At 52.7% G+C, this 69,914-nt stretch overlaps 3 protein-coding genes and 3 gene segments (V, D, J or C); 3 read left to right on the top strand and 3 right to left on the bottom strand.

Moving 5' to 3' along the window:
• The first annotated feature begins 589 nt into the window (after nt 1-589).
• Nucleotides 590-7,409, top strand: LOC141933957 (immunoglobulin heavy variable 5-51-like). The segment is given in 5 exon segments: nt 590-641; nt 1,079-1,363; nt 6,532-6,594; nt 6,933-7,105; nt 7,377-7,409. Coding segments are annotated over 5 exon segments (606 nt in total).
• Nucleotides 7,410-12,074: 4,665 nt separating this feature from the next.
• LOC141934209 (feather keratin Cos1-2) lies at nt 12,075-12,380 on the bottom strand. Its single transcript, XM_074849545.1, has one exon. The coding sequence runs from the start codon at nt 12,378-12,380 to the stop codon at nt 12,075-12,077; it is 306 nt and encodes a 101-aa protein (XP_074705646.1).
• A 3,363-nt stretch (nt 12,381-15,743) lies between these two features.
• On the top strand, nt 15,744-17,166 carry LOC141933956 (T cell receptor alpha variable 26-2-like). The segment is given in 3 exon segments: nt 15,744-15,795; nt 16,237-16,610; nt 17,161-17,166. Coding segments are annotated over 3 exon segments (432 nt in total).
• Nucleotides 17,167-37,079: 19,913 nt separating this feature from the next.
• Nucleotides 37,080-37,385, bottom strand: LOC141934210 (feather keratin Cos1-2). Its single transcript, XM_074849546.1, has one exon. The coding sequence runs from the start codon at nt 37,383-37,385 to the stop codon at nt 37,080-37,082; it is 306 nt and encodes a 101-aa protein (XP_074705647.1).
• A 3,388-nt stretch (nt 37,386-40,773) lies between these two features.
• Nucleotides 40,774-43,516, top strand: LOC141934285 (T cell receptor alpha variable 26-2-like). The segment is given in 4 exon segments: nt 40,774-40,825; nt 41,493-41,778; nt 43,232-43,268; nt 43,400-43,516. Coding segments are annotated over 4 exon segments (492 nt in total).
• Nucleotides 43,517-62,197: 18,681 nt separating this feature from the next.
• On the bottom strand, nt 62,198-62,503 carry LOC141934211 (feather keratin Cos1-2). The gene has a single exon (XM_074849547.1). It carries the CDS (start codon nt 62,501-62,503, stop codon nt 62,198-62,200), a length of 306 nt encoding a protein of 101 aa, XP_074705648.1.
• Between the last annotated feature and the right edge of the window lie 7,411 nt (nt 62,504-69,914).

The raw sequence follows: 69,914 nt of genomic DNA, 5'->3' as shown, positions 1-69,914 counted from the left end.
ATTCCAAGCAGCAGTTGGTCCAAACAACCTCTGCAGGTCCCTGCTCAGCTACAGTGTGACTGTGTGATTCCCCCTGTCCCCTGCCCTCCCTGAAGCCTGCACGCCCAGGTCACCCTTGGCCTCCCATCCCCTCTGCTAGAGAGCAGCTCGGAGGCATTGTGCTCGGCCTGCAGAGGGGCAGCTGAAGGGAGGCTCTCAGCCTCCTCCGTGCCATGGGCAGGAGGTGAGTGGCTGCTGTTTGCAGGCGCTGAGCTCGGGGACAGCTCTGGGAAGCTGCTGCATGTGCTGGGCCAAGGCCCTGCTGCTGCCCCAGGCTGCAGCTGGCGCTGGGCAGGCTTCTTCTTGCTGGGGAGCCCTTGCTGGAGGAGGGAGAGAGTGGGATTGCCGGGAGCGCAAGTGGTGGCGGTGCAGAGCCGCTGAGCACTCTGAGCCCGGGCGAGCCCCCGAGCGGCGCCGGCGCAGGGCTCAGCCCCGGGGCGGAGCTGGCGGCGGCCGAGAGGAGCGGAGGCGGCGGAGAGGAGGCGCCGCGGCCGGAGCAGAGAGCCGGGGCTGGCGGGGGGCAGCGAGGCGCGGGCGGCGGAGCGGCGGGATGCGGCGGGGCCGGGGCGCAGGGCTGGCGGGGCTGGCCGCGGTGCTCCTGGGTGCGCGGGGCTGCCGGCGGCGGCTGGGACAGGGGCTGCGGGGGCCGGGGCTGGGCCGGGGCTCGCCTGTGACCCTAGTGCTCCTCTTGAACCTTATTCTCTGTCCTCCCTTCTGTCCCCAACGAGGTCGTTCCCTCCCAGCTTGCTTCTCTATTCTGTTACTCCACTTCTGCATCCATCCATCCATCCATCCATCCATCCATCCATCCGTCCCAGCCAATCTCTTTTCCTCAGTCCACTCTCCTCTTCCTCACTCGGACTGTCCTTCCAAACATCCCTCATACATTCCTGTCCCCAAACAACCACTCTCAGAGGAATTGTTTCTCCATCCTGTGTTCTCAGCTCACACCCCCATCATCTGTGAAGTGTCCCCTTCTCCCCTCTCCCGCTGCACATGTTCAGCTGAAGCAAAGGGATTCTTCTTTTCTCCTCGGCAGTGGCTGCGGGCAGAGCCCAGGTGCAGCAGGAGCCGTCGGCAGAGACCAACGAGGGCACCGGCGTCACCATCAACTGCTCCCACCCCAACATCCAGACCGGGGAGTTCATCCACTGGTACCGTCAGCTCCCGGGCCGAGCCCCCACATTCCTCGTGAGCTCTTTTCAGGGCTCCAAAGATCTGCAGGCCCCGCCGGGGCGGCTGTCGGTGGCGGCAGACCGCCGGTCCAGCGCCCTGTGGCTCGCCCGGCCCCGGCGCGGGGACGCGGCGGTGTATTACTGCGCGCTGGGAGACACGGGGAGAGGAGCCGGGGCTGCGGCCGGGCACGAACCGCCGCGGGCGGGGCCGGGCGGGGCCGGCGGGGGCGGGGGGACAGTCCGGGGAGGGCCCGCCAGGGGGCGCTGCCGCTCCGCCCGCCGCGGCAGCCTCACCCCGCCCGGCCCCGCCCGGCCCCACCGGACCCCGGGCCGCTTCCCCCGCCCGCCCGGCCCCGCCACCAACACCGGCACCACCAGGCCCCCCCAGCAGTCAAGGCCTGGCCTCAGCACCTCTTCTCATTGACGGCCGCTGCGGGTCTGTGCTCCCGAGGCCACCAAAGAGCCGCGCTTGGGCAGCGCTGCCCAGGGACAGGCAGACGGGCTGGGCAAGGCAGGCAGGGCAGGGCGGGCTTTCCCCCAGGCTCTCTTGCTGCCTCCCGACGGGCTCAGACTCTGCTGCCTAACGGGGCATCCTCGGGCCTGTCTGTAACGGCCGGCCAGCTCTGCCTCAGAAATGCCTCGCTCAGGGGACAGAGTCCCAGAGCTTTTGCCCTTCCCGGGCACATGCACCAAGGGCTCCCCCAAGGCTGTTAGTACCGCCAACAGCCTCCCTGCACGTTCGACGGAGCCAATTAGCAACGGGGCAATTAAGAAACCAGCGCAGCCAGGAAGTACCCGGTGCAGCAGAGCTCCTCCTGCCCACGGGCAGCCGGGCAGCCCTCGGCTCACACGGAACATACAGGGCCCCTCCTCGGGCTCCGGCCTTTCCCCCCGAGGACAGCCAAGGGAACCCCGAGCAGGTGCTTTCCTCTGCCCCGGCCCCACGGACACTCCAGGGCTGAGTTGCTAATGAAAAGCTTTCCTTGAGAAAGAACAGCCAGAAGGGGTTGCACATTTCGTTACTTTGTAAAAGCTCCAATATACAATGAAAAACTGCATCCTCCAGCTACAGGCTGTCACGGAGCTTTCAAAATGTTTCTGCTCATGTTACAGATTCATCCCACGGAGTCAGGAGTTCAAGCTCCACAGCCAGAGGAGAAGCAGATGTCGAGGTCACAGGCACCTTCAGGCGCTCCCCTCAGTGGCTCAGTGTTGAGACCATGAGCCTGTTTGACAGGATTCAGAACTTTCTGATTTGAGGCCCAGGAGACACAGTAAAAGCCTGGTCTGGGCACCTGAGGTGGGTTAAACTTGGCTGGGTGCCAGGTGCCCCACCAAGCTGCCCTATCACTGCTCCTCCTCAACTGGACAAGGGAGAGAAAATATTACCAAAGCCTCGTGAGTTGAGATAAGGAAGGAAAGATCACTCAGCAATTACAGGCTTAAGGAGCCAACACAGCTCTTCAAAGTCCATGGTCAGAGGGTTCCAAGGCACAGAGTGAAGGATCAGCCATGGTGCCTGTCCCAGCTGCACTTTGTAACTGTGTTTGCAGGGAACTACTGGCAGGGGGACAAACAAGGCAGAGCCACAGGCATGGCCAGGCCAGCACATGGATCAGCCCCATGGTCACATGGCATCAGCCCCTCTTGTCCCTGTTTCCAGCTCTCCTCCCATGCCTGCTCCAGGACAAACTGCCTTGATCTGTGTCTCTGCTGCTTCCCCTAAACAACCCATGCACAACCCCTTGCACAGTCCTCCAATTCTTTTCCACTGCATCCCATAAGGAGTCCAATCCCCCTGTAGGCAGAAACACCCCTGAATTTATAAGATGATCCTCTCTTCTCACTCTTCTCAGAAGTGTCACCTCCAGACAAAGAGGCTGATCAGTTGTAACGAGAGGGATGTGGATAAGATTTTTGTGAAGCAGAGGGTTGTGCTGGATGTCCTCCTGCCACAGAGAGGTCATGTCTCTGACTCTGGCTGGGATGTTTACAGCATCTGCTGTTCCCAGAGACATTTCCCTTGAAGGGCCTCATCCATGGTGTGGGGAGAAGGGAGAGAAAATCCCTGTGGGCACAGAGAGTCACACTCCTGCTTCCAGGTGCCTGTAGCTGTTCCTGGTTCCACCTCCCTTCAGACACTACTGAGGAGGGACAAGGAGCACCTGAGGGGCTGCAAAGGGGCCTGTCTCCAACCCTGAGAGAGGTGGGTGCAAGCCCCTGTCTCTGGTTGGACACTGGATGGCAGGAGATGTTCATTATGGAGCCCAGAACTGGATCCAGCACTCCAGAAGTGGCCTCACCAGCATTGAGTAGAGAGGAAGGATCAGGTCCCTTGTCCTGCTGGTGATGCTCTTCCTACTGCAGGCCAGGATGCTGTTGGCTTTCCTTGCCACGAGGGTGCATTGCCACAGCAGACTCGGGAACAATCCTGAGCTGCTGAAAGTGAGCTGGACACAGCACTGAGTATTCAGGAGAAGTATTGCAGCTGCTTGTCCAAATCTTGCTCTTCCCTCAGTGTCCACCAGTGACCCCTCTTGGAGAAGGGGGCTCTTGGTAGGAGACATGACTGCTCCTGTGGGGTTACCTCCTTGCCAAAAGAAACCCAAGGAAGGCAAATGTCCTCCTAGCCCTGCTTCTGGGGATCAGTGAAAGCCTCAACTTGTGACAAAGACCCATGAGCCAGGCACTGGACAAGATGCTCTGTTCAACCCCTTGAGGTCTCCCCCTGCTTTTCATGTCTCTCCTGCAGCTGTGGGAACTCAACAGCACTTGGCTGGGGGAGTCCCTGTGTCTCTGAGTCCCTGTGAGTTGTTTGCCCAACAGTAAACTGCTGGTGGCTGCAGTTCTGGGATGTGCATTTCTGGGTTCTAGTGTGTCCCTCTGTGCACACATCTCTTATTATGCTCAGTCTGTCTGTTCCTGGAGTGGGGAAGCTGTGGGATGAGCTGGAAATATCTGCCATGGTGGCAGACCAACATGTCCTAATTACGAGAGTGGGGTCAGCTCAGTAGGCCATGACAGTGGATGTTGACAGTGAGGCTGCTTGAGGTGTCAAAGAAATTTCCGTTTTTGTGGAAGACAGTGGGTGTCTTATGTTTCCAAAGGAGAGATGGGCCAGAGGGAAAGAGAAGGAGGCAAAGAGAGTGAGGCACCTGGAGAAAAATGTCTCTGTGAGGTACTGCAAGAGATATGAGAAGTCCCCTTATCACCTGAGTGGGGTAAGAATGATAAGATTTGGATCCCACCTGGTGGTGGAATTCAGGTCTGTCCTCATGCTGGGATGTTCCCAAAGAGCTGTGAGAAAATGTTCAGGGTCTTGCAGGAAAGGCAGGACATCTGGGAGAGCAAACAATAAATACGTTGGAATATGGGAGCACAAAGTAACTCATTGCAGAATGATATTTCACAGGACCTGAGTGCTTTTCTACACCTGTCTTATCTCTGTCTTATCTCTGAGCTTGCTGGAAGGGGCCCTCAGCTCTCCCCTGGCATCTCTGCTTCCCCTGGGCACACAGTGATCTGCAGGTCAAAATTTTCTTCCAGGAGGGGACAGTGTCAGTGGTTTGAGATGAAGGAGAAGGTGGTGACAGAGTCTCAGGTCCTCTTGTTTTCGCCATGGATTACATGGTACATCTATCCAAATGCTCTGGTGAGGGGGCAGGCAATGCAGGAGGTTGTGGCTGTTTGTTCAAAATTTCCTTGCTGCTGCTCTTTCCTTCCTGTTATTCCCTGTTGCACATTGCTTCTTCAGGTTTTCCTGCAGGCCTGTCTCTTAGAGTATCTGCTCCAGGGTGTATCCCTCAGAGGTCAGAGGTCAAAGTAAGATGGAAAACATATCATGTCACGGGGCAATGCTCCTTCCTGAAATTGCATGATGATTCCAATTTTGGATAATAGTCTGAACCACCTTCTGGAATCTCCTGTTGTTGCATGGTCATGTGCTGAGATCCAGAGGACCTGCTCTCCCCACTGCACTCTACCAGTCCTTGGAGCCCTTCTCATGCCCTACTTCATGGGCCTGCCAGGAGAGCACCTGGCCTTGGGGTCAGCTGCCTCATGCCTGGGGGAAGGCCAGGCAGCACAGATGTACCATGGGGGTTTGGGCACTCGTTACTGTCCTTGGGGTGCCCTGCCTGGTGGGAGCTAGGGGTGTGTGAGTGACAGGAGGGCTCTGGTGTGAGGGCCAGACAGGCTGACTTCATCAACCTTAGGGTCATCTTAGCCCTTTGAACTGTGTAACTGCTGGGCTGTGCAGTGAACTCTTTGGGGGATAGAGGTTGTAGCGGTGACCTGTCATTGCTATCCTTGTCCTTGAGTGCAGGTCATAACCCCTCATTCTGGGGACATGTGGGAATATGAGGAGGATTAGTTCTGGGGCTGTTTTAAAGGATTTTTCTCACATCAATCCCACTCCTGCATCTTTTGCAGACATCTTTTGACCGAGCTTCTTTTCCTCCCATTAAAGCTAGAAAAACTCCCTTTTGCACAAACATGTGAGCTACTGACCTCTCAGAGCCTCCAGCAGAATTGGGCTCCTCTCTAGGGGATAGCAGTGGTCAGGTTCCCTTTCTGCAGGTCATGCTCTGAGGCCAAGGGCCTGTGTCTGAGCAGAGATGCCAGAAGGCAGAGCCCTATGGCCACTGGCTGTGGAGGAGCCAGGTATGACTTCCTCACCTCCAAGAGACAGTTCCTGAACAGTCCCCACTGCCATGTGTCCCATCCTCCCCTTCCTCTCCGAATGATGAATGAAACATCTGCTTTGGTCCCCAACCCGATCACCCACCAATCAAGACAATGCCTTTCTTCCTCAGCAACTCGATACAATGTCGACCAATAAAAGGATTATGTGGAGGCAGATTCTGGGATGCAGAAAGCTTTAATGACTCTGAAGAGGGAAATTGGTTCACTTTGAAAGGAGATGGCCAGAGCAGGGAGAGCACCAGCAGCTGCCAAATGTCTGTGCCCTTTGGCCATGGTGGAGATCCCAGAAGGGATGCATCATTATGGAGGGAGAGGGGCCGACAGATCCCCCAGCTTGTCTCTGGGGTTCTTACAGCCCAGAAGAAAGACAAGACAAGAAAGAGATTGGAGGGAGGAGAAGGCAGAGAAGTTAGACTTTGGCCATGTTTTTAGAGAGACCCTGCTGCCCTCCCTTGGAAGGATGCTCAGCTTCTCTGAAATCACTGGCCAGGAGCTCTGTCCTCAGTCCAGCATGAGCTTCTGAGTTCCTGGTGGTCCATGTCCGGGCTGTCATCAGTGGGTTTAGCAGGGGGGGCACCTTCTGCCGCAGTAGCGGCTGGTAATGCAGGAGAGGTCAAAGCCCCCAGAGTTGATGGGCACTCCGTCACAGCTGAGGATGCTGCCAACGGCAGCGGAGGTGGAGGAGCCCACAACGGTGTTCTGTGGGAAGGAGCTGAGGATGGGGCCAGGCAGGGTCACCACCACGGGGGAGGGCTGGATGACGATGGTGGAGTTCTGGCACTGCCTGACACAGGGCTCATTGCAGCTGTTGGCCAATGGGGTGGGGCCGCAGGGCCGGCAGCAGGGCTCGCAGGGCTGGCACTGGTCACAGCAGGACATGTCTTGGGATCTGAGTTGTACCTGTGAGAGAGGTCAGGAAGGAAATAAAACACAGAGATGCATCATGAGCACCTTGCCACTGCAGTATGAGGCTGTCCTGAGGTGTATGAGGGCTTCTTGACCTCTTCCTGCCAGAGTCCAAAAAGAGCCGGCAGCTCCTATGTTGCTACTATCTACCCCTGAGAACAGAATCCAAGACAGTACTGTCCCAGACTCCCTCCAAGCTTAATCTCTCCCCCTCTCCCATGACAAGCAGCCCCAAGATCTGGTATAAAACAAAGCCAGTCACAGCTGACAGGTTCACTGAAGTGAGACCTCCTTTGCGAGAAAGCAGAGAAGGAGAAGGGGCCTCAGACTCACCTGGTTCTCAGGGAGAAGGAGGCAGGAGAAGTGGATGAGAGAACGAGGAGCTGTGCTGGCTTTTATCCTTAACCTTTACTGCCCCAGGCTGACAGAGGCATCCCTTGTAGAGGTGGTTATTATCTGACAAGCTCATCCTGAATGCAAAACATCCCACCTAATGCTATGGGCTGTATTTTGGCTTCCGGAATCATCTTTTCATTTCCTGCTTGATGACAGGTACATTCCCCAGTGAAGACATCTTTTGCGTGACAGGATGAGAGGCCCAAGCATTTCCGGAGCAAGACATGTCAGCATGAGGAGAGGACTCACCTCACATGCTGGAGGAATCCAGTATGGGAGACTCAAGCTAGACCAAACAGCTGGCTTAGACAACACACACAGACACACAAGCATGTGCACGTGCACACACACGCACAATCACACACAGAAATCTAAACCTCTAGTCTTTCAGACTTAATTAAGAAGACTCAATGCACCCCAAGAGAGACATATACACTGTCCACACATGTCTTGGACTGGACAGAGTCATCTTCTCCCAGCCCTGTTTGCAAGGGTTCCCTGTGGCTGAGGGAAGACTGATCTGTGCTTGGTGAGAGCGGGAGATGCAACTGATGAGAGTAACATGCCCAGCTTGAGCCCATTCACCCCACAAAACCCTTTTCCCTGCTCTCTGTCTGTCCCTGAGTACAATGGACATGGATATGGGCTTTAGCCATTGGATGGAAGTGCTTCTAGGTGCTGGTGGGACAGCCTGTGGGTTCACTCCTTGTCGCATGATGAAGCAAGCCATGGAGGTGTGACCAGGTAGGCCGTCCCTGCTGTGAGCTTATGTTAGTTGGGGAGTTCAGAGGCCACCATGGGTCAAGGGCAGGATCATTGTCTCCTCAACCTTCTCGCAGACTCTCTGGGAATGAGACACCACCCACAGTAGAAGAAGAAAGAACTAAGGAGCTCTTACTCTCATCTGGACATCAGAAGTTCATAGGATCACTTGGGTAGTAACCAAAGGTGTTCAGGGAGCTGACAGGACACTCTCTACTCAGTCCCTGGAATGGAGATGGAGGAAACACTCTCAGAAGCTTTTCCTAAACTCATGAAAGGCTCAAGAAGGGGCTTGGGATCAGCTGACATGAGTTGAGTGAGGCCAAATCATGCCTGAGCAACATCAATGCTTTCTGTGAGGTGGTGGCTGGCACTGTGGGGAAGGGGAGGGGCACTGCCTGGGCTGTGCCTGGATTTTAGCAAGAGCTTTGACATACCCTCATGGGTGCACACACATGCACACCTATACCCACACCGAGGTACGCACACACACGGGCATGCACACAAACATGACATGTGTCATATCTGTGCACTTGTAAAGAGGTGTGTGCACACAGGTTTCCAAAGGAGCCCATGAGCAGACACAAGCACAGCCACCCCACAAACCAACATGTACACACAGATATTCAACACACATGCTGACATATATGCATCCTCCTGCACCCATGGGTGTGCAGATATACTTGCACGCTCATGTACAGCGATGTGCACACATAAAAGCACATACCCACACACACCTGTGCCCACACACTTACATATCTGCAGACCAATGTCACACCTGTCCATGCTCACATGCATGAAGGCACATGCATGTGATAAAACACATACGCCCTCATCAACAGATGTGCACAAACACACCCGCAGCCAATATTTGCGCACACTCCTGCTTGCCTGTGCATTGCCCCAGGCACACACAGGCACACGTATGTGCAAATGGACACATGAGCACAGCGAGAAGAACATGTATGTGAGCATGAACATTCACAGACGCCACTGAGAACCACGAAGCCTATGCCAGTTCTCAGCCTCTCGGGATGACTCTAGGCAAGTCCTTCAGGCCCTACAGTTAAGGCAGTGGGTCGGTTCCTGGCCATTCCCATCAGCTTTAGTGAGATCAAGGGATTGACTGGGCTTCATTACTGTGTTTTTTTACTAGAAAATTGAGAGACGAAGCTGCCATGGCCTTTCCAGGCATTGAGCTTCTCCGTGTCCAGGGTCTGTGTGTCAGGGATAACGTAAAAAATAGAGAACATCCATATTGCTGCAGCCACAAAGAATCACCACATCACAGGTGAGAAAATTCTTACATCTGTGCTGTTCTTACTGATTTCCTAAAGGGAGACATGAGGGTAGGGACAGGCCCCTGCTCTGTAAAGGAAATGGTGCCTCAGTGGTGTATTCACACAGCAGCAGAGCGTGGTGTCCCTGGGACAAGCCAGACTCTCTACAGACTGCAGACACTGAGGCTGGGGCAACAGAAATGAGAGTGTCTGGTTCCAGTAAGAGAGGAACTCAGCCTCTTCCAAGCATTCCTTAAAATGTCATTAATTCGGGCTAAAGATAGAAAGAAAGTGAGAATAGTACAGATAACCTTACATGCCTTCAGATGCTGGGAACCCTGAGCTGCTCTACATCAGCTGAACTCCCAGAATGAGAGGATCACAGAACAGCTGAGGTTGGAAGGGACCTCTGGATGTCATCTGGTCAAAACCCCCTGCTCAAGCAGGGCCACCTCAAGCCAGTTGCACAGGACTGTATCCAGGCGGTTTCTGTGTATGTCTAAGGAGGGAAGATCAGTGACCTCCCTGGGCAACCCATGGCAGTTGTCAGTCAGTCCCACAGCACAGCACAATGTGTTGCCCCGTTGCCAGGGCACAGGACACTGTGCATGTCCCATCCACACATGGATTACCCCATTTTGGTCAGCCAGTCTTTTAGAGCATTTTCTTCAAATGGAAACAGATCTCGTCATCATTTCAGCTGTCAAACACCACAGCCTGGTAAGTGTTGGCAGTGAACAAATACCAGCAGCTTTCACGTCCTTGTTTCATGGGGTGTAAATCAAGGTGTACAGCACAGGTTTAAGAATGTTGTAAAGAACAACCACTGTTTTTGTTGATGGTATAAAACACTGTAAAACACCCCAACCTCTGGCACAAATGCCCTTAATTTGAAGTGTAAAGCCTGCATGGATCCTGTGCCCTTTTCCTATCTTTCCAAGAGCTCTTTAGTCGGGCCGGCAAACCAGAGGTCATGCCAGGAGTCAGTGGCAGCACTTGGGCAGTGCTTTGGCAAAAATTCTTACTCATCTGTCAGAAAAAATGCCATTCTTCCCTCTCCTACAAGGACAATTGCAGATGGTATCATCATTGCAAAGGACCTGAGGTACCTTCTGATTATAACAAGGTTTAGTGTGGTAGCATAGGAGGTCTATACGAGAAGATGATGATGGTGATTAGCAGCATGACTAGGGAAAAATTATTTCAGACATGCAAGTGAAATCCTGTTATAGAGCTTTTGTCTTTCAGTTGTTCTGAGCTGTGCTTCATGAGCTGTAATTCCCTCTTGATGAAGGACATGTGTGGGGGATGTCCTGGTTTAGCCAGAATAGGGTTAAGTTTCCCCAGCAGTGGGGGGGAAGCTCTAGCCGTGTTATTCATATATCCTGCTGACCTCACATCCTGGCACGAGCACGGGAGGAATCGGTGATCACGTGCATTGGCGCAGCCAGTTCTCTCTTTGCTGTATCGGTATATACTTTGCTCTGTTCATTGTTATCACAGTTATTGTTGCTGTTTGTTGTGTTGCTGTTGCTCTGTTGTATTAAACCTTTCCTTGTCTCAGTCTCGGGGCTTTGTATTTCACTCCCTTTGTAGGGGAGGGGCAGCGGTCGCGTGGTCTCAGACCCCGGCAGGAACTAAACCATCACAGGGGATTTCCATTCTTCCACTTGTACACTTTTGTCAAGGCATCTGGATGTTCATATAGGAAATAACATATGAGAGTGTAGTGTCTGCTGAGACACATTTCCACCAATCAGAAGGGATGAGATTTACATGTAATGAAATCCTCTCTCCCCACAATGGCAGCCAGTTCCTGAGCACAAACTCTCTGGAGGGACCAATGAAGCAGTCAAGAGCTCTGCACTTACCCACAGCTCTCTTGGGAAGTGCACCCAGCACCCTTGTCCTCACTGATCTTCATGTTCTCCTGCACACTCTGTCTCAGAGCAATTAGATCCCCCTCAGAAATACACTGTTTCACTGTCCCCATTTCTGTGCTGACTACCCTCAGCTCCCACAGGTGTAGCTCCAATTTCCAGCCTCAAGACATTCAGCAGCATGGGCGACTTTTCCCTGCTAGTCCCGTCCATGTGTGCTGGCCATGGCCCCTAGACTGAGTGGTGGAGGACAGAAGAATATGGAGTAGCAGCTCTGGGCCATCCCAAGGGCTCTTCCCTTCTTTACCACTCTTGCCATTCTGCAAAGCAAATCACCTTTCAGAGCCCAAAGCCAACCCCCTGCCAAGGCAGTGCAGCTCCAGCCATAGCAAGAGGAACGCTCTTGCTCAGGAGCTGATGGGGCTGCTGAGGCCTCAGAGCCTCCTGCCTTTCTGGGCATTTGTGCACAGAGACACAACAAGGCAAGGTCTCCTTGTGCCCTCACCCCCTTGCACCCAGAGCAACACCCTTCTCCTTTGGCAGCTTGGGGAGTGTCCACAGAAGGAAGGACCACATGGAGGCCAGGCTTGAATGCAGCAGAACTTTAATGAGTCAAAAGAGGGAAACAAAGTCACTCCAAGTGGAGGTCAGCAGCAGAGCGAGCCCTGAGGGCAGCTGAGAATCTGCAGTCCTTGGCCATAGAGAAGTTCCTGCATGATGTCTGTCTGCCTGTCCCATGGAGAAAGACGAGATAGATGGGCCTTCCCCAGTTGGCACTGGTGTGCATGAGGGGAGAGACAGTAAACAAAGAAAATGTAAAGAAAGGGAAAACAATTTAGCTATCCTGAAAACAACCTCCAAAATGTTCATCCTCTGCGCAGCAACATTTTCTGAGTTCCTCCAGGTGTGTCCCTGGGGATTTCCTAACACCTTTAGCAGGGGGGGCACCTTCTGCCACAGTAGCGGCTGGTAATGCAGGAGAGGTCAAAGCCCCCAGAGTTGATGGGCACTCCGTCACAGCTGAGGATGCTGCCAACGGCAGCGGAGGTGGAGGAGCCCACAACGGTGTTCTGTGGGAAGGAGCTGAGGATGGGTCCAGGCAGGGTCACCACCACGGGGGAGGGCTGGATGGCAACGGTGGAGCTCTGGCACTGCCTGACACAGGGCTCATTGCAGCTGTTGGCCAGTGGGGTGGGGCCACAGGGCCGGCATGGCAGGCACTGGTCATAGCAGGACATGTCTCTGAGTGTGGAGGTGCACCTGGGTAGAAGCAGGGAGGAAGCAGAGCACAAGGGTGGGTGAGGAGCTACCTGGTTACCCTGTCACCAGGAAGCCAAAGCCAATATTGAGTGGGGAGCTGGAAGCTCTGACAAGAGCCACATGGTATTCATTCCCCCACAAACAGAAGCCTGGCTCAGGCAGGGTCTCTCTGAATTTCTAAACCAAAAGCCCCCTCAGCCACATCTCAGCTTCTTTCGCTAAGCACAGTTGCTCTCCGCTTCCCTATGTCATGATAAGAAGATCCAAACCCCAGGACAGGACAGAGCAATATCAGCTGGGATGTCTCTCAAGTGCAGATCTCCCTTTGGAAGAGGAGGAGAAGGGGCTTCAGACTCACCTGGTTCCCAAGCAGAAGGAGCCAAAAGAAGTGCATGAGAGAGCAGGGACTTGGGCTGCCTTTTATACCTGCCCTTCACTGCCGCAGGACCAGAGGCACCTTTGCAGAGGTAACAATTTTCTGACGAGCTCATCTTGAATGCAAACCATCGCAGCTAATGCTATGGGCTGTGCTTTCATTTCCTGCACTGCTCCTTTTCATTTCCAGGTTTGTGCCATGCCCATTCCCCAGAGAAGGCTTGTTCTGAGCACTGGGATGAAAGGCCCCAGGATTTCTAGGGCAGGAATTCAGCAGTGCTGGCAGAAGACTCAGCTCAAGTGTTGGATGTTTCCAGAGCAGGCAAGTGATGTCAGTCTGGGTCACTCTGGTGGGGCTGTTTTAAGTGGTATTAGAACGAAATCCAGACATCTTCAGATGGATGCCGTGGGATCCCGCACATGAGGTTATACCATGTCCATATATTTTCCTGCCTCCCTCCTCAGCTTACCTCAGTGGTCACTTGTTGTTGCCTCCCCAGGTGTAGGTGTTGTGCTGCTGGGGTTTGACCCCATCCTGCCTAACACTGCCCAGTCCCCCGGGATCCTCAGCAGAGTCCATGGACCGTTGTGTTCCCATGTGTGTTCTTTTCTTGTGTTTCCTTGTAAGCAGCTGTATTTTTGTGAATGCATGTGGGATCACAGATTTCTGTAAAATTCCATGTCAGTGTGCATGAGCTTGTGTGTATGTGTGACGTCGTGTGTTCTTCATCACAAGGGAACATGATGCTCATGGCCCGGCCAGTCTCCTCTGCTCTGTCCATGAGCACCACAGAGCAGCAGGTTGCCAGGGTCAGAAGGAGCCTGAGTGCAGCTGAACGGTGATGGCACCAGCCTGCTAGAGATGTGTCCAGGGAAGAGGCTCTGAAGTGCAGCCCCTGGCTCCTGAGTACTCCTTTTCCTGCCCCTCTAAAGCTCACGCTCCGCTGCTGCCAATGTCAGGCCACTACAAGGATGGTTTCACTCCAGCTTGGCTCCTTAGTTTAATTCAGTGTAACAACAGTGGGAGTGCCTCAGCACGGCTGGCAGTGCCCCCTCCCTGCCTCTCCAGGCCAGGACACGGCTGCTCTCCCCAGCTCTAGAGAGTTCAGAAGGACGGGGATTGCTTTCTGGGCAAGGAGAAAGGCTGAGGAATCCTGCTGACCATGTGCTAGCCATCCCTGAGTGCATCTGCTTCCCGTGCAGTGTCGGTGGTGTCTGGGCTGGGACATGGCCCTCTCTCAGGTCCCTGCACATGACAAATGTATTTGTGCATCCCATCAACCTGATGCTGTATCAGGCAGGGACCAAATTCGTGGATGAAACAGGTACTGAATGAAAGGGGTATGAAGCCTGATATCGCTGTGCTGTGAGGGGAAGGACAGACCCTGTGGGTTTCACAAGGAAAGGTAAGGAGCTGATGACTGCTTTGGATTTCAGACCACAGAAACCTTACTGCCCCACACTGGAATCTCACTCTGAGTGCCCAGCAACTGCCCCGGGCAGGGAATTCAAGACAACATCCCCCAAAGCCTGCTGCTGCCCCACAGAGGTGTCACAAAGAGACTCTCTTTCCAACAACGGCTGTGTACAGTGGGTAAATGTTCTAAGCCCATCTGCCCTCCTGAACATTTGTCTGCCTGGGCTCAGGCCCAGCTTGGACACAGTGCAGCCAAGGCTTCCCCCCTTCCCTTGAGTGACCTCGGGGAGATCAGTGCCAGGGAGCTCTGCTGGGAGAGCTCAGTCAGGGCTGATTCCCCTCAGTGTAGCTGAGGACCACCCTCACTGCTTTCTCAGGAGCTAAAAGCCACAGTGGAACAAGGAAAGGGCAGGGGATGTGTGTACCTAGAGTTTAGCAAGAGCGTGACAGCCTCTCTCGCACTGCCTTTATGATGAAACTTGTGAGAAATGTGTTCAGCAAGAGGATGATAATGTGGGTGGGATATTGGCTGGACTACCAGGCTCAAACAGTTGTGATGAGTGGTGCAAAGCCCAGCTAGCAGACACGTACTGACGGGCTTTCTCAGGGATCAGCAGGAGGATCAATACTCCAATGCTTTCATAAACAGCACAAGTAGTGGGAAGGTGAGAATTTTCTGAAAGTTTGGGGATGACACCCAACCACAGGCAACAGGCAGACACTGATCTCTGTCAGACAAATTGTTGCCAGCAGGTCCAGGAAATAAGCGTTCAAAGGAAAGAGAGAAGATGGACTGGACTGTGGAGGTCCTCTGTGACATGAGTCGAGGCAAAGAACAGCTTCTGGGATAGGGAAATTTCTAGTTAAGCAAGAGGCTAAAAGAAAGAATGAGAACTGGAATGGATTTCCCTGGGAGATTCTGCAATCTCCATCCTGGAGCGGCCTGATCTAATGGGAAATATTCCAAGTGGGGATTGACCCAGACAACCTCTGCAGGTCCCTGCTCAGCTACAGTGTGACTGTGTGATTCCCCCTGTCCCCTGCCCTCCCTGAAGCCTGCACGCCCAGGTCACCCTTGGCCTCCCATCCCCTCTGCTAGAGAGCAGCTCGGAGGCATTGTGCTCGGCCTGCAGAGGGGCAGCTGAAGGGAGGCTCTCAGCCTCCTCCGTGCCATGGGCAGGAGGTGAGTGGCTGCTGTTTGCAGGCGCTGAGCTCGGGGACAGCTCTGGGAAGCTGCTGCATGTGCTGGGCCAAGGCCCTGCTGCTGCCCCAGGCTGCAGCTGGCGCTGGGCAGGCTTCTTGTTGCTGGGGAGCCCTTGCTGGAGGAGGGAGAGAGTGGGATTGCCGGGAGCGCAAGTGGTGGCGGTGCAGAGCCGCTGAGCACTCTGAGCCCGGGCGAGCCCCCGAGCGGCGCCGGCGCAGGGCTCAGCCCCGGGGCGGAGCTGGCGGCGGCCGAGAGGAGCGGAGGCGGCGGAGAGGAGGCGCCGCGGCCGGAGCAGAGAGCCGGGGCTGGCGGGGGGCAGCGAGGCACGGGCGGCGGAGCGGCGGGATGCGGCGGGGCCGGGGCGCAGGGCTGGCGGGGCTGGCCGCGGTGCTCCTGGGTGCGCGGGGCTGCCGGCGGGGGCTGGGACAGGGGCTACGGGGGCCGGGGCTGGGCCGGGGCTCGCCTGTGACCCTCCTGCTCCTCTTGAACCTTATTCTCTTCTCTGTCCTCCCTTCTGTCCCCAACGAGGTCGTTCCCTCCCAGCTTGCTTCTCTATGCCTTACTCCACTTCTGCATCCATCCATCCATCCATCCATCCATCCATCCATCCATCCATCCATCCCAGCCAATCTCTTTTCCTCAGTCCCTTCTCCTCTTCCTCACTCGGACTGTCCTTCCAAACATTCCTGTCCCCAAAGAACCACTCTCAGAGGAACTGTCTCTCCATCCTGTGTTCTCAGATCACACCCCCATCATCTGTGAAGTGTCCCCTTCTCCCCTCTCCCGCTGCACGACATGTTCAGCTGAAGCAAAGGGATTCTTCTTTTCTCCTCGGCAGTGGCTGCGGGCAGAGCCCAGGTGCAGCAGGAGCCGTCGGCAGAGACCAACGAGGGCACCGGCGTCACCATCAACTGCTCCCACCCCAACATCCAGACCGGGGACGTCATCCACTGGTACCGTCAGCTCCCGGGCCGAGCCCCCGCATTCCTCGCGCTCACTCTGAAAGGCTCCAAAGAGCTGCAGGCCCCGCCGGGGCGGCTGTCGGTGGCGGCAGACCGCCGGTCCAGCGCCCTGTGGCTCGCCCGGCCCCGGCGCGGGGACGCGGCGGTGTATTACTGCGCGCTGAGAGACACGGGGAGAGGAGCCGGGGCTGCGGCCGGGCACGAACCGCCGCGGGCGGGGCCGGGCGGGGCCGGCGGGGGCGGGGGGACAGTCCGGGGAGGGCCCGCCAGGGGGCGCTGCCGCTCCGCCCGCCGGGGCCGCCTCGCCCCGCCCGGCCCCGCCCGGCCCCACCGGGCCCCGGACCGCTTCCCCCGCCCGCCCGGCCCCGCCACCAACACCGGCACCACCAGGCCCCCCCAGCAGTCAAGGCCTGGCCTCAGCACCTCTTCTCATTGACGGCCGCTGCGGGTCTGTGCTCCCGAGGCCACCAAAGAGCCGCGCTTGGGCAGCGCTGCCCAGGGACAGGCAGACGGGCTGGGCAAGGCAGGCAGGGCAGGGCGGGCTTTCCCCCAGGCTCTCTTGCTGCCTCCCGACGGGCTCAGACTCTGCTGCCTAACGGGGCATCCTCGGGCCTGTCTGTAACGGCCGGCCAGCTCTGCCTCAGAAATGCCTCGCTCAGGGGACAGAGTCCCAGAGCTTTTGCCCTTCCCGGGCACATGCACCAAGGGCTCCCCCAAGGCTGTTAGTACCGCCAACAGCCTCCCTGCACGTTCGACGGAGCCAATTAGCAACGGGGCAATTAAGAAACCAATGCACCCAGATGTAGAGTTAGTGGCTAGTGGAGTCAGTCTTTACATGGCAAAGGCTCATTCCATCAAAGCAGAAACGTTCGTCCGAGCTCTGTCAAGTTCTCTTTACTGTGGTCTACCACCTGCTCCTCCAGCCTGGCAGGGCCAGACCTTCACCTGGGTTACACTGCTTACCTTGCCTTGCAGCAGTGGTTGATTTTATTCCTCTGACACCAACAGAGACAAAGGATTGACCTGAACACACCTTTGGTTCCACCCTGTTGCCTGGGTAGCTCTTCCAAACAGGACAGTACGTTGCCGCAAAGGAAACACCAACACAGTCAAGCAGGGTGACCTCGCCAGGGGGCACCTGGCCCTGCTTGTCTTTGTCTTCTCCATTTTTCTCTTCATCTTAGTGGGAATAGCCTCATCCTTGTCCCCGTGCAGAGTGAGCAGCCCCCGAGTCTGCTGATGTGTTTCCCCCTTGGCAGGCTTTCCTACCTGGAGATCTGTTGTGCCACCACCATTGTCCTCTAGAAGCTGGAGACATTCCTTGTCAGCAGAACTACCATTTGTGTTTCCTGCTTTCATTTTCCCACTTCTTCCTGGGTACATTCCTGATTCCCTCAGCCACGTGCTTCGAACATTATGTCACCATATGCAAAGTGCTCAGTGAAAAATGCCATCATGATGAAGAAAGTCTACATCCTGCCAGCGCTGGCAGCGTGGGCAGTGGGCTTTGTGCCCAACTACTCCCAGGTGACTCTGCTCCTTCAGCAGCCTTTCTGCACCAAGGAGGTTGTTGGCCATTTGTACTGTGATGTTGGGCCAGCACCATCCTGGCCTGTTGGGGGTTGGGCTGACCTTGGCTGGTGGTCAGGTGCCCACCAAGCTGACACGGGGGAAAAAGAAAACAAAATGCTCGTGGGTTGAGATAAGGACAGGCGGATCACTCAGCCATTACCATCACAGGCAAAATAGACTCGATTTGGGGAAATTAATTTAATTTATTGCCAATAGAGTCATAGTAGGATAATGAGAAATAGGAACAAATATAACCCCACCCTTCTTCTCAGGCTCAATCTCACTCCCACTCCTCTACTTCCTCCCTGTTGGAAGTTTGGGAAAAGCGAAACAGCGAAAAAACTGCAAAGTTTGACACAAATATGAAGATTTATCTCCTGCTCTTCCCCTTCTCTCAAGGACTGTTTTGCAGAACTCTGCAGACCTGATCTCTCATTCTTCCTCTTTCCCCACAAAACCAGCACACACCTGGCACCAAGGAATGTGCTGTGTCGTTACACAAGAAAAAATGACTTGATGGTCCCACCCACTCACACATACACACTTAGATAAATACTACCCTGAGTTTGTATCTAACTCAGAGGGACGAGAATCAAATATCAAATAGGAGGGACAGATTGACGGGATTGTGCTTTTCACCCCCCCAAGAAGGGACGCCTTTTGTAAGATTTGGGCCATTGGCTAAACTGACAGATTAGCCAGGAATTAAGTGTTTGTGATTGCAATCGATTTTTGTGTGCAGTGCGATATATTCAACCTGCACTTTGTGCATTTATCGTAGGCACTCTCAGAGAGTCTGTACATGTTGCATAAGAATAAACCGTACTGTTCATGAACCCGACGGCTTCTCTTGAACGCAACCGGACCTACAGCACATGGGCTGTTCGTGCACCTGGTGTCCGGCCTCTAGTTACAGCCATAATTGGCATAGCTATTAAGAGATCAATCCAGGCACCCCTGGTCCCTGCAATCTCTGAGGACCAGCTAGAACACAAGGGGATTCATCTCTTACCAAATTAATTCATTACCTTAAATGCAACACTCCCCCCAAGTGGCACAGAGGAATGGGGAATGGGGGGTGCGGTCAGTTCATAGCACAGTTTCCCTGCTGCTCCTTCCTCCTCACACTCTTTCCCGCCTCCAGCGTGGGGTCCCCCCCACGGCAGACAGTCCCTCAGGGACCTCTCCAACACAGGTCCTCCCATGGGCTGCAGTTCTTCATGAACTGCTCCAGCGTGGGTGGTTTCCACAGGGTGCAGTCCTTCAGGAACAGACTGCTCCAGTGAGGGTCCCCTGCGGAGCCACAGGTTCTGCCAGAAAACTTCCTTCAGCGTGGGCTCCTCTCCACAGGGCCACAGGTCCCGCCAGGAGCCTTCTCCAACGTGAGTTCTCATGTGGTCACAGCTTCCTTCAGGGCACATCCACCTGCTCTGGCGTGGGGTCTCCACGGGCTGCAGGGTGGATATCTGCTCCACCATGGACCTGCATGGGCTGCACGGGGACAACCTGTGTCACCATGGTCTTCACCACGTGCTGCAGGGGAATCTCTGCTGCGGCACCTGGAGCACCTCCTTCCCCTCCTGCCTCACTGACCTTGGTGTCTGCAGAGTTGTTGCTCTCACATTTTCTCATTCCTCACTTCCAGATTATGTTGTGCAACACTTTATTCCCCTTCTTACATTTATTATCATAGAGGTGCTACCAGTGTCACTGATTGGCTCAGCTTTGGTCAGTGCAGGGTCAGTCTTAGTGTGGGCTGGAACTGGCTCTGTCCAACATGGGGAGGCAGCTTCTGGCATCTCCTCACAGAAGCCACTCCTGCAGCCTGCACCCCTGTCCCTTTCCCCCTAAGCCCAATATATTCCACCACTCTGATCTGTGAATCACATATTTTAGAATTATCATTAATATATACATTCATCACAAAATCTACAATGTTCAAAAACTTCATTTACATGAACAAAAAGAATTCCTCACACCAAAATCAAAATAACACCATCACAGCACCAACAATAGTGGACATTGTACAGACACTCCTCCCCTCATCCCTTCACCACAATTACAACAGCAGAAATTCCCCAGAATTATGCCACTCCCCTCTCTACAGCAACATTCAGTCCATGTTCCAGGGTTCCCTGGGGCTCCATTTTAGGGCCATTTCTCTTCAAAGATTTTATAAATGATCTGGATGCAGGAATCAAATGTACTTTAAGTAAGTTTGATGATGATACTGAACGAGGAGGAGCTGTGGACTGCCTGGAGTGTAGAGAGGCCTTGCAGAGAGAGCTGGATAGACTAGAGAGCCGGGCAATCTCCAACCTCATGAAATGTAAAAAGAGCAAGTGCCGGATTCTCCACCTGGGCCGGGGTAATCATGGTTATACGTATAAACTGGGGGACGAGAGGCTGGAGAGCAGCCCCGCGGAAAGAGATGTGGAGTTTTAGGTTGATGGCAAGTGAGTCAACAGTGTGTCCTGGCAGCCTGAAGGCTCAACAGTGTCCTGGGGTGCATCAAGCAGAGCACAGCTAGCAGGTCGAGGGAGGTGATTGTCCCACTCTGCACTGGTGCGGCCCCACCTCAAGTATTGTGTGCAGGTTTGGGCACCTTGAAATAAGACAGACATCAAACTATTAGAGTGTGTCCAGAGGACGGTGACAAAGATGGTGAAAAGTCTTGAGGGCAAGAGTTATGAGGAGTGGCTGAGGTCACTTGGATTGTTCAGCTTGGAGAAGAGAAGGCTGAGGGGTGACCTCATCACAGTCCACACCTTCCTCAAGGGGGGCAGCAGTAGGGGAGGTGCTGATCTCTTTCTGGTGACCAGTGGTAGGAAATGGAATGCAAAGGAAAAGGTCAAGGTGTTGTGGTTTGATCCCAGAGGTCAACTGAGCGCCACACAGCCCTTCACTCACTCCCTCCCCCCGAGAGCTGGAAAGGTAAAAATTGAATCAAAATGCTCAGGAATGGAGGTAAGGACAGGTAGGGGTCGCTCACCCTTTAACGGTAACAGCCAAAGACAGGGTCCCTTGGGGAAGAAAACAGGAACATGTCTGTAATGGAAACACTAAAAAGAGAACAATTAACAGACAGAATGGGACAGTGAGTAGCATTACCATATCTTAAAACACCTCCCCCCACCCCTCCCTTCTTTCCAGTCTCAGTTTTGTTCCCAATATTTCTACCTCTTCCCCAGCGGCACAGGGACACGGGATGGGGGCTGCAGTCAGCGTCCTGCTTCTTCCTCCAAGGTGGGGGGCAGCACTCTTCTACACTCTTCTTCCCCCTGCTCCACCGGGCGTCCCTCCAATGGGATACAACCCTCCACAAACTTTCTCTGGCATGAGTCCTCCCCACGGGATGCATTCTTCTCTAGATACTCCAGCATGAGTCACCCCCACATGTTTCAGTACTCCCAGTGCCAAACTACAACAGAGATCACCATCACTAATAGGCTTGGTCTTGCCCAGAGTGCGTCTGACTTGGAGCTGGGGGAGCTTTTGAGAAGCTTCTCAAAGGGGACCACTGCTGTAGCCCCCTCCCCCAGGAACAAAAACCCTGTCAGCCAAACCCAGTACCCAAACAAATGGAATGAAGCTGCATCAGGGAAGTTCAGCCTGAACATTAGGAAAAGGTTCTTCACTGAGAGGGTGGTTGGACACTGGAACAGGCTCCCCACGCAAGTGGTCACAGCACCAAATGTGTCAGAGCTCAAGGAGCATCTGGACGATGTTCTCAGCCATATGGTTTAGTTTTAGGCAGTCCTGCAAGGAGCAGGGAGTTGCATTCGATGATCCTTATGGGCCCCTACCAACTCGAGATATTCTATCATTGCATGATGCCATGACATGTCAGCACACATGAAAACACATGTGCATGCACAGCCAGTTGCACAGGAACCCCTGCACATGCACACACACACACACACACACACACACATTCAGCCCCGAGACTTGTCATCACATCAGTGTTCAGAGTTGCTCATACGCACTTGCACACACACACTTGCATGTAGATAGACGTGCAAGCTCGTGTACAGAGATAGATATGTGCTCATCTGCACACACAGATGCCCACACACATACACACACATGCACACTGACACCACACACACTTACTTGCTCACCTGCAAAAACGCCCGGGTACACAAACCCCTGCACAGACACACACAGACAGGCACTTGTTCACACACACACGGGCACACACTCACTCTCACATGGGCATTTGCAAATGCACACCCAAGGGCAAACACACAGGCACAAATGCCCCCTCAGGCACAGGCAGGTGCATATGCACATGAGGAAGCACAGCCTCTCCCCACACTCTGAGAACCAGGACTCCACCAGGCAGCTCTCTGCCTCTGTGCCCCTGACAACTCCAGGCAAGTCCTTGGAAGCCCAGTGCTCAGAAGGGAAATCAGACCCCGGCCATCGCTGGTGGATTTAATGACAGCAGAGAGCTTTTGGGCTTTTGTGGGTTGAGCAGAAGCAGTTCAATCGATTGTGTTCTCATTACAGGAAAGACAGAAGGTGTCTTGGGGTCCAAGCTTCAGGGTCTTTTTTAGAAATTCAGCCTGTTCACAGGCAAAGTCTGCTCGTGAGAGACAAAGTCAAAGCTAGAGACCATCCCTATTGCTGCAGCTGCAGGGCTTCCCCGCTTTACAAGCCAAAACAATCCCAGAGTCGGACAAGATCCAGCCCATCCCTGGTGATCGCCGTGGGGCGGCTGTGGAGGTCTGGGACCAGTTCCAGTTGAGCACAGGGAGAGGTGCTGCCCTGACATGCTCCCATGGCAGCAAAGGGCTGTGTCTGGGGTGAGCCAGATGCCCTGCAGCTGCAAATGCTGAGGCTGGGACACCAGAGAGGAAGGTGGCCTGATGAAGTTGCCTTAAGATAAAGACCTGCTCTTCAGTGGGTGTCTGATGTGTCTGAGGGAGAGATGGGCCAGAGGGAAAGAGAAGGAGGCAAAGCGAGTGAGGCACCTGGAGAAAATTGCCTCTGTGAGGTACTGGAAGAGACATGAGAAGTTCCCTTTCCACCTGGATGGGGTAAAAATGATAAGATTTGGATCTCAGCTGGAGGTAGAATTCGGATCTGTTCCTCATGCTGGGATGTTCCCAAATTGCTGTGAGACAGGGTTCAGATTCCTGTAGGAAATGCAGGACATCAGGGAGAGCAAACAATAAATATATTGGAATATGGCGGTGCAAAGTAATTAATTCCAGAATAACAATTCCTGTGAGCCTACACACAAGTGACCCAGTTTTCTCTGGGCACAGGAGCCTTTTCAGTGTCTTGAGTAACTCGCTCACCTGAGGAACTTCACCAGAGGTCACTGTAAAGGCCTGTGGAAAGTGAGAGCATCCAGTTCACTAAGGCTGTCTGATCAAATTCCCTTCCCATTCAAAGGGAAGGACAAGTGAAAGGGAAAGTGATAATCAAGGCACACAATGAGAGCAGTCTCTCAGGAAGTGATGAGGGAGACAAGGAGGGAGACCAGAGCTCTTCAGCCTCTAACTGATGGGCCATAAGGGAACTGCAGGTGCAGCTTTGAAGTGTTTGAGGCTGAGCTTTGTAAGTGACAAGAGGAACCTGAGGATTTGGGATGTTTGAGGGGGTCCTGCGGGACCAGGGAACAGTTCTGAAGGAATTCTTAGGGTAAAGGTCAGAGGTGGTGGGGAAGAGGGGACTGGGGAGGAGAAAGGGAGGCAGTAGAGGGGAGGAGGGATAAAAGGAAGTCCCTGCCCCTAAGCAGGGACTGGTCAGTGCACTTGCCGGGATGAGCCCTGTGCCTGATCACCACAGTCCCCCCTGATTCCTTATTAAATCCTTTCTTAACCACCCTTCTCTGTAGCTTCACTCCCTTTCCCATGTGTGAGCACTGCAAGGTCTGAGCGCCAGTAACTGGAGAGTCTGGTGTGAAAGAGAGAGCTGGGTGCCAGGAACTGGGTGAACAGCCAGTGTCTACAGGGATTTTAGACCTTGGTGCCAGCCACTGGAGAAGGGTCACAGGGCCTTCTGCTCTTTGAACCGTCACCTGGAGGGACTGATGTATAAGCAGTGTGCTTGTGACTCCAGAGGGTGTAAGTGTGTGTGTTTTCACTGGGAACTGTGTGTCTCAGTCATACTGGAGACAGTCAAACAAGGGGCCACTTCCATGATGAAGAGCCTGGAGCGTGTCTCATATGGAGATCCCAGCTGAGAGAGCTGGGACTGTTCAGCACAGAGAAGAGAAGTCTCCGGGGAGCTCTCATCACTGTGTACAAATATCAGCAGGGAGGGTGTGAAGAAGGCAGAGCCAGGCTCTTCTGCGTGGTGCCCTGTGACAGGACAAGGGACATCGGGCACGAAGTGAAACACAGGAGGCTCTGTCTGAACACCAGGGAACCCTTTTTCACTGTGATGGTGAGGGAACACTGGCACAGATGCCCAGAGATGTTGTGGAGTCTCCATCCTTGGAGGTCCTCCAAATCCCTCTGGACATGGACCTTTGCAACCAGCTCTAGGTGACTCTTCCTGCGGCAGGTTTGGACCTGCTGACCTCCAGACGTCCCTTCCAAATGTACCAATTCTGTGTTTCTGTAACAGGAGACATGAGGGAATGCTGAGAGAACTGGCCTTCTTCAGCCTTCCAAAGAGAAGTTTGAGATTTTTTCTGATTTCTAACACTTGACTGGGGGATGCAGGGCCAGATGGAGCCAAACTCTTCTTGAGCACATGGAGAATGCAGAGCACAATGGGCATGATCTGCAACAGGGGAAATTCCTACCAGAAATTTGGATTTTTTTTTTTTTTTTTTTTTTGTCGGTGAGGGTGGTACATGGAATTAGATGGATTGAAGTAAGAATGGCAGTCTGGCTCCTTAAGGTGTTGATTGAAGTACCATTTATTGGAATTAATGCAGGAAGGAAAAGAGGAATAGGACAGGTGATGTTACGCTCCTTCAAATGCTGGGTACCCCGAGTTTTAGAGCATGAGATGGACCTCTAGTAAGGACATGGCAGAAGGTGAAGATCCTACCTGTGCTGAAATTATCTGACATTGTTCTCTTTGGACTTTTAATGGGATTGTCTTAGAAATAGACACAATACTCATCCTTTCTACTGTTGAGTAAAATTACATTTCTACAAAAACACGTTGATTCACTCCTAGAAAAGATGTGGACATGCTTGTGGCATCTTTGCTAAGTGGTCCAAGAGATTCTATGCACCAGAGCACAACATGTGTGTGCCCCTACTCAGGTCAGCTGTCATGCAGGTCTCTAACATCTCCATGAACAATTGTCTTGTGGTTACTGTGGGCCACTGCTTGTGGGGAAATGGGTTCCCTGGTTCATGAGGTATTTCTGTTTGGAAAGAGGGAGAAAGTTCACATTAAATGGAGGGTTTGACAGGGACAGTAAGTTTCTGCCATGTTTGGAGTGGAGTGTCATTCTCCAGGTGCCTGAGACCTACATCCTAGAATGGTGCTGGGAGAAGCCTCAGGGCAGACACTGATGGACCCAGGTGCAGCCAAGCCAGACAATGTGTAAGGGAAGGTGAGAGAAGAGACACAAACATGAAGGAAGGAGAGATTCCCATGGATGTGGCCCTGTGGTCAGTGAGAATGGTTGCAGGGCAGGACTATGGCTCAATTTCTGCTCTCATTTAAAATGCTGAAGTCCTAATGTTGGTGTAGATGTCTGCTGTGACTCTTAGGAAGGCAGATCCATCTCTGTAGCCCCTTGGAGGTTGAGCTTTAGCCTGCTCTTCCACCTGGGAAAGGCTTTGCCAGCCACAGAACACTCCACATTTCTAGGACCCTCCTTTTAGACCAGAAGGAGATGCAACACGTCCATGAGAATATTCCCATTATTACCATTATTGTTACCTGGATCATTATTCAACTCACTGTGGAGGTTTTTTTGGAGAAAAGCCAAAGAGACATAATCAAAATGAACAGGCTTTTTTTACCTCTGTTGTGACTGGTGCATGGGGCCACTCTGGAGTTGATCTGGAAATGGGGTGGCAGTAGGAGTCTCCACCTGCCCATCCCCCACCCCTTCACATGTTCTTTTATGTCTGGGGTGCAGGGCTGCCCCATCCCCACCCCTCACAGGGCAGGGCTCCAGTGGGTGCCCCATGTGCTCTCTGGGTATGTGTCTGGGTGAACAGCCTGATCCCTCATCCTATTCCCTGCTGACCCCTCACCCCTTTCCCTACAGAATAGTTTCTCTGGGTTTGTGTCATCCAGCAGCCTCACTGGAGCCAGGTTCCTCTCTCACGCCGTCAGTTACTCCACCAGAACAAGACACAGGCAGAGCCCCTGGGTGCTGCGCAACAGGGTTCATCTCCTATTTCTGAGGATCTGGGCGAGAGGTGTTTTTCCCAGAAAGCTGATGAAAGACAGAGGAGAAGTGACAGAAATGGAGGAGGCTTCTGTTCTCAGAAGAAATAGCAACATCCCCAGAGAGCTGAGGACACCAGGGAAAGGTGTGAAACCTCAGCGACGAAGATACCCCTGACCTCCCAGATGGCCCAGCAGTGGCTGTGCAAAAGAGCAGGTGATTCTAGCTGGGGAAGTGAGGACTCCACTGCCAGCTGAGCCTCTTCCCACAACTGGGACCCCCAGAGCCCCCAGGGCCCCTCACTGTGGAGATGCTGAGAATGCCCCTGGCTGAGGGAGCCACAGGTGTTGCTGCTGGAGGAGGGAGAAACCCAGAAGGAGCATTTCAGGCACAGGAAGAACAGATCGTTTCTCTTCACCACTTCTTCCTTTGCTCCCCCAAGAGAGTCATTTCCGGCAGCTCTGTTATCTGGGGGCTGGGAGGTGCTTTTCTGACTCTCTCTCATTCAGCAAACAGGCAGGTTGGTCTTGACATGAACCTTGGATATCTCATCCTCACAGCCTTCGTGGGGCAAGTGTTGGGTAAGTCCTGGCTTTCTATCAACAAATACTTCTCTTCCCCTGTGGAAACTCTCACAAGTCTTATCAGGATGATGTGGGGAACTACTCTTGCATAATAGGAAATATTATCTCTAGATGCTCTTACTGTTGGTATTGAGAAGAGAATAGAGAAAAGAGATATCTCAGGCCCCTTCTTCTGTTTTTCTTTCCATTTCAATCAAACTTTCTATGCATCTCCCTTATGATCCACCTGCTGTCAGTCTCACTTGTCTCTGCACTCCAACATTTCCCCCTTTCCACCACTAATTAGCAGATCCTGTCAATGCTGCTACTAGGACATTAAAGCCCTCATCCCACTGACATCAGTAAGGTCTCCCATTCTGCTTCCTGGCTGGCACATACCTGCCGTGGCCTCCAGTCTCCTGCTGATGGTCAGCACAACCAGGGCTCCCTCTTTCCAACACTGGGCTCAGCACTGCATGTACTCAGGGAGTTAGGAGCCCTCCAAGATGACAGAGATGGGGAAGTAGCATGAATATTTTGCAAGAGTTCCCCAGGACCCTCAGGCTGTTGAAGGGGTGTTGGTCCAGCCCACAAAGAAAAGGCATGACAGGCTGTTCCCTGTGCCTCTGGGCAGTAGGACAAAGAGAAGCAGGAGGAGCAGGGACACAGCACAGCTCTCCTCATAGTCCATGCTGACAGGCAGCCTTCTTCTCCAGGGTTTTTCATCCATTTCTGGTTTCCTCCCCAGAGACCCTCCCTGCAGAGTCACTGACCTGCTTTTTCTTCCAGGCACCATGGGACAGAGCACTGTCACCCAGCAAGAAGGAAAAGTCACAGTGAAGCAGAGAGACACCTTCCAGACTAACTGCACATACCACATTCCCAGCTTTTATGCCTTGTTTTGGTACCAGCAGAGGAAAGGCCAAGCTCCCCAGCTGCTCTCGTATCAGGCAGCAGCTGGCCCAAGGCACAGTGGCCGTCTCACCACGTTGCTGAACACCACAGAGAAATACAGTGTCCTGCAGCTGGAGGAAGTCAAGGTCTCTGACAGTGCCTTGTACCTCTGTGCTGTGGGTGTCACCCTGGTGCAGGGAGCTTCCTTGGCTGTGCAAGAAGCCAGGGGAGGGAGGGGATGTGTGTGTGCAAGGCTGAGCTTGGGGGAAGGGTCCCTCAGCTCTCCCCTGGCAGCTCTGCTTCCCCTGGGCACCCAGGGATCTGCAGGCCTAAATTTTCTTCCAGGAGGGGAGAGTGTCAGTGGTTTGAGAGGAAGGAGAAGGTGCTGACAGAGTCTCAGGTCCTCTTGTTCTCACCATGGATTACATGGTTCTTGTGCCCAATGGCTCTGATGAGGGGGCAGGCAATGCAGGAGCTTGTGGCTGTTTGTTCAAAGTTTCCTTGCTGCTGCTCTTTGTTTTCTGTTATTCCCTGTTGCACATTGTTTCTTCAGGTTTTCCTGCAGGCCTCTCTCTTAGAGTACCTGCTCTGGGATGTGTCCCTCAGAGGTCAGAGTTCAAAGTACAATGGAAAACAAATAACATGTCACGGGGCAAAGCTTCTTCCTGGAATTGCATGATGATTCCAATTTCAGATAATAGTCTGAACCACCTTGTGGACTCTCCTGTTGCTGCATGGTGATGTGCTGGGATTCAGAGGACCTGCTCTCCCCAGTGCACTCTCCTGGTCCTTGGAGCCCTTCTCATGCCCTACCTCATGGGCCTGCCAGGAGAGTACCAGGCCTTGGGGACAGCTGCCTCATGCCTGGGGAAAAGTCATACACCAGAGATGGACCATGGGGTTTTGGGCACTGGCTGCTGTCCTTGGGGTGCTTGTCTGGTGGGAGCTGGGGGTGTGTGAGTGACAGGGGGGCTGTGGTGTGAGGGCTGGACAGGTTGATTTCAACATTAACCTTAGGGTCATCTTAGCCCTTTGAACTGTGTAACTGCTGGGCTGTGCAGTGATCTCTTTGGGAGATGGAGCGTGTATAGGTGACCTGTCCTTGCTATCCTTGCTCTTGAGAGCAGATCATACCCCCCTCAATCTCGGGACAGGTGGGAAGATGAGAAGGACAACTTCTGGGGCTCTTTTAAAGGATTTTTTTCACATCATACCCACTCCTGCATATTTGCAGACATCTTTTGACTGAACTTCTTTTCCCAGCACTTAAGCAATAAAAATTCCCTTCTGAACAAACTTGTGAGCTACTGATGACTCAGAGCCTCCAGCAGAATTGGGCTCCTCTCTAGGGGATAGCAGAGGTCAGGTTCCCTTTCTGCAGGTCATGCTCTGAGGCCAAGGGCCTGTGTCTGAGCAGAGATGCCAGAAGGCAGAGCCCTATGGCCACTGGCTGTGGAGGAGCCAGGTATGACTTCCTCACCTCCAAGAGACAGTTCCTGAACAGCCCCCACTGCCATGTGTCCCATCCTCCCCTTCCTCTCCGAATGATGAAATGTCTGCTTGATCCCCGACCCGATCACCCACTAATCAAGACAATGCCTTTCTTCCTCAGCAACTCGATATAATGTCCACCAATAAAAGGACTGTGTGGAGGCAGGGGCTGGGATGCAGAAAGCTTTAATGACTCTGAAGAGGGAAAAGAGTTCACTTTGAGAGGAGGCAGCCAGAGTAGGGAGAGCACCAGCAGCTGCCAAATGTCTGTGCCCTTTGGCCATGGTGGAGATTCCAGAAGCGATCCACCATCACAGAGGGAGAGGGGCTAGCAGATCCCCCAGCTTGGCTTTGTGGGACTTACAAGCCAGAAAAGCAGAAGAGAAGCAAGACATGGGAGAGAGTAGAAGGTAGGGGAGTTAGACTTTGGCCGTGTTTTCAGAGAGACCCCACAGCCCTCCTTTGGAAGGATGCTCAGCCTCTCTGAAATCACTGGCCAAGAGCTCTGTCCTCAGTCCAGCATGAGCTTCTGGGTTCCTGGGGGTCCTTGTCCGCGCTGTCATCAGCGGGTTTAGCAGGGGGGGCATCTTCTACCACAGTAGCGGCTGGTAATGCAGGAGAGGTCAAAGCCCCCAGAGTTGATGGGCACTCCGTCACAGCTGAGGATGCTGCCAACGGCAGCGGAGGTGGAGGAGCCCACAACGGTGTTCTGTGGGAAGGAGCTGAGGATGGGTCCGGGCAGGGTCACCACCACGGGGGAGGGCTGGATGACAATGGTGGAGTTCTGGCACTGCCTGACACAGGGCTCATTGCAGCTGTTGGCCAGGTGGGTGGGGCTGCAGGGCTAATGTACTAATTGAACACATGATAATTGACTAGGTATATAGCAAGTTGTGGCAAGCAATATAATATGCCTTGCATTTCTTCATGGAAAAGGGAAAAGAGGGAGATAGAGGGAATGGGGAAATACAGATCACCAGTCTGGGTTTCTGGATTGATCCCACCAGCAAGGGTTCCAGGGGGCATCCGTCTTTTTTGCTGGCACCTGTCTTCTTCACTTCACTGCACTCTCCAGGCCCTCCCTTTTCTTCCACCCCCCCCCTTGATTTATACCCACTTTCCTTAGGTCCGTCTCCTAGGTCGACACCCATACCTACGTATCCCATGTACAGGAGGGGTGAGGTGTTTCATGGGATGATGTAATTAGCATGATCATGTTAGCCTTCGTTAGCATATTGAGGGGTGTTAACTTTAACATGCATTTCGTGGATAATGAAGCAAAGGTCATTCACCAGACAGATGACCCTTGAAATTTGGCAAGGAGAGCAGAGCCGTCCCGTCTCCACAGGGCTCCCTCCTCCAGCTGCATTTTGTGTTATTCAGGCAGCCTTATGAGCTTCAACCTCCACACCATCCACCTGTGACTCATAGTTTTGTCTTGCAACTGTTTGAGGCATTTCTTTGATCAGCCTCAACTTTTGCTTTCTCAGGCTTTTTTTCTTAGTTTTTCGCAGGTCTGGTTTCTTGTCTCTCAAATCCCACCCTGTGACACAAACACTCCAAGTTCTTCTTTGACCATTGTGATTTCAAAAGGTATAGGGAAAAAGAAGACAGAAGGTGAGAGAGCATATATCTAACTGCTGCAAGGCATACTACTAAAAGGAAAAATTTGCATAATATCACAATACTAATATCTACAAGCCATCTTCCCCACCCCATGAGTCCTGAGGATCCCAGTGATGTCACCCATGACCCAGGGTTCCATCCATCAAACCAGTCCATTGGTTGAAAAAGTTCTCTGTTCCTGTTGACGATCTTCTTCATCGTGGCACGGGTCTCCTCTAGAGAGGTGGTGGCATTGTGGATGGTGATGCAGCATTCTCACTCAGTTAGACTCAGCACACTGCACAGTCCGTCTTCCTTCAGCAATGCTAGCCAGATTCTGCAACACCATCTTAGATGCTTGTTGTGTCTGCACCTTTAATTTCCTAAAGGCATACCTTGTTAGTACATAGAATTGCTAAGTTGAATTTTCTAAAACTATTTGAGGTTACACAATCACATTAGCAGGTCTATAAGGATTTAAATGGGAATACAATTTAATATTCAGGTACAATCCATTAATGCTTAATTTGTGGGATCAGACCGCTCCAGCTAGTCTTTGATTACTTCATCTTGCTGTTGGTGGATGTGGTGTTGTCAGGCCTACATACAGTTATATGAGCGAGCACTGTAACCTGTTTGGTATTTGCAAGCACCAGTGTGCAGTCACAGGTGACTCACAGGCTTCCTTTATTTTGGAGGTGGTTCCCAATAAGGTAGCTTAAGGCACAACTCCAGGTTAGCCTTCCCATAAGTGGACTCATTAAATGTACCTGTAAAATTTCCTGGATTGTTGATTGTAATTGATTGGCAATGATTTATTCCACACTCAGCAGGTATGATTCCACAAATTATATAATAACGTAAGCAGATTACAAATAATAAGTAGCCAATAATGCCTACAGCCATTGAAAGTGCTAAAAGTAACATAGGTCTCCTGTTGTCCAGGATCAATACCCTGTAAAACAAATATATATATAACAAAAGAATAATGGTTAGAAAGAAGGGACAATCCACCTGGTATTGATGTGGAATTCTTTCCCATGGGCATCAGTAACCATCCACGACCAAATATTGATGGGAGCTTTTAGGCTTAGGGGTACTTGCCCCATGGTAGACAAGTCTACTAGAACAGGTTGTCCAGGAGAATGGAGCGGGTTTGCAGGGTCTTTAGTCTCCTTTTTCCCAGCGAGTACGGACGGAGGCTTAGGACAGAACGCGGTAAGTCGTGGGCATCCATTAATTCCCCACAGGCTGTTTACCCTCATTGCTGCATCTGGCACCCGTTGTGGCCATCCCAGTTCGTGGGGTTTTAGGGCCCGCTTTAGAAGTCCGTTGGTGTGTTTCACAATCCCATTCACTTGGGGATAGTATGGAATATGGAAAATCCACTGGATTCCTTCATCTCGAGCCCACTCCTGAACCACCCTGGCAGTAAAGTAACTACCATTGTCTGATTGGATTGATTTGGGCTTAGGCAAGCAGCTAAACCAGTGTTTTAACCCCTTCACTGTATTTTCTGCACTTGCTTGAGATACAGCTTTTGATTGGGTTAGGCCTGACACTATTTCCACTCCCACCAATACAGAGCGTTTTCCCTCGGAGAGCCGGAAAGGAACAATATAATCCACCTGTTTGTTTAGTAGGTGGGCAGGGTGGTTTCCTGACTGGGTCTGTCTCCCTGCACAGCATTAGAGCCACCAATCAGAACATCGTTGATATATTGATATATCCTGACCCCTTCCCTAGGAGGGATTTGAGCAAGCTCCTGTGCTAGTGCATAATGAGCGATGGTCGGCGAATGGCGGTATCCCTGGGGGAGACGTGTAAAAGTAAATTGCACTCCTTCCCATGTAAAGGCAAAGCGATCTCTGTCTGCCTCTTGTATGGAACCATAAAGAACATATCTTTCACATCAATAGTTGCTAAGATCTGGTGGGCTTGTTCCTGTATGGTTGCAATCAGTTCAGCTATGTCAGGTACTGCAGCTCTTAGAGGACCTGTATTGGCATTTAATCGCTGAGTCAATCGTCAGTCACCACTTTCTGTGAGATTTGCGGACTGGCCACACTGGGGAATTATAGGGTGAGTGAGTTGGAATAATTATCCCTTGTTCTCGCAGCTCTGCTGTCACTGGAGCGATCCCCTCCCTGGCCCCTAACGGTAAGGCGTAAGGTTTCATGTTAACAATTTTAGAAGGAGGAAGTGCAGGCGCTTGCTGTAAAAATCTTATAGAGGCAGTTGGGGACCCAAATTTCCATTCCCTTCCTTTTGAATCCACCCAGGCTTGTCCCTTCAATAGGTCAAGTCCCAGGATATTTGTGGGGAAATTTCCCAGGATCATAATAGCCTCTGTTGCAGTTTCACTCCCAGGTAACCAGCATTTCACCCAAGCAGTCGGCTGTGGCTTAGAGTCCCCGAAAACATCTGTAACCCAGATCTGCTTTTTGTCGGCAACTGTGCCATTGTGCTTGGCAACATCAGCTTGAAGCACTGAGATCTGAGCACCCGTATCTACTAGAAATGTAATTGGCATTTTAAGGGGGCCAAGAGGCAAGGTAATCAACAAGTCTCCCTTCCTATTTTCTGTGAGCCTACTTAAGTGGACCCACCCGCCACCCCCCGGCTCACTTACTGGGGATGGTGCATCCAGTTTCCCCACCCAAAATCAATCAAGTCCTCTTCAGGGGCAGTTGGTGTTTGAGAAGCAATTACCACCATCTCGTTAGTTTTCAGTTCTGTCCCTCCCTTCGCCTGAAAGGTCTGCTCAGTTGAGGGGGGCAGCTTCCTTTTGTCTTTCCAGTCTCGAATGAGCTTTTCTAAAACTGTAGTAGGCATACCATCCATTAACTCTTGGGGAATCCCCTGTCCAATTCCCTCAGTCCACAGGAGATTTTTCTTTGCTCTTAACACTTGTGGAGGGGAAGGAAATGACTTTTCCTGCTGTTCCACTCTGAGTACTGAGGGCTTAGGTTTACTCATTCCCCCGGTAAGGCCCATTGTCCGGCCGTAATTTATTAAGCCCTGAGCTATCTCTCCCCAGGTCATGGGTCCTCCCCCTGCCAGTCTCCCCCCTCATGGGGCTAATGCATTCCACAAACGATCTTGTAATTGTACTGCGTATGATTTCAAAGAGTCCAGCAAGCCCTGAATCAGGGGAGTCATTTGATCGGGATTAGCAGTTAATAGCGTCGGGGAAGGCTGCTGCAGAACCAAACGCCTGTCATGAATTAATTGGAGACAACCAGCCTTCTGCAGACTTTTGGTCAAATGATTTATGGTTGGGATCTCAATACGTACTGGATCCCCCCTTTCCAAGGGGTCCAGACCCCCAGCCCAATAAGCAGTTCATTAACGACCACAGCTCTCTCTGGTCTTCAGTAATTAAGAAAACCTGTGGCTCCCAGTACCCCTGAGCCTCATCTTCTGATAACAAGATTTGGTTGCCACCAGTCAAAATACCCTCCACACATATTCAGTCCCGGTTTCCTGAGCTCGTCGGATACATTTCTCCTGAATTTTTGCAAGCTCAGTTGCTGGATATGGTTTAGTTCGAATGGTGACCTGCGGAGCTCTTCCACCCTGACCATTGGTGGTCTCCATTTTAATTAATGGTCTTAAATTTGCCCTCTCATTTTCAGGGTAAAAAAATTCTCGGCTTTAACTCCTTTGTTGGATACAATGGTCTAGCTGCTGATTTTGCCAGAGTTCACTATCAGGAACAGAGCCAAGACCTGTCCGGTTGCAGGTTTCTTGTTCATTCCCCTCTTTTTCAGACCATGAATTTTTTTCTCGATCCAAGGCATCTAACAGAGCCGTGTGAGGTTGCTGAGTGGTGTTACGCTCATCAGGTAATTAGCTTTTCAAAACTTCAATTTGCTCTTGCCAGAGTTTAGTTTTTTGTTCAGTAACATTACGTTCCTCAACCAATTAATCCTGGAGAGCTTTTACCAGATCTTGTAGGGATTTGATCATTTCCCCTGTTAGTTCTTTGTTAAAATGTTTATCTTTTTGGGCTGCAGTCAGTGCTGCCCCTAATATATCACACACTATAGTTTTCCTTTGCCTGGTTGCAATTCTTGCACCCCCGCAAGCACACTGATATAGCTTGCCAGAGCTTCTGGATTATGCCAGTTTCCATGGGCCCAAACCTTTACTAAAGAAGGAGGACAAGCCTTCAGTCCTTCAGTTTCTCAAAAATAGGGGAGCAGTCAAGACCAATATTTCCCAGCCAGTCATGGCTTGCCACTGCTCGAACCTGTCTGGTTTCTTGTCTCTCACACACGGCCACCTCCACTCAGTTCCCAGGAATGTCAAGGTGGTTGTTTTGAGTATCTCTAAGGAGGAAAAATCAGTGACCTCCCTGGGCAACCCACGGCAGTTCTCAGTCACTCCCACAGCACAGTAAAATGTGTTGCCCCCTTGCCAGGGCACAGGACACTGTGGACGTCCATCCACACAAGGATTATCCCATTTTGGTCAGTCATGCTTTTAGTGCATTTTCTGGAAACAGATCTCGTCATTATATCAGCTGTCAAACACGACAGCCTGGCCAGTGTTGGCAGTGAACAAATACCAGCAACTTTCCCATCCTTGTGTCATAGGGTGTAAATCAAGGTGTACAGCACAGGAATAAGTGTGATAAAAAGAACAGTTGCTGCTCTGTAAAATACTCCAAACTCTGGCACAAATACCCTCAGGCTGAAGTGTAAAGCCTGCATGGATCCTGAGCTCTTTTCCTACCTTTCCAAGAGCTCTTTATTTGGGCTGGCAAACCAAGGGTCATGCCAGGAGTCAGTAGCAGCACTTTGGCAGTGCTTTGGCCAAAGGCCTTACTCATCTGTCAGAAACAATGCCATCCCTCCCTCTTCTATAAGGAAAATTGCAGACAGTATCATCATTGCCAAGGACCTGAGGTACCTTCTGCTTGTTACAAGGTTCAGTGTGGTAGCATAGGAGGTCTATATGAGATGATGATGATGGTGATTAGCAGCATGACTAGGGAAAAAAGATTTCAGACATGCAAGTGAAACACCGTTATAAAAATTTGTCCTTCAGATGTTCTGAGCTGTGCTTCATGAGCCATAATTCCCTCTTCATGTAGGATGAGTGTGAGGGGATTTCCATTCTTCCACTTGTACACTTTTGTCAAGGCATCTGGATGTTCACATAGGAAATAACATATGAGAGTGTAGTGTCTGCTGAGACACATTTCCACTGATCAGAAGGGATGAGACTTACATGTAACAAATTCCTCTCTCCCCACAATGGCAGCCAGTTCCTGAGCACAAACTCTCTGGAGGGACCAGTGAAGCAGTCAGGAGCTCTGCACTTACCCACAGCTCTCTTGGGAAGTGCACCCAGCACCCTTGTCCTCACTGATCTTCATGTTCTCCTGCACACTCTGTCTCAGAGCAATTAGATCCCCCTCAGAAATACACTGTTTCACTGTCCCCATTTCTGTGCTGACTACCCTCAGCTCCCACAGGTGTAGCTCCAATTTCCAGCCTCAAGATATTCAGCAGCATGGGTGACTTTTCCCTGCTAGTCCCGTCCATGTGTGCTGGCCATGGCCCCTAGATTGAGTGGTGGAGGGCAGAAGAATATGGAGTAGCAGCTCTGGGCCATCCCAACGGCCGTTCCTTTCTTTACTACTCTTGCCATTCTGCAAAGCAAATCACCTTTCAGAGCCCAAAGCCAACCCCCTGCCAAGGCAGTGCAGCTCCAGCCATAGCAAGAGGAACGCTCTTGCTCAGGAGCTGATGGGGCTGCTGAGCCCTCAGAGCCTCCTGCCTTTCTGGGCATTTGTGCACAGGGACACAACAGGGCAAGGTCTCCTTGTGCCCTCACCCCCTTGCACCCAGAGCAACACCCTTCTCCTTTGGCAGCTTGGGGCGTGTCCACACAGGGAAGGACCACATGGTGGACAGGCTTGAATGCAGCAGAAATTCAATGAGTCAAAAGAAGGAACAAAGTCACTCCAAGTGGAGGTCAGCAGTACAGGGAACCCCCTCTTAGGGGCAGCTGAGAATCTGCAGTCCTTGGCCATAGAGAAGTTCCTGCATGATGTCTGTGCCTGTCCCAGGGAGGGAGAGGAGATAGATGGATGTTACCCAGCTGGTGCAGGGGGGTGTGAGGGGAGGCAGTAAACAAAGAAAATGGACAAAAAGACAAAACCATTCAGCTACCCTGAAAACAATCTCCAAAATGTTCATCCTCTGCCCAGCACCATGTTCTGAGTTCCTCAAGGTGTGTCCGTAGGGATTTACCAGGACCTTTAGCAGGGGGGGCACCTTCTGCCACAGTAGCGGCTGGTAATGCAGGAGAGGTCAAAGCCCCCAGAGTTGATGGGCACTCCGTCACAGCTGAGGATGCTGCCAACGGCAGCGGAGGTGGAGGAGCCCACAACGGTGTTCTGTGGGAAGGAGCTGAGGATGGGTCCGGGCAGGGTCACCACCACGGGGGAGGGCTGGATGGCAACGGTGGAGCTCTGGCACTGCCTGACACAGGGCTCATTGCAGCTGTTGGCCAGCGGGGTGGGGCCGCAGGGCCGGCATGGCAGGCACTGGTCATAGCAGGACATGTCTCTGAGGGTGGAGGTGCACCTGGGAGAGAGGGCAGGGAGGAAGCAGAGAACAAGGGTGGGTGAGGAGCTGCCTGTCACAAAGGAGTCAAGTCCACTACTTAGTGGGGATATGGAAGCTCTGCTAGGAGCCACATGGTCTTCATTCCCCACAGGGAGATGCCTGGCCTACGGAGGCTCTCTCCTAATTCATAAACTGAAACCATCTTAGCCTCCCAGTCTCTCTGTAAGCAGACCTGGTCCTCGTTTCCGTCTGTCATGGCAAGAAAATCCAAACCCCACGACAGGACAGAGCAATATCAGCTGGGACATCTCCAAAGTGGAGATGTCCCTTTAGAAGAGGAGGAGAAGGGGCTTCAGACTCACCTGGTTCCCAAGCAGAAGGAGCCAAGAGAAGTGCATGAGAGAGCAGGGACTTGGGCTGCCTTTTATACCTGCCCTTCACTGCCGCAGGACCAGAGGCACCTTTGCAGAGGTAACAATGTTCTGATGAGCTCATCTTGAATGCAAACCATCGCAGCTAATGCTATGGGCTGTGCTTTCATTTCCTGCACTGCTCCTTTTCATTTCCAGGTTTGTGCCATGCCCATTCCCCAGTGAAGGCTTGTTCTGAGCACTGGGATGAAAGGCCCCAGGATTTCTAGGGCAGGAATGCAGCAGTGCTGGCAGAAGACTCAGCTCAAGTGTTGGATGTTTCCAGAGCAGGCAAGTGATGTCAGTCTGGGTCACTCTGTGGGGCTCTTTGAAGTGTTGTTCTCAAGAAAAAGTCCAGCCATCCTCAGCCACGCTCTATGAATCCCGCACATAAGATTGTTCCATAGCCTTCTCTTTCCATGTCTCCCTCCTCAGCTCACCTCAGTGGTCACTTGTTGTTGCCTCCCCAGGTGTAGGTGTTGTTGTGCTGCGGTTTGACCCCATCCTGCCTAACACTGCCCAGTGCCCAGGGATCCTCAGCAGAGTCCATGGTCCCTTTTGTTCCCATGTGTGTTCTTTCCTTGTCTTTACTTGTAAGCAGACAGGTTTGTGTGGATGCACATGGGAGCACACATATTTATATAATTCCATGCTGGTGTGCACAAGTGTATGTGTGTGTGTCCTTGTGTGTCCTTCATCACGAGGGAATATGCTGCTTATGGCCCGGCCAGTCTCCTCTGCTCTGTCCATGAGCACCACAGAGCAGCAGGTTGCCAGGGTCAGAAGGAGCCTGAGTGCAGCTGAACGGTGATGGCACCAGCCTGCTAGAGATGTGTCCAGGGAAGACACTCTGAAGTGCAGCCCCTGGATCCTGAGCCCTCCTTTTCATGCCCCTCCAAAGCTCACGCTCCGCTGCTGCCAATGTCAGGCCACTACAAGGACGGTTTCACTCCAGGTTGGCTCCTTAGTTTAATTCAGTGTAACAGCAGTGGGAGTGCCTCAGCACGGCTGGCAGTGCCCCCTCCCTGCCTCTCCAGGCCAGGACACGGCTGCTCTCCCCAGCTCTAGAGAGTTCAGAAGGACGGGGATTGCTTTCTGGGCAAGGAGAAAGGCTGAGGAATCCTGCTGACCATGTGCTGGCCATCCCTGAGTGCATCTGCTTCCCGTGCAGTGCCGGTGGTGTCTGGGCTGGGACATGGCCCTCTCTCAGGTCCATCTCCATGACAAATGTGTTTTTGCATGCCATCAACCTGGTGCTGTATCAGGCAGGGACCGAGATCTTGGATAAAACAGGTACTGAGTGAAAGGAGCATGAAGCCTGATATCGCTGTGCTGTGAGGGGAAGGACAGACCCCGTGGTTTTCACAAGGAAAGGTAAAGAGCTGATGACTGCTTTGGATTTCAGCCCACAGGGACCTTCCTGTCCCACACTGGAAACTTATTCTGAGTTCTCAGCAACTGCCTCAGGGAGGGAAGGGATGCTGAATTCAAGACTGCATCCCCCAAAGTCTGCTGCAGTCCCACAGGGGTGTCACAAAGAGACTCTCTTTCTGACAAAGGCTGTGTACAGTGGGTAAATGTTCTAAGCCCATCTCCCCTCCTGAATATTTGTCTGCCTGGGCTCAGGCCCAGCTTGGACACAGTGCAGCCAAGGCTTCCCCCCTTCCCTTGAGTGACCTCGGGGAGATCAGTGCCAGGGAGCTCTGCTGGGAGAGCTCAGCCAGGGCTGATTCCCCTCTCCATGGAGCTGCTGCTGAGCTGAGGCTCTCATGTAGCTGAGGGAAACCTTGCTGGTGTCTCAGGAGGTAACAGGCACTGTGGACAAGGAAAGGGCAGGGGAGGTGTGTACCTACAGTTTAGCAAGGACCTTGACAGACTCTCTCACACTTCATTTATGACAAAATTTGTTAGAAATGGTTTCAGTAAGAGAATGATAATGTGGGTGGAATATTGGCTGGACTACCAGGCTCAAACAGTTCTGATGAGTGGTGCAAAGCCCAGCTAGCAGACACGTACTGTTGGGCTTTCTCAGGGATCAGCAGGAGGATCAATACTCCAATGTTTTCATGAACACCACGAGCAGTGGGAAGGTGAGAATTTTCTGCAAGTTTGGGGATGACACCCAACCACAGGCAACAGGCAGACACTGATCTCTGTCAGACAAATTGTTGCCAGCAGGTCCAGGAAATAAGCGTTCAAAGGAAAGAGAGAAGATGGACTGGACTGTGGAGGTGCTCTGTGTCATGAGTCGAGGCAATGAAGAGCTTCTGGGATAGGGAAATTTCTAGTTAAGCAAGAGGCTAAAAGAAAGAATGAGAACTGGAATGGATTTCCCTAGGAGATTCTGCATCCTCCATCCCAAAGCAGCCTGATTTAACAGGAACTGTTGCAAGCGGCATTTGATCCAGACAACCTCTGCAGGTCCCTGCTCAGCTACACTGTGGCTCTGTGATTCCCCCTGTCCCCTGCCCTCCCTGAAGCCTGCACGCCCAGGTCACCCTTGGCCTCCCATCCCCTCTGCTAGAGAGCAGCTCGGAGGCATTGTGCTCGGCCTGCAGAGGGGCAGCTGAAGGGAGGCTCTCAGCCTCCTCCGTGCCATGGGCAGGAGGTGAGTGGCTGCTGTTTGCAGGCGCTGAGCTCGGGGACAGCTCTGGGAAGCTGCTGCATGTGCTGGGCCAAGGCCCTGCTGCTGCCCCAGGCTGCAGCTGGCGCTGGGCAGGCTTCTTCTTGCTGGGGAGCCCTTGCTGGAGGAGGGAGAGAGTGGGATTGCCGGGAGCGCAAGTGGTGGCGGTGCAGAGCCGCTGAGCACTCTGAGCCCGGGCGAGCCCCCGAGCGGCGCCGGCGCAGGGCTCAGCCCCGGGGCGGAGCTGGCGGCGGCCGAGAGGAGCGGAGGCGGCGGAGAGGAGGCGCCGCGGCCGGAGCAGAGAGCCGGGGCTGGCGGGGGGCAGCGAGGCGCGGGCGGCGGAGCGGCGGGATGCGGCGGGGCCGGGGCGCAGGGCTGGCGGGGCTGGCCGCGGTGCTTCTGGGTGCGCGGGGCTGCCGGCGGGGGCTGGGACAGGGGCTGCGGGGGCCGGGGGTGGGCCAGGGCTCGCCTGTGACCATCCTGCTCCTCTTGAACCTTGTTCCCTTTTCTGTCCTCCCATGTGAACCCAACTAGGTCATTCCCTCCGAGCTTGCCTCTCTATTCTCTTACAGCACTTTTGCTCTATCTATCCATCCATCCATCCATCCATCCATTCTTTCCTCCCAGCCAATCTCTTTTCCTCAGTCCCTTCTCCTCTTCCTCACTCGGACTGTCCTTCCAAACATCTCATTCACTTCCAAACAGCTCATTCCCTTCCAAACAGCTCATTCCCTCCCATCTTGCCTCTCTATTCTCTTACTCCACTTCTTCATCCATCCATCCATCCATCCATCCATCCATCCATCCACCCATCCATCCATCCATACATACATCCATCTCTCCCAGCCAATCTCTTTTCCTCACTCCCTTCTCCTCTTCCTCACTCGGACTGTCCTTCCAAACATCCCTCATACATTCCTGTCCCCAAACAACCACTCTCAGAGGAACTGTTTCTCTATCCTGTGTTCTCAGATCACACCCCCATCATCTGTGAAGTGTCTCCTTCTCCCCTCTCCCTCTGCACGACATGTTCAGCTGAAGCAAAGGGATTCTTCTTTTCTCCTTGGCAGTGGCTGCGGGCAGAGCCCAGGTGCAGCAGGAGCCGTCGGCAGAGACCAACGAGGGCACCGGCGTCACCATCAACTGCTCCCACCCCAACATCCAGACCGGGGAGTTCATCCACTGGTACCGTCAGCTCCCGGGCCGAGCCCCCGCAATCCTCGCGCTCACTCTGAAAGGCTCCAAAGAGCTGCAAGCCCCGCCGGGGCGGCTGTCGGTGGCGGCAGACCGCCGGTCCAGCGCCCTGTGGCTCGCCCGGCCCCGGCGCGGGGACGCGGCGGTGTATTACTGCGCGCTGGGAGACACGGGGAGAGGAGCCGGGGCTGCGGCCGGGCACGAACCGCCGCGGGCGGGGCCGGGCGGGGCCGGCGGGGGCGGGGGAACAGCCCGGGAAGGGCCCGCCAGGGGGCGCTGCCGCTCCGCCCGCCGGGGCCGCCTCGCCCCGCCCGGACCCGCCCGGACCCGTGCCCGGCCCCGTGTCCCGCGCCGCTTCCCCCGCCCGCCCGGCCCCGCCACCAACACCGGCACCACCAGGCCCCCCCAGCAGTCAAGGCCTGGCCTCAGCACCTCTTCTCATTGACGGCCGCTGCGGGTCTGTGCTCCCGAGGCCACCAAAGAGCCGCGCTTGGGCAGCGCTGCCCAGGGACAGGCAGACGGGCTGGGCAAGGCAGGCAGGGCAGGGCGGGCTTTCCCCCAGGCTCTCTTGCTGCCTCCCGACGGGCTCAGACTCTGCTGCCTAACGGGGCATCCTCGGGCCTGTCTGTAACGGCCGGCCAGCTCTGCCTCAGAAATGCCTCGCCCAGGGGACAGAGTCCCAGAGCTTTTGCCCTTCCCGGGCACATGCACCAAGGGCTCCCCCAAGGCTGTTAGTACCGCCAACAGCCTCCCTGCACGTTCGACGGAGCCAATTAGTAACGGGACAATTAAGAATCCAACGCAGCCAGGAAGTACCCGGTGCAGCAGAGCTCCTCCTGCCCACGGGCAGCCGGGCAGCCCTCGGCTCACACGGAACATACAGGGCCCCTCCTTGGGCTCCGGCCTTTCCCCCCGACGACAGCCAAGGGAACCCCGAGCAGGTGCTTTCCTCTGCCCCGGCCCCACGGGCACTCCAGGGCTGAGTTGCTAATGCAAAACTTTCCTTGAGAAAGAACAGCCAGAAGAGGTTGCACATTTCGTTACTTTGTAAAAGCTCCGACATACAATGAAAAACTGCATCCTCAGTTACAGGCTGTCACGGAGCTTTCAAAATGTTTCTGCTCATGTTACAGGTTCATCCCATGGAGTCAGGATTTCAAGCTCCACAGTGAGAGGAGAAGCGGATGTCAAGGTCACAGGCACGTTCAAGCGCTCCCCTCAGTAGCTCATTGTTGAGACCATGAGCCTGTTTGACAGGATTCAGATTTTTCTGATTTGAGGCCCAGGAGACACAGGAAAAGCCTGGTCTGGGCACCTGAGGTGGGTTAAACTTGGCTGGGTGCCAGGTGCCCCACCAAGCTGCTCTATCACTGCCCCTCCCCAACTGGACAAGGGAGAGAAAATATTACCAAAGCCTTGTGAGTTGAGATAAGGAAGGAAAGATCACTCAGCAATTACAGGCACAGGCAAAACCACTCACTTTGGGGAAATCAGTTTAATTTATTGCCAATCAAATCAGAGTAGGATGGTGAGAAATGAAAAACAAGTCTAAAACACCTTCCCCCTTCCCCCCTTCTGAGGCTCAGCTTCACTCCTGAATTCTGTGCCTCATCCCCCTAAGCAGCACAGGGGGATGGGGAATGGGGGTTGTGGTCAGTTCATCACACATGTCTCTGCTGCTCCTTCCTCCTCACACTCTTCCTCTGCTCCAATGTGGGGTCCCTCCCATGGCAGACAGTCCTCCATGAACTTCTCCAACGTGGGTCCTTCCCATGGGCTGCAGTTCTTCACTGGGAAGAGCCTGCGGGCTCCAGCCGTTCGCCTGGGAACCCTGTGTGGCTCAAGTAGCCAACACAGCTCTTCAAAGTCCATGGTCAGAGGGTTCCAAGGCACAGAGTGAAGGATCAGCCGTGGTGCCTGTCCCAGCTGCACTTTGTAACTGTGTTTGCAGGGAACTACTGGCAGGGGGACAAACAAGGCAGAGCCACAGGCATGGCCAGGCCAGCACATGGATCAGCCCCATGGTCACATGGCATCAGCCCCTCTTGTCCCTGTTTCCAGCTCTCCTCCCATGCCTGCTCCAGGACAAACTGCCTTGATCTGTGTCTCTGCTGCTTCCCCTAAACAACCCATGCACAACCCCTTGCACAGTCCCCAAATGCTTTTCCACTGCATCCCATAAGGATTTCAATCCCATTGCAGGCAGAAACACCCCTGAGTTTATAAGATGATCCTCTCTTCTCACTCTCCTCAGTGGTGTCACCTCCACACAAGAATTCAACTGTGATACCTGAAGGGATGTGGACAAGATGTCTGTGGAGCAGAGGGTTGTGCTGGATGTCCTCCTGTCCAAGAGAGGTCATGTCTCTGACTCTGGCTGGGATGTTTACAGCACGTGCTGTTCCCAGAGACATTTCCCTTGAAGGGCCTCATCTGTGGTGTGGGGAGAAGGGAAAGAGAACTCCTGTAGGGACAGGAACTCCTCCTTCCAGCTGCCTTTGGCTGTTCCAGGTTCTACCTCCCTTTAGACACTACTAAAGAGGGACAAGGAGCCCATCAGGGGCTGCAAAGGGGCCTGTCTCCAACCCCGAGAGAGGTGGGTGCAGGCCCCTGTCTCTGGCTGGACACGGGATGGCAGGAGAAGTTCACCATGGACACTCCTCCCATGCTGGAGGCTGGTTGGGCTGGTTGTGATCTCCAGGAGCAGCAAGAAGCAGGCAAACAGCCTGCAGCTTCCTATTGCCTGACAGCAGGCTGCTTGATATCATCCTTCAGGCTCCTGCCTGAACTTCCAGGTGCACCAGACCCTGTCAGCAATGTGATTGGAGCTGAGAGGCACCACTTCTACAGCAGCGTATGTGTGTCTGAGGGGATGCTCAAGCACCTCCAGACTTGGAGGGCTGAGAAAAGCCCATTTGTGGCCTGACTGCCCAAAGATGAGCCCCCCAGTGCTGAACAACCTCCCCTTGGCCCTTGCAAACCTGGAACACAGTAAGAGTCACAATTTGGTGTCTTCCTTAGGGCTGAGCACTTGAACAACTTTAATTTATCTCCCTACAGAGCCTCCCTGTGGCAGAGGTGTGGAGTCCCAAGCACATCTGTCTGCAGCATCAGGGAGAGTGTTGCTCCACCCTTGACACTGAGGTTTGGTGGATGCTTTGGGCTGGCAGAGGGAGGAGAAGTGGTGAACTCTCAAGCTTCATCTCCCTCTTTCTGTGTGTACCCTGGACATGCCGTGCATGGGAGTGTGTGACATGGTCCTGGTTTTCCTGGCAGCACTGGTGGCACTGGCATCTTTTGGTGAGACACAGCGTTCAGGCTGGGGAGGAGCAGGGCAAGAGGTTGTCCTGCCAGTGGTGGGAGGGGAAATTCCAGTTGTGACTCTGCAGGAAACTGGGGCTGATTCTGTAGGTAGAGCAGAGACTGCAGGTGGGACTGGAACATCGTCAGAGAGATGTCAGCTGTGATGGGAATGGAGGGAGGAAGAAGACTCTGCACATCCCTGTGAGAGTTCACAACCACCTTTCTAGGGTTTTTTTTTGCACAGGTGTTTTGAGAAAGACAGAGCTGCTAGGGTAGAGTCCAACACTAGAAATGGAAACTTCTCTCCCAGGCATGTTTGATAAAATGCTTTCAGCCTGTGTAGGAATGGCCAAAATCATCAGGAGAAGGCTGGGTCAATGCAAGGAGTGTTGAAATTTCTTTCCGGCTTTACAGGTCATGCGCAGAAGGACTCTGTGCTCCAATCCCCTCCAGAAGGGACCATCCAATCAGGATACAACACAACACTCTACTTTGATTTCTTCACCAGGTATTCCAACCCCGACATCTACTGGTACCAGCAGCTCCCAAACCAGTCCCCTCCAATGCTGCTGGGGGTGAGTAAGTACAAAGCTCGTGTGGATTCAGGGAATTTCTCCTCTGTGCTGTCTGCAGAGGACTCCCAGGTGCTTCTGTGTGTGGGGAATGCCGAAATCCAGGACAGCGCTCTATGCCTCTGTGTGCTGAGTCCACATCTGTGCCGTCAGTGTGCAGCACTGCGCAGGAAGGGGAGGGTGTGTGCTGGGGAGCGACTCCCTCCCCACCACTGCTTGGGTGTAGCTCTGAGCTCAGCCTGCCCAGGAACTGCACACTGGTGCTGGGGTGAGGCTGGGTCTCTGCCTGCCCAGCCTGTGCAGGGGGGTGAAAATTTGGGCATATTGCAATGAATCACAGAACTGGTTGGGTTGGAAGGCACCTTCTGAGATCATGCAGCCCCTGTTCAAGCTGGGTCAGATAGAGCAGGTTGCCCAGGACCATGTTAGTTTGGGTTTTTAAACCGGTGTCCACTACCTCTGCTTCTGTCAGTGGGCACTGCTGAGAAGAGTCTCTTCTTCATTCCCTCCCATCAGGTATTTACAGACACTGCCAAGATCCCCCTCGAGCCTTCTCTTCCCCAGGCTGAACACTGCCAGCCCGCTCAGCCTGTCCTCATAGGAAAGCTGCTCCAGTCCCTGCACCATTTTGCTGGGCTCATTCAGCTATCTTTCTTGTACTGGGGAGCCCAGGACTGGACCCAGCACTCCAGAGGTGGCCTCACCAGCATTAAGTAGAGAGGAAGGATCAGGCCCCCTGTCCTGCTGGTGTTGTTCTTCCTACTGCAGCCCAGGATGCTGTTGGCCTTCCTTGACACGCAGGTGCATTGCCACAGCAGATTCAGGAACAATCCTGAGCTGCTGAAAGTGAGCAGGACACAGCACTGAGTATTCAGGAGAAGTATTGCAGCTGCTTATCGAAGTCTTGCTCTTCCCTCAGTGGCCAACTGCGATGACTCTTGGAGCAAAGTCCTCTTGGTAGGAGATACGATGGCTCCTGTGGGGTTACCTCCTTGCCAAAAGAAACCCAAGGAAGGCAAATGTCCTCCTAGCCCTGCTTCTGAGGATCAGTGAAAGCCTCAAATTGTGAGCAAGACTAATCAGCCAGGCACTTGACAAGATGCTCTGTTCAACCCCTTGAGCTGTCCCCCTGCTTTTCAGGTCTCTTTCAGCTCTAGAGACACCCTAGACTCTCCATGTGGTTTCACCCCAGATCCTCGAGTGAAGACATCCAATTGTTTCAGGGGACAGGACCCTTTCAGTGTCTTGAGGAACTCGGTCACCTGAGGAACTTTACCAGAGGTCACTGTAAAGGCCTGTGGAAGGTGAGAGTCGCCAGTTCACTAAAGCTGTCTGATCAAGTCCTCTTTCCTTTCAAAGGGAAGATCAACTAAAAGGGAAAGTGATAATCAAGGCACACAATGACAGCAGTCTCTCAGGCAGTGATGAGGGAGACAAGGAGGGAGACCAGAGCTCTTCAGCCTCTAATTGATGGGCCATCAGGGAACTGCAGGGGAAGCTTTGAAGTGTTTGAGGCTGAGCTTTGTAAGTGACAAGAAATGACAAGAGGAACCTGAGGATTTGGGAGGTTGAGGGGGTCCTGCGGGAATAGGGAACAGTTCTGAAGGCATGCTTAGGAGAAAGGTCAAAGGTGGTGGGTAAGAGGGGACTGCAGAAGAGCAAGGGGAGGCAATAGAGAGAATGAAGGAAAAAAGGAGCCAGTAGCACAGAAGCAGTATTCAGTCAGAGCACATGATTGGATTTTCCCTGTTCCTGATCACCACCATTCCCTTTGTCTTATGAAATCCTTTATTGACCACCCGTACATGTAGCTTCACTCAATTTCCCATCTCAGAGCACTGCAAGGTCTGAGTGCAGCAACTGGAGAGACTGGTGCGAAAGAGAGAGTTGGGTGCCAATATTTGGAGAGCCAACCCATGCCATAGGGATTGTAGGCCTAGGGGCTAACAGTTGAATCACCAGGCCGTGTGCTGTAAAATCTACGTGCCAGCAACTGGAGAAGGGTCACAGGTCATAGAGCCTATCACCCTCTGCACCAGCAGCTGGAGGGACTGGAGTGTAAGCAAGGTCTGGGTGCCAGCAACTGGAGAAGGAAGAAGGTGGCAGAGGGGTCATACATCTTGCTGTCAGCAACTGCAGGGACCACATTGCATGTGTATGTGTGGCAGGTCTGAGAACCAGTGACTGGAGGGACCTCAGTGTGTTTCTCATTCTTCTTTGTGAAATGAACCCGATGCTCATGGGTGTGTATGTGGAATTGGCAGCATATTTCAGGGAGTGGGCAGAAAAGCTGTATCTGAAGTCTGAGACAGAGGTGGGTAAGGGAGCCCAGGGCCCACTCATGGCTGCTAGACAGGCTGATATTACCAAGCCATGGTAATGTTTGAGGGATCCAAGTGTGTGGGGATGATGGTGAGAGGAGTGGGAGATTTCACACATCTTTTTGCTAGTGAACATCAGGCTGGCCTAGCCAGAGAGAAGGAGGAGACCCAGGTGCTGGGTGAGAGGGCCCAGGCTCCAGGCAGGGCTGTTAGATGGGCTGAGGGACAGTGCTGGTATTTGGGGGATGAACAAATGTGAGTGTTGAGTGACAGCAGACGGTGTAAGCATGTGTGTTTTCACAGAGAACTGTATGTCACAGCCATACTGGAGACAGTCAAGCCATGGGCTACTTAGGTGATGAATAGCCTGGAGCATGTCTCACATGGAGATCCCAGCTGAAAGAGCTGGGACTGTTCAGCACAGAGAAGAGAAGTCTCAGAGGAGCTCTCATCACTGTGTACAAATATCGGGAGGGAGGGTGTGAAGAAGGCAGAGCCAGGCTCTTCTGCGTGGTGCCCTGTGACAGGACAAGAGGCATTGGGCACAAAGTGAAACACAGGAGGCTCTCTCTGAACACCAGGGAACAATGTTTGACTGTCAGGATGAGGAAGCATTGGCACAGGATGCCCAGAGAGTTTGTGGGGTCTCCATCCTTGGAGGCATTCAAAAGCCATCTGGACATGGTCCTGACAAGGCAGCTCTAGGTGAGCCTTCCTGAGCAGGGGATTGGAGCAGGTGACCTTCACATGTCCCTTCAAAATTTAACAATTCTGTGATTCCATAACGTGAGACATGAGGAGAAGCTGAGAGAAATGACCTGTTTCAGCCTTCAAATGAGATGTTAAAGGGAGAGGTTTCTAACCTTCTAACACTTGACTGGAGGATGGAGAGAGGAGCCAAACCTGGAGGATGATTGGAGGAAGCCAGAGGGAGCAAAACTCCCTTGAGCATAGTGATGGAAAGAAAGGCAATGGACACAGTCTGGAACAGGGGAAATTTATAGTGGAAATTAGGAATGTGTTTTGGTTTTACCCATGTGGTTGGAGCATGGGTGTAGATGGATCCCAGTAAGAATGGCACTGCAGCTCCATAAGGTGTTGGTTAAAATACCATTAACTGAGATAAGACAAGAAGGAAAAGGGGATGGCACAGGTAATGTTATGCCCCTTCAGATTCTGGCAAATCCCAAATATGGATCATGAAAAGGACCTTGAGTTGGGGTTTGTCACGTGCTGCAAATCCTGCCCGTTCTGAGATTCACTGACATTGTCGTCTCTGGAGTTGTCACAGGATTTTCTTAGACATAGGCAAGTCTGTTCATCATTTCTACTGCTGAGCAAAATAACGTTCATATGAAAACACGGTGTTTCATTCACTCCTAAAGACAAGGACGTGTTTGTGGCATCATTGCCGAGTGCCAAGTGATATATAGAGCACAGCACAGCACGTGTCCGTGCCTGCTCAGGTCAGCTGCCATGCAGATCCCTAACTCCTCCAGGAACAATCATCTTCTGGTTACTGTGGGCCACTAGAGGCAGGCAGGGAGATACACTGGTTCCTGAGGTACTTTAGTTTGGATAGAGGAGAAAGCTGATACTGCCTGGAGGATTCAAATGGACAGTCGGGATCTGCAGGGCTTGGAGTGTCATTCTTCAGGTGTCAGAGAGCTGCATCCTAGAGGTGTGCTGAGGGAGGTGTAGGGGCAGACACTACGATGGAGCCAGGTGCAGAAAGTCAAACAAAGAGAGTATTAGGGATGTTGAGAGAGGAGACACAAGCATCAAGAATGGAGAGACTCCCAATGAGGATGGTTGCAGGTTGAGGACTATGGCTGTGTTTCTCCTCTCAGTAGAAATACAGAAATCCTCATCTTCCTGAACATGTCTTATGTCTGCTACGAAGCCTAGGGAGGCAGATCCACCTCCGGAGCTTGTTGTAGGGTTGTTACTGTAAAAGCCAGCAGAGGAACTCTCTAAGACTCCTTTTGGAGTTTTAGAAAGCAGGCATTCTTTGTTGCAGTGCTGGGCACACACGCCAATAGCTTCACAAAAAGTGAGTGTGCCCAAGATCTATAAGCAGCAGCTAATATACAGTGTGATCATACATACTCATATTTTTTCTGAGAAGTGAGCAACATATGCATTGGATTTCCTGCAACTAATTATAATATCTGCATCCCAATTTTCTTGCTGGGTGGTGGTCTCGAGGGGTCCCTGGTGTTCGTTGGTAGTCTTCCTCGCCATGTCTGCTGGTTGACCTCAGTGCTCACACATGCTCACAAAGGCCTGTTTAGGAGGTGCTGTGCAGCTGTTTTGTGTCTTGAGCTGGTTTGTTTTAATTTGCCCTGTCCGTGTTCCTGTTATCTTTAAGAATAGGCCCTGACTGTCTTATTTATTAATGCCTTCTCTTCAAACCCCTTTCTTCTTCATGACAGCACCAACCTTCAGCTGTATCTGCACACTCCAGAAGTTACATTGACATTGACCTACTTTATTCTCAGAAAAATGTATGTTCAGCAAGATGAAAAAGCAAGATGAAAGAATCTGTTAGCAAGCTGTTTTGGCTCACAGGATAAGCTTCAGCCTGTTCTTCCACCTGGGAAAGACTGTGTTGGCCTTAGAACCCACCACTTCTCTAGAAACCTCCTTTTACAGCATGAGGAGGTTCAGCACTTCCATAAGAATATTCCTGTTATTACCATTAGTGTTACCTGGATCATTATTCGCCTCATTGTGGAGGTTTTCTGTTGGAAAGCCCATATAAGACGTAAGGAAAATGACCAGCATGTTATCTTTGTTGTGATTGGTCCATGGGACCACTCTGGAGTTGATCTGGAAAGCGGGTGGCAGTAGTGGTCTCCACCTGCCCCTCCCCCCATCCCTTCGTGTGCCCTTTCAGCTCTGGGGTGAAGGGCTGCCCCATCAAAACCCCTCACAGTGCAGCGCCCCAGTGGGTGCCCCATGTGCAGCCTCTTCCCACAACTGGGACCCCCAGAGCCCCCAGGGCCCCTCACTGTGGAGATGCTGAGAATGCCCTTGGCTGAGGGAGCCACAGGTGTTGCTGCTGGAGGAGGGAGAAACCCAGAAGGAGCATTTCAGGCATAGGAAGAACAGATTGTTTCCCTCCCCCGTTTCTTCCTTTGTTCCCCCAACAGAGTCATTTCCGGCAGCTCTGTTATCTCGGGGCTGGGAGGTGCTTTTCTGACTCTCTCTCACTCAGCAAATGGGCAGGTTGGTCTCAACATGCACCTCAAATATCTCATCCTCACAGCCATCCTGGGGCAACTGCTGGGTAAGTTCTGGCTTTCTACAAACACATAGTTCTTCTTCTCCTCAGGAAACACTCAGCAGCCTTATCGGGTCCATACGGGGAAGTACTGTTAAATACCAGGAGACCACTGGTAAAATGTCAGTTGACATCTGTGGTTTTCACTCGTTCTCTCAAAATGCTCTTACTTTTGAAAAAGAGAGGAGAGATACCTCAGGCCCCCTCTCCATCTTCTCTCTCCCCTTTGATCCATTCCTCTCTACCGCTCTCTTCTGATCCACCTGCTGTCACCATAGGAGATCTCAGCTGTCTCTGCTGTCCCATGTTTCTCCCTTTCTAAAGCAAGTTAGCAGATCCTATCAGTGCTGCTACAGGGACTTTAGAACACTCATCCCACTGACCCCTGAGGATCCTAGGGGCCTCAAGTGTGCCTCCTGCCTGGCACATCCCTGCCATGGCCTCCACTTTCCTCCTTGTGAATATATCCATGGCTCGTCTTTCAAACACTGGGCTCAGCTGTGTGTTTACTGAGGGAACAAGGACCCTTCAGAGATGACAGGGATGGGGAAGCAGGAGGAATCTTTTTACTGCAGTTCCAAGGGCGCCTCAACATTACGGAGGGGTGCTTGTCCCAGCACACAAAAGAGAAGCATGACAGTCTGTTCTCTTCTCCACTGGACACTAGAAGGAACAGGGACACAGCACAGCTCTCAGGGTCCATTTTGGTCTGAGATCTTGGAGGTCCTGCCCAAAACTAGTCTCCACCTTGTTGTGTCCAGTCCTCATGATGTTCCTGTAGGGCAAGGGACAGGAAGCTTTCTCCTCCAGGGTTTTGCATCTATTTCTGATATGCTTATACAACCCCATCCCAGCAGAGCTACTGACCTTCCCTTTCTTCCAGGCACCATGGGGCAGAGTACAGTCACCCAGCAAGAAGGACAAGTCACAGCAGAGGAGAGTGACACCTTCCAGACCAACTGCACATACCAGGTCTCTAACCTTTATGGATTCTCCTGGTACCAGCAGAGGAAAGGCCAAGCTCCCCAGCTGCTCTCGTATCAGGCAGCAGCTGGCCCAAGGCACAGTGGCCGTCTCACCACGTTGCTGAACACCACAGGGAAATACAGCGTCCTGCAGCTGGAGGAAGTCAAGGTCTCTGACAGTGCCTTGTACCTCTGTGCTGTGGGTGTCACCCTGGTGCAGGGAGCTTCCTTGGCTGTGCAAGAAGCCAGGGGAGGGAGGGGATGTGTGTGTGCAAGGCTGAGCTTGGGGGAAGGGTCCCTCAGCTCTCCCCTGGCAGCTCTGCTTCCCCTGGGCACCCAGGGATCTGCAGGCCTAAAGTTTCTTCCAGGAGGGGAGAGTGTCAGTGGTTTGAGAGGAAGGAGAAAGCAGTGGCAGAGTCTCAGGTCCTCTTGTTCTCACCATGGATTACATGGTTCTTCTGTCCAATGGCTCTGATGAGGGGACAGGCAATGCAGGAGATGGTGGCTGTTTGTTCAATGTTTCCTTGCTGCTGCTCTTTGCTTTCTCTTATTCCCTGCTGCACATTGCCTCTTCAGGTTTTCCTGCAGGCCTGTCTCTTAGAGTACCTGCTCCAGGATGTGTCCCTCAGAGGTCAGAGTTCAAAGTAAGATGGAAAACAAATAGCATGTCACGGGGAATGATTCTTCCTGGAATTGCATGATCATTCCAATTTTGGATAATAGTCTGAACCACCTTGTGGACTCTCCTGTTGTTGCATGGTCATGTGCTGGGATCCAGAGGACCTGCTCTCCCCAGGGCACTCTACCAGTCCTTGGAGCCCTTCTCATGCCCTATCTCATGGGCCTGCCAGGAGAGTACCAGGCCTTGGGGACAGCTGCCTCATGCCTGGGGGAAGGAATCTCAGGAAGCACAGATGGACCATGGGGACTTGGGCACTGGCTGCTGTCCTTGGGGTGTCCCATCTGGTGGGAGCTGGGGGTGTGTGAGTGACAGGAGGGCTCTGGTGCGAAGGCTGGACAGGCTGATTTCAACATTAACCTTAGGGTCATCTTAGCCCTTTGAACTGTGTAACTGCTGGGCTGTGCAGTGATCTCGGATGGAGGGTGTAGAGGTGACCTGTCCTTGCTATCCTTACCCTTGAGTGCAGATAACACCCCTCATTCTGGTGACAGGTGGGAAGATGAGGAGGAGAATTTCTGGGGCTGTTTTAAAAGATTTTTCTGCATCCTTTGCAGACATCTTTTGACTGAGTTTCTTTTCCTAGCTCTAAAGCAAGAAAAACTCCCTTTTGCACAAAGTTGTGAGCTACTGACCTCTCAGAGACTCTAGGAGCATTGGGCTCCTCTCTAGGGGATAGCAGTGGTCACATTCCCTTTCTGCAGGACATGCTCTGAGGCCAAGGGCCTGTGTCTGAGCAGAGATGCTGTCACGGATGAAAGTACTGACACGGTAATGATTTAGTAAGAAATCTAGATTTATTAATAACTAACAGCAATTTATTATTACAAAATAATTCAGAAATGCTGAAAGAAAGGAAAGCATCTTATTCACAGATTCTAAAATGACAAGATTCACACTAACATACTTAACAGTACCTTAATTTATACCTATATACATGCGCATACACAAAACGTAAAGATGCGCAAACACACACACAGAGACAAAAGTATTTGGGTCCAGTAGAATGAACACAAAATGTACAAACACACCCACAGAAACGAAAGTATCTGGATCCAGTAGAATGAAGTATGTACCCACACACCAATAAACAGAGAAAGAACGGGTGAAAGAGAAGCTACCTCAAAGGAAAATTTCCCTCTCAAGTTTAGAGTAAATACTCACAACGCCTTGACATTCCTCAGCCGTTGATAATTGAGACTCGAGTGAGTGGACTTTGCCCTGGCCTTCCATCAGCTCTGGCAGTAGACGACACCTTAAGGGTTTTGGTACCTGAGAGATGTCCCAGCTCAGGGGAGATACTGGTCACAGGCCCGCTGTGATCCAGGAGAGCTCAAAGGGTCTCCCTTGTGTTTGCCATTTATAGGGTCCAAGATAATTGACTTTTGTCAGATACCATCTGGTGCCTTCCAGCAGTTGCACAAGAACTTCATGAATGTGCAACTCTGTTATTTTTCCCATTTGACCACATCTCAGGTACAGGTGTGCCAGGCCCTTAGGAGATGATGGGCCATTTTAACTGTTTCGGAGCAATTGGGAGGGGCAGGAGCCAGGCTTCTTAACGTTATTAGTCCTTATCTCCACAGATTAATGTATAGATCAGGGGATGCGGGTGGAATCACACCTAGCATCAAGCAGCCCAACAAGGAGGGGTGGGGACAGGTAAGAATTGCACCACCACAGACGCCAGACAGCAGAGCCCTGTCGCCACTGGCTGTGGAGGAGCCAGGGATGTCTTCTTCATCTCCAAGAGACAGTGCCTGAAGGAGCCCTACTGCCATGTGTCCCATCCTCTCCTTCCTCTCTGAATGATGAATGAAACATCTGCTTTGGTCCCCAACCCAATCACCCACCAGGCAAGACAATGCCTTTCTTCCTCAGCAACTCGATACAATGTTCACTAACAAAAGGATTATGTGGAGGCAGAGGCTGGGATGCAGAAAGCTTTAATGACTCTGAAGAGGGAAAGTGGTTCACTTTGAGAGGAGGCGGCCAGAGCAGCGAGAGAACCAGCAGCTGCCAAACGTCTGTGCCCATCGGCCACAGTGCAGATCCCAGAAGTGATCCATCATCATGAAGGGACAGTGGCCAGTAGATTCCCCAGTTTGGTTCCTGGGGCTCTTACAGCCCAGAAGGAAGACAACACAAGAAAAAGATGTGAGGGAGTAGAAGGCAGGGGAGGTAGACTTTGGCCATGTTATCAGAGAGGCCCTGCTGCCCTCCCTTGGAAGGATGCTCAGCTTCTCTGAAATCACTGGCCAGGAGCTCTGTCCTCAGTCCAGCATGAGCTTCTGGGTTCCTGGGGGTCCTTGTCCGGGCTGTCACTGGTGGCTTTAGCAGGGAGGGCACCTTCTGCCACAGTAGCGGCTGGTAATGCAGGAGAGGTCAAAGCCCCCAGAGTTGATGGGCACTCCGTCACAGCTGAGGATGCTGCCAACGGCAGCGGAGGTGGAGGAGCCCACAATGGTGTTCTGTGGGAAGGAGCTGAGGATGGGTCCGGGCAGGGTCACCACCACGGGGGAGGGCTGGATGATGATGGTGGAGTTCTGGCACTGCCTGACACAGGGCTCATTGCAGCTGTTGGCCAGCGGGGTGGGGCCACAGGGCCGGCAGCAGGGCTCGCAGGGCTGGCACTGGTCACAGCAGGACATGTCTTGAGGCCCGAGGTGCACCTGGGAGAGAGGGCAGGGAGGAAGAAAAACATGGGGATGTGTGAGGAGCAGCTTGTCACCGCACCATGAGGCAGCCACACAACATGCAGTGCCCGAAGGTGGAGTCTGTGAGAGATGTATGAGGGTTTCTTGGACTCATCCTGCCATGGACCAAAGAGAGCCACCAGCTCCTATGTGGCTACTGTCTACGCCTGAGTACAGAAGCCTCCTCACTACTGTTCCAGCTTCCCTCCAATCTTAACTCTCCCCACTCCCCTCTCACATGACAAGCAGCCCCAAGATCTGGTATAAAACAAAGCCAGTCTCAGCTGACAGGTTCACTGAAGTGAGACCTCCTTTGAGAGAAAGCAGAGAAGGAGAAGGGGCCTCAGACTCACCTGATTCTCAAGGAGAAGGAGGCAAGAGAAGTGGCTGAGAGAGTGAGGAGCTGGGCTGGCTTTTATCCTGGACCTTTACTGCCCCAGGCTGACAGAGGCATCCCTTGTAGAGGTGGTTATTATCTGACAAGCTCATCCTGAATGCAAAACATCCCACGTAACCTATGGGCTGTGATTTAACTTCCGGAATCATTGTCTTTTCATTTCCTGCTGGATGTCAGATACATTTTCCAGTGAAGGCATCTTTTGCATGACAGGATGAGAGACCCAAACATTTCTGGAGCAAGACACGTCAGCATGAGCAGAGGACTCACCTCACATGCTGGAGGACTCCAATAAAGGACACTCAAGGTAGATTAAACAGCTGGCTTAGACAACACACAGACGCGCGCGCTCACACACACACACACACACAAATCTAGACCTCTAGTCATTCAGAGTTAATTGAGAAGACTCAAGACTCCCAAAGAGAGAGTCATATACACTGTCCACTCAGGTGTTGGAATGGACAGAGTCATCTTCTCCCAAGCCCTGTTTCCAAGGGCTCTGTGTGGCTGAGGGAAGACTGATGTGTGCTTGGTGAGAGCAGGACATGTAACTGATGAGAGAAATGTGTCCAGCTGGAGCCCATTCACTCCACAAAAGCCTTTTCCCTGCTCTCTGTCTGTCCCTCAGTACCGTGAACATGGATGTGGGCTTTAGGCATTGGATGGAGGTGCTTGTAGGTGCTGGTAAGACAGCCTGTGGGTTCATTCCTGATCACATGATGAAGCAAGCCATGGAGACGTGACCAGGTAGGCCGACCCTGCTGTGAGCTTATGTTAGCTGGGGAGTTCAGAGGCCACCATGGTCAAGGGCAGGATCAGTGTCTCCAGAAACAGGATTCATTCTATTTACCGTGCACATCTTCTTTGGGGTGGGATAAGTCCCGTGTGTGAGCTGACATCTCTTCACTGACTGAGGGAAAGAGGAGGCCACGAAAATGATGAGAGGGATGGAACAGCTCTCCTATGAGGAAAGGCTGAGAGAGGTTGAGTTGTTCAGCGTGGAGGGGAGACAGCTCTGGCGAAAACTTCTTGAGGACTTTCAGTTCTTAAAGGGGGCTTACAAGACAGAGAAAGATGTTTTCGAAGGGCCTGTAGTAATAAAGAGGCAATGGCTTTAAACTGAGAGAAGTTAGATATAGATTGGTCATAAGGAAAAAAATTTTTCCTATCACGGTTTTGAGACACTGTCAGAGATGTACCCATGAAGTTGAGGAAGCTCCATAATTGGAAGTGTCCAAGGTCAGGTTAGATGGGGCTCTGAGCAACCTGACCTAGTGAGAAATATTCCTACCCATGGCAGGAGGCTTGGACTAGATGGTGTTTCAAGGTACCTTCCAACACAAACTATTCTATGATTCTGTGAGTCTATGAATTATGCTGGTGAGTGAGTCTGGGCTGAAAGAGCCTCTACACAAGGATGTGCTAGAATCTGAGTTGGTCCCACAGGGCTGGAAGGACATATCCCCTGAGGGGATCTTGTTCCATTTGACTCAGAACCCCTTAATTACCTATATTTTCTAAGAGTGAGATGCATATTTACTAAGAATGAGATGCAGAGCATGTCAGAGAAGTCAGAAGAGACTCCCTCTCCCTCATGTGGAAGAGCTCATTTGGTCAGCGTGCATGACAGCAGGAGGCTGCAGCAGCACTGCACAGCTCTGGCTTCAGTCCCCAGATGACCTTCTTGGAAGAGTGAAGACTACTGGTCAGGGGTGGAATGTGCCTCGCAAGGTGAGACAAGAGTGTCTTTCCAAATCCCTGCTAAACTGGGAAGGAGGAGTTTAAAGTACGTATGGAGGGGGAGGTCTCCCACAGACTGAAGAGCAGGGATGTCACAAGGGTAGAAGAGGTATGCACGGGGGAACAGCATGCCAGGGGAGGCTCTCACACTTCCCCTATGGTGCAGGTGGTGGTGTACTTAGGTGACTGCTATGCATTACCTGCTCAAGAAGAGGAGGCAGATGACACATTTGTCAGGCAGTTGGGGAAAGCCTCAGTCACAAGCCCTGGTGCTCACCTGGTACCACCTCAGTATCTACTGCAGGAAGAAAATGGCTGGGCACAAGCAAAACAGGACATGTCTGGAGTGTATGGAATACAAATTTTTGATGCAGTGCACTAGCGGAGAAGATCTCTTAGACCTGCTATTCACAAATGAGGAAGAACTGTTGGATGATGTAAAGTTCATGGGCAGCCTTGCCTGCAGTGACCAGGAGACTGTGGAGCTCAGGATCCTCAGAGGACTGACCAAGACAAACAGGAGGATTACTGCCCTGACTTCAGATGAGCACGGCTTAGTCTCATCAGGGACTTGCATGCTTGGCAGGATGCCATAGGAAACTGCCCTGGAGCCCAGAGGGTCCCAGGAAAGTGGGCTAACCTTCATGACAGCCTCCTCACAGCACAAGGATGGTCCCTGCAATGTGCAAAAAGGTGAGTCAAGAAAAGCCAAAACACAACTGGAGTGGACACTTACAAAGGAAGTGAAGAGAAACAAGAAAGATACCTCTGAGCCTATTGGCAGCAAAAGGAAGGCTGAATAGTTGAGGGTTCATTGCTCAGTGAGAAGAGGTCTTGATGACAAATGACAAAGAAAAGGCTGATGTACTCAATGCCTATTTCTCCTCAGTTTTTATTGATATGGCTTTTCCTCAGGCCCACCACATCCCTGAACCTTCCCACAGGCTCTCTGGGAACGAAGCGGCACCCACAGTAGAAGAAGAAAGAACTAAGGAGCTCTTACTCTCATCTGGCCATACACAAGTTCATGGGATCATTTGGGGTGTATCCAAATGTGTTCAGGGAGCTGACAGGACACTCCCTACTCAGTCCCTGAAATGGAGATAGAGGAAATACTCTCAGAAGCCGTTCCTAAACTCATGAAAGTCTCAAGACGGGCTTGGAAGCAGCTCATGTGAGTTGACTGAGGCCAAATCATGCCTGAGAAACCTCTTTGCTTTCTGTGAGGAGGTGACTGGGACTGTGGGGAAGGGGAGGGGCACTGCCTGGGCTGTACCTGGATTTTAGCAAGAGCTTTGACATACCCTTGTGGGTGCACACACATGCACACCTATACCCACACCAAGGTACGCACACACACAGAGGCATGAACACACACAGACATGTGTCATATCTGTGCACTTGTAAAGAGGTGTGTGCACACAGGTTTCCAAAGGAGTCCATGAGCAGACACAGGCACAGCCTCCCCACAAACCATCATGTACACACAGATATTCAACACACATGCTGACATATATGCATCCTCCTACATCCATGGATGTGCAGATACACTTGCACATTCATGTACAGTGATGTGCACACATAAAAGCACATACCCACACACACCTGTGCCCACACACTTACATATCTGCAGACCAATGTCACACCCGTCCATGCTCACCTGCATGAAGGCACGTGCATGTGATAAAACACATACACCCTCATCAACAGATGTGCACAAACACACTCGCAGCCAATATTTGTGCACACTTGTGCTTGCCTGTGCATTGCCCCAGGCACACATAGGCACACGTATGTGCAAATGGACACGTGAGCACAGCCAGAAGAACATGTATGTGAGCATGAACATGCACACACAGCACTGACAACCAGGAAGTTCAATGCCAGCTCTCAGCCTCTTTCGATGACAAGTCCTAGGCAAGTCCTTCAGGCCCTAGAGTTAAGGCAGTGGATCGGTTCCTGGCCATTCCCATCAGCTTTAGTGAGATCAAGGGTTTGACTGGGCTTCAGTCAGGTGTTTCCTCACTATAAAAGTGAGAGATGAAGGTGTCACAGCCTTTTCAGGCATTCAGACTCTCCATGGCCCAAGTCTGTGTGTCAGGGATAACGTAAAAAAATAGAGAACATCCATATTGCTGCAGCAACAAAGAAATCCACATTACAAGTGAGACAACTCTTACAGCCTTAGATGCTCCCAGCTGTGCTTAGTGATCTCCTGAAGGGAGATGTGGGGGTGGGCGACAGGCCCCTGCTCTGTAAAGGAAATGGTGCCTCAATGGTGTATTCACACAGCAGCAGAGCGTGGTGTCCCCTGGGACAAGCTAGACTCTCTACAGACTGCAGACACTGAGGCTGGGGCAACAGAAATGAGAGTGTCTGGTTCCAGTAAGAGAGGTACTCAGCCTCTTCCAAGCATTCCTTAAAATTAGCCCATTATTAGTGCTAAGACAAGAAAGGAAAGCAGGTTTATGTCAGTGACCCTACATCCCTTCAAGTGCTGGAAAGGCTGAGCAGCTCTACATCAGCTGCTGTCACAGAATGAGAGAATCACAGAAGAGTTGAGGTTGGAAGGGACCTCTGGATGTCATCTGGACCAAGCCCCCTGCTCGAGGAGGGCCAACTCCAGCCAGTTGCCCAGGACCGTGCCCAGGTGATTTTGGAGGAGGGAAAATCAGTGACCTCCCTGGAAAACCCACACCAGTTGTCAGTCACTCCCACAGCACAGCACAATGTGTTGCCCCTTGCCAGGGCACAGGAAACTGTGCACATCCCATCCACACACGGATTACCCCATTCTGGTCAGTCATGCTTTTAGTGCATTTTCTGGAAACAGATCTTCTCATCAGCTGTCAAACACGACAGACTGGCCAGTGTTGGCAGTGAACAAATACCAGCAGCTTTCACATCCTCTTTTCTTAGGGTGTGAATCAAGGTGCACAGAACAGGAACAAGTGTGATGTAAAGAACAGCTCCTGCTCTGTCAGTCGATGGTTTAAATCACCATAAATAAAACCCTACCTGTAGCACAAATACCCTTAATTTGAAGTGTAAAGCCTGCATGGATCCTGTGCCCTTTTCCTACCTTTGCAAGAGCTCTTTAGTCGGGCCGGCAAACCAGGGGTCATGCCAGGAGTCAGTGGCAGCACTTTGGCAGTGCTTTGGCCAAGGGTCTTACTCATCTGTCAGAAACAATGCCATCCCTCCCTCATCCAGAAGGAAAATTTCAGACAGTATCTTCATTGCAAGGACCTGATGTACCTTCTCCTTGTTACAAGGTTTAACTTGGTAACATAGGAGGTCTATATGGGATGGTGATGATGGTGATTAGCAGCACGACTAGGGAAAAAAGATTTCAGACATGCAAGTGAAACACCGTTATAGAGGTTTTTGTCTTTACGATGTTCTGAGCTGTGCTTCATGAGCTGTAATTCCCTCTTGATGAAGGACATGTGTGTGGGGAGTTCCATTCTTCCACTTGTACACTTTCGTCAAGGCATCTGGATGTTCATATAAGAAATAGCATATGAGAGAGTAGTGGCTGCTGAGACACATTTCCACCGATCAGAATGAATGAGATTTACATGTAATAAATTCCTCTTTCCCCACAATGGCAGCCAGTTCCTGAGCACAAACTCTCTGGAGGGACCACTGAAGCAGTCAAGAGCTCTGCACTTACCCACAGCTCTCTTGGGAAGTGCACCCAGCACCATTGTCCTCACTGATCTTCATGTTCTCCTGCACACTCTGTCTCAGAGCAATTAGATCCCCCTCAGAAATACACTGTTTCACTGTCCCCATTTCTGTGCTGACTACCCTCAGCTCCCACAGGTGTAGCTCCAATTTCCAGCCTCAAGACATTCAGCAGCATGGGCGACTTTTCCCTGCTAGTCCCGTCCATGTGTGCTGGCCATGGCCCCTAGATTGAGTGGTGGAGGGCAGAGGAAGCTGGAGTAGCAGCTCTGGGCCATCCCAAGGGCTCTTCCCTTCTTTACCACTCTTGTCATTCTGCAAAGCAAATCACCTTTCAGAGCCCAAAGCCAACCCCCTGCCAAGGCAGTGCAGCTCCAGCCATAGCAAGAGGAACGCTCTTGCTCAGGAGCTGATGGGGCTGCTGAGCCCTCAGAGCCTCCTGCCTTTCTGGGCATTTGTGCACAGAGACACAACAAGGCAAGGTCTTCTTGTGCCCTCACCCCCTTGCACCCAGAGCAACACCCTTCTCCTTTGGCAGCTTGGGGCATGTCCACACAGGGAAGGACCACATGGAGGCCAGGCTTGAATGCAGCAGAAATTTAATGAGTCAAAAGAAGGAACAAAGTCACTCCAAGTGGAGGTCAGCAGTACAGGGAACCCCCTCTTAGGGGCAGCTGAGAATCTGCAGTCCTTGGCCATAGAGAAGTTCCTGCATGATGTCTGTCTGCCTGTCCCAGGGAGGAAGACGAGACAGATGGACCTTATACAGCTGGTGCTGGGGTGCGTGAGGGGAGAGGTAGTAAACAAAGTAAAAGGAAAGAAAGGCAAAACCATTCAGCTATCCCAAAAGCAACCTCCAAAATATTAATCCTCTACCCAGCACCATGTTCTGAGTTCCTCAAGCTGTTTCCTGGGGTTTGTCGGCACCTTTAACAGGGTGGGCACCTTCTGCCACAGTAGCGGCTGGTAATGCAGGAGAGGTCAAAGCCCCCAGAGTTGATGGGCACTCCGTCACAGCTGAGGATGCTGCCAACGGCAGCGGAGGTGGAGGAGCCCACAACGGTGTTCTGTGGGAAGGAGCTGAGGATGGGTCCGGGCAGGGTCACCACCACGGGGGAGGGCTGGATGGCAACGGTGGAGCTCTGGCACTGCCTGACACAGGGCTCATTGCAGCTGTTGGCCAGCGGGGTGGGGCCGCAGGGCCGGCATGGCAGGCACTGGTCATAGCAGGACATGTCTCTGAGGGTGGAGGTGCACCTGGGAGAGAGGGCAGGGAGGAAGCAGAGAACAAGGGTGGGTGAGGAGCTGCCTGTCACAAAGGAGTCAAGTCCACTACTTAGTGGGGATATGGAAGCTCTGCTAGGAGCCACATGGTCTTCATTCCCCACAGGGAGATGCCTGGCCTACGGAGGCTCTGTCTTAGTTCATAAACTGAAACCAGCTTAGCCTCCCAGACTCTCTGTAAGCAGACCTGGTCCTCAGTTCCCTCTCTCATGACAAGAACATCCAAACCCCACGACAGGACAGAGCAATATCAGCTGGGACATCTCCAAATTGGAGATCTCCCTTTGGAAGAGGACGAGAAGGGGCTTCAGACTCACCTGGTTCCCAAGCAGAAGGAGCCAAGAGAAGTGCATGAGAGAGCAGGGACTTGGGCTGCCTTTTATACCTGCCCTTCACTGCCGCAGGACCAGAGGCACCTTTGCAGAGGTAACAATGTTCTGACAAGCTCATCTTGAATGCAAACCATCGCAGCTAATGCTATGGGCTGTGCTTTCATTTCCTGCACTGCTCCTTTTCATTTCCAGGTTTGTGCCATGCCCATTCCCCAGTGAAGGCTTGTTCTGAGCACTGGGATGAAAGGCCCCAGGATTTCTAGGGCAGGAATGCAGCAGTGCTGGCAGAAGACTCAGCTCAAGTGTTGGATGTTTCCAGAGCAGGCAAGTGATGTCAGTCTGGATCACTCTGGTGGGGCTCTTTGAAGTGTCATTCTTAGGAAGAAGCTCCAGCCATCCTCAGATGGATGCTGTGGGCTCCCGTGCAGAGATTATGCCATGTCATTACCTTTCCTTGCCTCCCTCCTCAGCTCACCTCAGTGGTCAGTTGTTGTTGCCTCCCCAGGTGTAGGTGTTGTGCTGCTGGGGTTTGACCCCATCCTGCCTAACACTGCCCAGTGCCCAGGGATCCTCAGCAGAGTCCATGGACCGTTGTGTTCCCATGTGTGTTCTTTCCTTGTGTTTAGTTGTAAGCAGATGGGTTTGTGTGAACGCACGTGGGAGCACAGTTTTCTGTATAGTTCCATGGCGGTGTGCAGGAGCCGCTCTTTGTGTGTCCTTGTGTGTCCTTCATCACGAGGGAATGTGCTGCCTATGGCAGGGACACTCTCCTCTGCTCTGTGCATGAGCACCACAGAGCAGCAGGTTGCCAGGGTCAGAAGGAGCCTGAGTGCAGCTGAACGGTGATGGCACCAGCCTGCTAGAGATGTGTCCAGGGAAGACGCTCTGAAGTGCAGCCCCTGGCTCCTGAGCCCTCCTTTTCTTGCGTGGGCTGTGTACAGTGGGTAAATGTTCTAAGCCCATCTCCCCTCCTGAATATTTGTCTGCCTGGGCTCAGGCCCAGCTTGGACACAGTGCAGCCAAGGCTTCCCCCCTTCCCTTGAGTGACCTCGGGGAGATCAGTGCCAGGGAGCTCTGCTGGAAGAGCTCAGCCAGGGCTGATTCCCCTCTCCTTGGAGCTGCTGCTGAGCTGAGGCTCTCATGTAGCTGAGGGAAACCTTGCTGGTGTGTCAGGAGGTAAAAGGCACTGTGGACAAGGAAAGGGCAGGGGAGGTCTGTATGTAGAGTTTAGCAAGGACCTGACGGCCTCTCTCACACTTCATTTATGATGGAATTTGTAAGAAATGGTTTCAGTTAGAGGGTGATAATGTGAGTGGAATATTGGCAGGACTAGTAGGCTCAAAGGGTTGTTGATGAGTCAAAGCCCAGCTAGCAGCCACTTGCTATTGTTTCATAATTGTTTCATAAAACCACAAGTAATGGGAAGGTCAGAACTTCCTGCAAGATTGGGGATGACACCCAACCACAGGCAACAGGCAGACACCGATCTCTGTCAGCCAAATTGTTCCCGGCAGGTCCAGGGAATAAGTGTTCAAAGGAAAGACAGAAGAGGTGTTGGACTGTGGAGGAGCTGAGAGACATAAGTGAAGGCTTCTGGAACAGGGACATTTCCAGTTTCTGCAATCTCCACCCCGGAGTGGCCTCAAATAACAGGAACTGTTGCAAGCGGGGGTTGATCCAGACAACCCCTGCAGGTCCCTGCTCAGCTACACTGTGACTGTGTGATTCCCCCTGTCCCCTGCCCTCCCTGAAGCCTGCACGCCCAGGTCACCCTTGGCCTCCCATCCCCTCTGCTAGAGAGCAGCTCGGAGGCATTGTGCTCGGCCTGCAGAGGGGCAGCTGAAGGGAGGCTCTCAGCCTCCTGCGTGCCATGGGCAGGAGGTGAGTGGCTGCTGTTGCAGGCGCTGAGCTCGGGGACAGCTCTGGGAAGCTGCTGCATGTGCTGGGCCAAGGCCCTGCTGCTGCCCCAGGCTGCAGCTGGCGCTGGGCAGGCTTCTTCTTGCTGGGGAGCCCTTGCTGGAGGAGGGAGAGAGTGGGATTGCCGGGAGCCCAAGTGGTGGCGGTGCAGAGCCGCTGAGCACTCTGAGCCCGGGCGAGCCCCCGAGCGGCGCCGGCGCAGGGCTCAGCCCCGGGGCGGAGCTGGCGGCGGCCGAGAGGAGCGGAGGCGGCGGAGAGGAGGCGCCGCGGCCGGAGCAGAGAGCCGGGGCTGGCGGGGGGCAGCGAGGCGCGGGCGGCGGAGCGGCGGGATGCGGCGGGGCCGGGGCGCAGGGCTGGCGGGGCTGGCCGCGGTGCTCCTGGGTGCGCGGGGCTGGGCCGGGTCTCGCCTGTGACCCTCCTGCTCCTCTTGAACCTTATTCTCTTCTCCGTTCTCCCTTCTGCCCTCAATGAGCTCATTCTCTCCCAGCTTGCTTCTCTATTCTGTTACTCCACTTCTGCATCCATCCATCCATCCATCCATCCATCCATCCATCCATCCATCCCAGCCAATCTCTTTTCCTCAGTCCCTTCTCCTCTTCCTCACTCGGACTGTCCTTCCAAACATCCCTCATACAATCTTGTCCCGAAACAACCACTCTCAGAGACACTGTCTCTCCATCCTGTGTTCTCAGATCACACCCCCATCATCTGTGAAGTGTCCCCACTCCCCTCTCCCACTGCACGACATGTTCAGCTGAAGCAAAGGGATTCTTCTTTTCTCCTCGGCAGTGGCTGCGGGCAGAGCCCAGGTGCAGCAGGAGCCGTCGGCAGAGACCACCGAGGGCACCGGCGTCACCATCAACTGCTCCCACCCCAACATCCAGACCGGGGAGTTCATCCACTGGTACCGTCAGCTCCCGGGCCGAGCCCCCGCATTCCTCGTGAGCTCTTTTCAGGGCTCCAAAGAGCTGCAGGCCCCGCCGGGGCGGCTGTCGGTGGCGGCAGACCGCCGGTCCAGCGCCCTGTGGCTCTCCCGGCCCCGGCGCGGGGACGCGGCGGTGTATTACTGCGCGCTGAGAGACACGGGGAGAGGAGCCGGGGCTGCGGCCGGGCACGAACCGCCGCGGGCGGGGCCGGGCGGGGCCGGTGGGGGCGGGGGGACAGTCCCGGGCGGGCCCGCCAGGGGGCGCTGCCGCTCAGCCCGCCGGGGCCGCCTCGCCCCGCCCGGCCTCGCCCGGCCCCGGGCCCCGGGCCGCTTCCCCCGCCCGCCCGGCCCCGCCATCGCCACCGGTATCGGTACTGCCATCGACATAGGTCCCTTCGCAGCCCTGCAGCTGCCACGCCGCACAGCCTTGATCCTTCCCTTTCCTTGCCTCTGCTCCTTTCCCTGGTGGTCCCATGTCTTGTACAATCTCAAAACACTTTTTCACTGCATGCTGTAAGAAGTTTGATCCTCCTGTAGCAGAAATACCCCTGAGTTGATTGCATGGTCACATCACCCTTCTGGGAGGTGTCACCTGCAGACAAGGGGTCGATTACAATGCCCTGAGGGTGAGTGAGATGATTTTGGTAAAGAGGGTTGTGTTGGATGTCCTCCTGTAAAGAGGAGGCCTGGTCTAACTCAGGGTAGGGGTGGCCACACCACGTGCTGTTCCCAGAGATGTTTCCCTTGAAGGGTCTCAGCCACGACCTCAGAGAAGAGAGAGAAAATCCCTATAAGGACAGGAAGTCAGACTCCTGCTTCCAAATGCATTTAGCTGAATGGTTCTTGCTCCATTCAAACACTACCGAGGGACAAGGAGCACATCAGTATCAGCTTTCTCCCTCTACCCAAACTAAAGTACCTCAGGAACCAGTGTATCTCCCTGCCTGCCTGTAGTGGCCCACCGTAACCAGAAGATGATTGTTCCTGGAGGAGTTAGGGATCCGCATGGCAACTGACCTGAGCAGGCACGGACACGTGCTGTGCTGTGCTCTATATATCACTTGGCACTCGGCAGTGATGCCACAAACACGTCCTTGTCTTTACCCAGGAGTGAATGAAACACCGTGTTTTCATATGAACGTTATTTTGCTCAGCAGTAGAAATGATGAACAGACTTGCCTATGTCTAAGAAAATCCCATGACAACTCCAGAGACGACAATGTCAGTGAATCTCAGAACAGGCAGGATTTGCAGCACGTGACAAACCCCAACTCAAGGTCCTTTTCATGATCCATATTTGGGATTTGCCAGAATCTGAAGGGGCATAACATTACCTGTGCCATCCCCTTTTCCTTCTTGTCTTATCTCAGTTAATGGTATTTTAACCAACACCTTATGGAGCTGCAGTGCCATTCTTACTGGGATCCATCTACACCCATGCTCCAACCACATGGGTAAAACCAAAACACATTCCTAATTTCCACTATAAATTTCCCCTGTTCCAGACTGTGTCCATTGCCTTTCTTTCCATCACTATGCTCAAGGGGAGTTTTGCTCCCTCTGGCTTCCTCCAATCATCCTCCAGGTTTGGCTCCTCTCTCCATCCTCCAGTCAAGTGTTAGAAGGTTAGAAACCTCTCCCTTTAACATCTCATTTGAAGGCTGAAACAGGTCATTTCTCTCAGCTTCTCCTCATGTCTCACGTTATGGAATCACAGAATTGTTAAATTTTGAAGGGACATGTGAAGGTCACCTGCTCCAATCCCCTGCTCAGGAAGGCTCACCTAGAGCTGCCTTGTCAGGACCATGTCCAGATGGCTTTTGAATGCCTCCAAGGATGGAGACCCCACAAACTCTCTGGGCATCCTGTGCCAATGCTTCCTCATCCTGACAGTCAAACATTGTTCCCTGGTGTTCAGAGAGAGCCTCCTGTGTTTCACTTTGTGCCCAATGCCTCTTGTCCTGTCACAGGGCACCACGCAGAAGAGCCTGGCTCTGCCTTCTTCACACCCTCCCTCCCGATATTTGTACACAGTGATGAGAGCTCCTCTGAGACTTCTCTTCTCTGTGCTGAACAGTCCCAGCTCTTTCAGCTGGGATCTCCATGTGAGACATGCTCCAGGCTATTCATCACCTAAGTAGCCCATGGCTTGACTGTCTCCAGTATGGCTGTGACATACAGTTCTCTGTGAAAACACACATGCTTACACCGTCTGCTGTCACTCAACACTCACATTTGTTCATCCCCCAAATACCAGCACTGTCCCTCAGCCCATCTAACAGCCCTGCCTGGAGCCTGGGCCCTCTCACCCAGCACCTGGGTCTCCTCCTTCTCTCTGGCTAGGCCAGCCTGATGTTCACTAGCAAAAAGATGTGTGAAATCTCCCACTCCTCTCACCATCATCCCCACACACTTGGATCCCTCAAACATTACCATGGCTTGGTAATATCAGCCTGTCTAGCAGCCATGAGTGGGCCCTGGGCTCCCTTACCCACCTCTGTCTCAGACTTCAGATACAGCTTTTCTGCCCACTCCCTGAAATATGCTGCCAATTCCACATACACACCCATGAGCATCGGGTTCATTTCACAAAGAAGAATGAGAAACACACTGAGGTCCCTCCAGTCACTGGTTCTCAGACCTGCCACACATACACATGCAATGTGGTCCCTGCAGTTGCTGACAGCAAGATGTATGACCCCTCTGCCACCTTCTTCCTTCTCCAGTTGCTGGCACCCAGACCTTGCTTACACTCCAGTCCCTCCAGCTGCTGGTGCAGAGGGTGATAGGCTCTATGACCTGTGACCCTTCTCCAGTTGCTGGCACGTAGATTTTACAGCACACGGCCTGGTGATTCAACTGTTAGCCCCTAGGCCTACAATCCCTATGGCATGGGTTGGCTCTCCAAATATTGGCACCCAACTCTCTCTTTCGCACCAGTCTCTCCAGTTGCTGCACTCAGACCTTGCAGTGCTCTGAGATGGGAAATTGAGTGAAGCTACATGTACGGGTGGTCAATAAAGGATTTCATAAGACAAAGGGAATGGTGGTGATCAGGAACAGGGAAAATCCAATCATGTGCTCTGACTGAATACTGCTTCTGTGCTACTGGCTCCTTTTTTCCTTCATTCTCTCTATTGCCTCCCCTTGCTCTTCTGCAGTCCCCTCTTACCCACCACCTTTGACCTTTCTCCTAAGCATGCCTTCAGAACTGTTCCCTATTCCCGCAGGACCCCCTCAACCTCCCAAATCCTCAGGTTCCTCTTGTCACTTCTTGTCACTTACAAAGCTCAGCCTCAAACACTTCAAAGCTTCCCCTGCAGTTCCCTGATGGCCCATCAATTAGAGGCTGAAGAGCTCTGGTCTCCCTCCTTGTCTCCCTCATCACTGCCTGAGAGACTGCTGTCATTGTGTGCCTTGATTATCACTTTCCCTTTTAGTTGATCTTCCCTTTGAAAGGAAAGAGGACTTGATCAGACAGCTTTAGTGAACTGGCGACTCTCACCTTCCACAGGCCTTTACAGTGACCTCTGGTAAAGTTCCTCAGGTGACCGAGTTCCTCAAGACACTGAAAGGGTCCTGTCCCCTGAAACAATTGGATGTCTTCACTCGAGGATCTGGGGTGAAACCACATGGAGAGTCTAGGGTGTCTCTAGAGCTGAAAGAGACCTGAAAAGCAGGGGGACAGCTCAAGGGGTTGAACAGAGCATCTTGTCAAGTGCCTGGCTGATTAGTCTTGCTCACAATTTGAGGCTTTCACTGATCCTCAGAAGCAGGGCTAGGAGGACATTTGCCTTCCTTGGGTTTCTTTTGGCAAGGAGGTAACCCCACAGGAGCCATCGTATCTCCTACCAAGAGGACTTTGCTCCAAGAGTCATCGCAGTTGGCCACTGAGGGAAGAGCAAGACTTCGATAAGCAGCTGCAATACTTCTCCTGAATACTCAGTGCTGTGTCCTGCTCACTTTCAGCAGCTCAGGATTGTTCCTGAATCTGCTGTGGCAATGCACCTGCGTGTCAAGGAAGGCCAACAGCATCCTGGGCTGCAGTAGGAAGAACAACACCAGCAGGACAGGGGGCCTGATCCTTCCTCTCTACTTAATGCTGGTGAGGCCACCTCTGGAGTGCTGGGTCCAGTCCTGGGCTCCCCAGTACAAGAAAGATAGCTGAATGAGCCCAGCAAAATGGTG

The sequence above is a fragment of the Strix aluco genome, chromosome 24 (assembly GCF_031877795.1).
Source record: "Strix aluco isolate bStrAlu1 chromosome 24, bStrAlu1.hap1, whole genome shotgun sequence".
Classification (NCBI taxonomy): Eukaryota; Metazoa; Chordata; class Aves; order Strigiformes; family Strigidae; genus Strix; species Strix aluco.
This window is presented reverse-complemented; position numbering and strand designations above follow the sequence as displayed.

What these genes read in the sequence shown, in the direction of transcription:
- LOC141934209 (XM_074849545.1), bottom strand. Translation starts at nt 12,380, where the DNA reads ATGTCCTGCTATGACCAGTGCCTGCCATGCCGGCCCTGTGGCCCCACC.
- LOC141934210 (XM_074849546.1), bottom strand. Translation starts at nt 37,385, where the DNA reads ATGTCCTGCTATGACCAGTGCCTGCCATGCCGGCCCTGCGGCCCCACC.
- LOC141934211 (XM_074849547.1), bottom strand. Translation starts at nt 62,503, where the DNA reads ATGTCCTGCTATGACCAGTGCCTGCCATGCCGGCCCTGCGGCCCCACC.